The sequence below is a fragment of the Coregonus clupeaformis genome, chromosome 25 (assembly GCF_020615455.1).
Source record: "Coregonus clupeaformis isolate EN_2021a chromosome 25, ASM2061545v1, whole genome shotgun sequence".
Classification (NCBI taxonomy): domain Eukaryota; kingdom Metazoa; phylum Chordata; class Actinopteri; order Salmoniformes; family Salmonidae; genus Coregonus; species Coregonus clupeaformis.
Window position 1 is genome coordinate 11149332 of NC_059216.1, and position 54041 is coordinate 11203372.

At 45.7% G+C, this 54041-nt stretch overlaps 1 protein-coding gene across 5 annotated transcripts; it reads right to left on the bottom strand.

Moving 5' to 3' along the window:
* Positions 1-4442: 4442 nt before the first annotated feature.
* Positions 4443-53561, bottom strand: LOC121539221 (coiled-coil domain-containing protein 9B). 5 transcript variants are annotated; one of them, XM_041847553.2, is made up of 15 exons: positions 52593-53230; positions 52077-52303; positions 49068-49172; positions 43065-43169; positions 42703-42861; positions 39830-39985; positions 36593-36664; positions 12092-12276; positions 9741-9790; positions 9570-9620; positions 9328-9424; positions 8623-8656; positions 7800-8484; positions 6091-6173; positions 4443-5457 (listed from the first exon to the last, which is right to left on the bottom strand). In XM_041847553.2, the coding sequence occupies exons 2-15, from the start codon at positions 52104-52106 to the stop codon at positions 5404-5406; spliced, it is 1866 nt and encodes a 621-aa protein (XP_041703487.2). In that variant the 5' UTR covers positions 52107-52303; positions 52593-53230; the 3' UTR covers positions 4443-5403. The 5 variants fall into 5 exon arrangements, with proteins under 5 accessions (XP_041703487.2, XP_041703489.2, XP_041703491.2 ...); XM_041847555.2 differs by having other exon boundaries at positions 42703-42858; positions 52593-53229; XM_041847557.2 differs by having other exon boundaries at positions 4443-5659; positions 52593-53228.
* Between the last annotated feature and the right edge of the window lie 480 nt (positions 53562-54041).

Sequence of the window (54041 nt, forward strand, 5' to 3'; positions counted from 1 at the left end):
TAATGGCACCTGTTTGAACTTGTTATCAGTATAAAAGACACCTGTCCACAACCTCAAACAGTCACACTCCAAACTCCACTATGGCCAAGACCAAAGAGCTGTCAAAGGACACCAGAAACACAATTGTAGACCTGCACCAGGCTGGGAAGACTGAATCTGCAATAGGTAAGCAGCTTGGTTTGAAGAAATCAACTGTGGGAGCAATTATTAGGAAATGGAAGACATACAAGACCACTGATAATCTCCCTCGATCTGGGGCTCCACGCAAGATCTCACCCCGTGGGGTCAAAATGATCACAAGAACGGTGAGCAAAAAATCCCAGAACCACACGGGGGGACCTAGTGAATGACCTGCAGAGAGCTGGGACCAAAGTAACAAAGCCTACCATCAGTAACACACTACGCCGCCAGGGACTCAAATCCTGCAGTGCCAGACGTGTCCCCCTGCTTAAGCCAGTACATGTCCAGGCCCGTCTGAAGTTTGCTAGAGTGCATTTGGATGATCCAGAAGAGGATTGGGAGAATGTCATATGTTCAGATGAAATCAAAATAGAACTTTTTGGTAAAAACTCAACTCGTCGTGTTTGGAGGACAAAGAATGCTGAGTTGCATCCAAAGAACACCATACCTACTGTGAAGCATGGGGGAGGAAACATCATGCTTTGGGGCTGTTTTTCTGCAAAGGGACCAGGACGACTGATCCGTGTAAAGGAAAGAATGAATGGGGCCATGTATCGTGAGATTTTGAGTGAAAACCTCCTTCCATCAGCAAGGGCATTGAAGATGAAATGTGGCTGGGTCTTTCAGCATGACAATGATCCCAAACACACCGCCCGGGCAATGAAGGAGTGGCTTCGTAAGAAGCATTTCAAGGTCCTGGAGTGGCCTAGCCAGTCTCCAGATCTCAACCCCATAGAAAATCTTTGGAGGGAGTTGAAAGTCCGTGTTGCCCAGCTACAGCCCCAAAACATCACTGCTCTAGAGGAGATCTGCATGGAGGAATGGGCCAAAATACCAGCAACAGTGTGTGAAAACCTTGTGAAGACTTACAGAAAACGTTTGACCTGTGTCATTGCCAACAAAGGGTATATAACAAAGTATTGAGAAACTTTTGTCATTGACCAAATACTTATTTTTCCACCATAATTTGCAAATAAATTCATAAAAAATCCTACAATGTGATTTTCTGGATTTTTTTTCCTCATTTTGTCTGTCATACTTGACGTGTACCTATGATGAAAATTACAGGCCTCTCTCATCTTTTTAAGTGGGAGAACTTGCACAATTGGTGGCTGACTAAATACTTTTTTCCCCCACTGTAGAAGGCTACTAGGGGCTGCCTACACCTTTAGATTGAGGATTGACCTCTAACCAGTGGAGTGTTTCCTGCTGAAATATCAGAGGGTGACAAAATACGACTTCAGTGAAAAGCAATAAATCTATTTCATACAAAACATCACAGTTACAATCAATATGGTAGTCTGACAGGCTGTCTGCTGGAGCTGTTTGATGACACACTAACAGCAGAGACACCATGACGCCATGGCTCAGATCAATAAGGCAAGCTGTACATTGACGGCCTTGTTAGCCCCCCAGAGGAAAGGAAGAGCAGAGCACGCTCAGATCACTCCAGTGTGCCTGTGTTGGACCAGGCCAGCTGCTGAGGCGTGGATGGTTGGTACAGCCTGGGCCATATAAGGGCAGAGGAATGACGCACACGCTCAGTAGGGGAAGAGGCCTGCCAAAGACCACCTGTCTGTACAGAAACTGTCAGGGCCACAGGGCTGGATCAGGTGGTTCCTCTGTTTAACCCACGCCAATCAATGCAATGACTATTAACCAGACCATGATCTGAAAGAGGTTATTACAACTACAGATATATAGATGTAAAATGTCATGGTGTCTCAGATTCACTCTCACCCTAACATATGCGAGAGAAAGTTGGTTGCATATCCAGAGCGTAGCTTTAGGAGCTTACTTTCCTCACCAAGGCACTGAGGGCTACAAGCATTTCTGAACCTGGTTGAGATAAGGCTTTTTGACCGAGCATGTGTGTCTGAAGGAGACAGCTTACTCCTGGTGAGGCCTCTCTTCTAGCCCCGGGTGAGAATGCAGCAGTCAGGACTCAAACGTGTTAATGCCCTTGAAAAGGCCCTGTCGCCTGCAGTGACAGCATCACCCATGGTAACAGGCTTGGCTTACCGCTCAGAGCCTCTCTGCTACCAAACATTACAGTGCTTTGGACTGACAGCCAAGCTGCTGTCACATCCTTTACGACAGAAATCGCTCTGTGTTTCAAATCTTATCTCACTGTGTGTGAAGACAGGTGGCATAATCCCACACTCCTCTTTAATCCCCCATCAGTTTGTACCACTTATTTCCAAAGCTACTCATACTCCCACTGTTAAAGCATAGTTGCATCACACCCCTCAAAAACTATTAGTCGCCACTGGGAGCAGAGGAGGGAGAGCACACTAAATGTGTTCAAACTGTAGATTATAAATTATATCTGGTGGCTCAGTGAGTTAATACATTTTCATTAATGGAATGAAAGCCTAGAGACGGTGCCCCCATGTCCATGAAATGAGAATCAGGTCTTTTAAAGGGACAGAGGATCGATAGCCTTTTACCTGGAAGAAAACAACAGGCAATGAAACATGAAAGTAAGGGCTGATGCAGACGCAACTGAAAAACAAGGAGCAACAAAGCACTATGCAGAGGTCACAGGACCAAGGGCCTTAATGACAGGTGGCCCTAGAGAACGCCCGTGGAAAAGGTAATTAAAAGAGTAACACCTTGGAGGACGCTCACCAGAGAAGATGGAGGGAACTGTCTCCAACACAACAGGCCCATGGAGAGCTCATTTGAAATTAATCAGAAATTACTCCCAAATGGAGGCAGCTTAACACCACACTGTCACAGTCCCCCATTCTGAAACACAATTCGTTTTTTGCCTTCATGTTCAGTCAAATCAAGGGTTATCATGTGCTGCTATCATGTCATATTACATTATTCAATCCAACTCTTATGGAACACATATCACACAGTATCATCATTTTCTAAAGTTGGCAGCTATCAGTGGTGGTTAAGTACTTTGCATAAGCTATTCGATATGGGGAAGTTGACTGCTGATATGCATGTGAATCATCAGAAACCTCTCTTGAGAAATGCACTGGTGATGCTTATTAGTCCCAAAATTGAGTATGGGAAGTAAATTGTATTTCAAATGTGACATACTGTAGTGTATATAATAGGAAAAATACATTTCACATTCACTCTGTTTTCATGCTGGTATAGGGCAGGGCCAGGGGACAAGAGATAATACTCTGTCTAAAGATAGGGTTGCAAAATTCCTGGAACTTTCAATAAATTCCCTGCTATTCCCGGAATCAGGAGGGAATAAGCAGGAAATCCAGAACCCTCCAACCAGGATTTCTGGAAAAACAGAGAATGCATTGAAAGTTCTCAGAATTTTGCAACCCTAGTAAAGCATGCCAAAAAGAGCAAGACAGAATCTGTAGCAGGGGGTACTTTATGAATGTGCTGTATGCTAACTTCCAAGTTAAACAAACAAGGAACTTGACAGTAAAAAAGCTGTGAATAAAGCTCTCTGCACACACACACACACATCCTGTGTGAGTCCATGGAGCACAGGGTTGGGTGATACACATTGATGTCTAAAGGAGCAGTAATGTCAGACAATCACTTCTCAATTTTCAAGTGTCATTAGGCAAGCCTTGGTGATAACATAAATATCAAGCAACCCTTGAATAAAATACATTTACCAAACAAACTGTAACCATTATCTATAAACAAACAGTCACTGAACAGGGAAGTATGTTCTGCACTGCAGTCACATGGTTGAAGTCAATTCCACTCCTTCTCATAAAAACATCCCTACGCCCAACTCTTTCCCTTTCTCCCTCTCCCAGGATACATTTGTTCCGTTCAACTACAATACATTATGGAGGAAATTCATATCAGTTTTCTCCCAACAAATAACATTAGTTATGTTAGCTCTCAATTCCAGCCATTCTTTTATTTTTCACCTCCACAGCTCCAAAAAGTCATTTTAATTACAATTGAAATGACCTCAACCTGTTACTGTAACTTGTCATCTGGTTATGGCAATGTACTTATAATGCCAGTGTTATGATGCTTGAGGAAAGCCAATCCTACTGAAGGTAAAATTGCTTTGGCAGGTCAGAAGATAACAACTGCCACAGTTCCTTCTCCAACATGTGCTGTACACTGAGTTGCCTAAATAAGTGCTCTAAAAAGAAGAATGTAAGTGCTTCATTAATACACTTACTATTTATTATATACTAAGGCTGTCTGTCATATTTTGTTGTCAGACTATCAAAGTATGATAAAACAACAAAGGGATATACATAAATTACCTTTTCCTACTTAAAATAAAACAATCCAGCCTCTGATGCATGTCAACAAGTAAGGGTTTATTCTCCAGAAAATTATATTTGACAATCAGTAGTTCAAATGAGAGAATAAATAAATAAAATCAATACTGACAGTTAGTTAATCCCACAACATTTCAAAACTAAAAGTGAAAGGGTTCCCCTAAAACATTTGAATAAATATGAAACAATGAACAATGATCCTTGATGAGGGAACCTTCTAGTATTTTAACTATATTTTAACTTTTTTTGCATTTGAAAATCATAACTATTGTACTTTATATTACAAAGTAATCCCACACTAAAATAATGCACTTGAATTGACTTTTACTTAATGTAACTGGTTTCACCAAACCAAGCTATAAACTACTGTTTGAATGAATGAGCTATCACATCAGTAGTTAAGTGCAATGGTCAGAGCTTTCTACTTAGAAAAGTTACATAAATACAGCAGTGTACAACTATTAGCATATAATGCTAATTATAGTTCATTATTCAAATTGGGCCTACTGCTAAGGCGGGCAAAGTTTAAATGCAGGGCCTGTTCAGGTTATGTAGGTTAGTCATCCATAGGAACTGAACTAATACAAGCATTAGGACTGGTACCTTGAAATAATACTTCAAATGTAAACAAAGACAGCCATTCAAATAACACACTTAAAGATGGAATACGCAGTAGGGGGAAACAGCACCACTGGCCGCCCCACCACCGTTGTTATTGTTGCCGAGCTGAGGGGCGCCGTGCAGCATGGTAAAAAAAATTGCAATACATATTGTGCTCTTCTATCACGCATGTAATGATGTCCGAGAGGGAAAAACTGTGTTCGTTGTTTGCAGTAACTTCTTTGTTGTTGTAATATCGCAAACGGACGTGGATGTTTCACCATTAAGGATTCCAGCTTTAAGTCATGTATGACATGTCAATACTCATACCTCATAAAGAATAAAGTGCTTGTAAGCAAAGTATTTTCAAGCAGACAAAAGGCTCTTACTTCAGTTGAACATGTATCGTTTCCTTTTCCCACCTTAAGCGTCTAGCATCCTTTCAAAAGAAACAACATTGCGCATGTTAGTCTTAACCTGATCAACAGGACATCTTCAAAGAGCTATTGGAAGCAAGTGCGGTATTAAACTAAAAGGCTCATGGTAAATGCTCTACTTAATTAAGCATGTTGTTGTTCAGTTGTAGACCATTTTATAGCAACGTCAAAAGTCCTTCAAACAATCTTCCCATTTTCTCTTGCCTATGAAACAAATCAATGAAAAAGGGGTTAAACAATGTGGTTTAAAATAATAGGTGTAAAAGTACATTATTGTTTTTACTCAAAAGGTAGGCATACAGTACTTATATTTGTGGTTGGTAAGGCATTATCATCCTGCTACAGCGGTTGGTAATGAATTTTCACACTGCTACAATGGTTCTGAACATGCATGGTCTCTCTTGGCTATTCCAAATCCACTTGAACACTATAAGCGCATAGGGAATGCACTCATGCAGCAATCAAAAATCCCAATTTTGAAGTGATGATGAATCATACACTCATCTCCGTTTCTATCCATCCACAGTTTCTTTCTCTCATTCTCTCCCTCTCGCAGTCCAGACTACAATGCAGATGAGTCATGCACTCATTTCCATCCATCCAGTTTCATTCTTATTCTCTCAGTCCATACTGACCTTATCGGTACTGGTGGTGTGGGTTGGGTGAGTCTCTCCTGACTCCAGGCTGAGAACAGACAGACTGGAGTCAATCAGCTCCTCTGTGAAGGGAACCAAGCATTATTTACATTACATCATAGTGATAGCTATACAGTCGTGGTCAAACGTTTTGAGAATGACACAAGTATTGGTCTTCACAAAGTTCGCTGCTTCAGTGTTATGAGATATTTTTGTCAGATGTTACTATGGTATACTGAAGTATAATTACAAGCATTCCATAAGTGTCAAAGGCTTTTATTGACAATTACATTAAGTTTATGCAAAGAGTCAATATTTGCAGTGTTGACCCTTCTTTTTCAAGACCTCTGCAATCCGCCCTGGCATGCTGTCAATTAACTTCTGGGCCACTTCCTGACTGATGGCAGCCCATTCTTGCATAATCAATGCTTGGAGTTTGTCAGAATTTGTGGGTTTTTGTTTGTCCACCCACCTCTTGAGGATTGACCACAAGTTCTCAATGGGATTAAGGTCTGGGGAGTTTCCTGGCCATGGACCCAAAATTTCGATGTTTTGCCTTATGGCAAGGTGCTCCATCATGCTGGAAAAGGCATTGGTCGTCACCAAACTGTTCTTGGATGGTTGGGAGAAGTTGCTCTCGGAGGATGTGTTGGTTCCATTCTTTATTCATGGATGTGTTCTTAGGCAAAATTGTGAGTGAGCCCACTCCCTTGGCTGAGAAGCAACCCCACACATGAATGGTCTCAGGATACTTTACTGTTGGCATGACACAGGACTGATGGTAGCGCTCACCTTGTCTTCTCCGGACAAGGTGTTTTCCGGATGCCCCAAACAATCGGAAAGGGGATTCATCAGAGAAAATGACTTTACCCCAGTCCTCAGCAGTCCAATCCCTGTACCTTTTGCAGAATATCAGTCTGTCCCTGATGTTTTTCCTGGAGAGAAGTGGCTTCTTTGCTGCCCTTCTTGACACCAGGCCATCCTCCAAAAGTCTTCGCCTCACTGTGCGTGTACATGCACTCACACCTGCCTGCTGCCATTCCTGAGCAAGCTCTGCACTGGTGGTGCCCCGATCCCACAGCTTTAGGAGACGGTCCTGGCACTTGCTGGACTTTCTTGGGCACCCTGACGCCTTCTTCACAACAATTGAACCTCTCTCCTTGAAGTTCTTGATGATCCGATAAATGGTTGATTTAGGTGCAATCTTACTAGCAGCAATATCCTTGCCTGTGAAGCCCTTTTTGTGCAAAGCAATGATGACGGCACGTGTTTCCTTGCAGGTAACCATGGTTAACAGAGGAAGAACAATTATTTCAAGCACCACCCTCCTTTTAAAGCTTCCAGTCTATTCTAACACAATCAGCATGACAGAGTGATCTCCAACCTTGTCCTCGTCAACACTCTCACCTGTGTTAACGAGAGAATCACTGACATGATGGCAGCTGGTCCTTTTGTGGCAGGGCTGAAATGCAGTGGAAATGTTTTTGGGGATTAAGTTCATTTTCATGGCAAAGAGGGACTTTGCAAATAATTGCAATTCATCTGATCACTCTTCATGACATTCTGGAGTATATGCAAATTGCCATCATCAAAACTGAGGCAGCAGACTTTGTTAAAATGTGTATTTGTGTCATTCTCAAAACTTTTGATCACGACTGTACACTGTACCTATTTGATAGGGACTAACCACGAACAAAACCATTGCCTACCTGTATTGCTCTTGGCGTGCTCTAAAGGCTGGACAGCATTCTCCTGTGGAGGGGCAGGGTCTTTGACATCGCTATGTGAAATGGGAAGAATAAGGCTGAGCACACCGTCATGGCCGATTTCAGCACATTCTGTTTTGGAGGCATCAAGAAACGGAGGGCCCTCCTGACCCTGTCGCTGCCCATCAGATGAGCTCTGTGCCTGGTCAGCTGCAGCGGGCTGATCCCCCCAGTCCAGGACATTACCAGCATCCTCCTGGTGGTCCTCGGGGGACTGCCTCTGCTCCTCCAATTGATGGCCGTTTTTGCTGGGGGAGGCAACTTTTAACATGCTGATGCCCTTGGTTTCTGAGCAGGCAGAGTTCTGGGCTCCAGTACTGGGCTTCTCGTAGGCCCCGGGCCCCTTGATGAGCTCCTCTGAGAAGCGGACCTTCTTCTCTGTAGCTTGAGGGGATGAGGCCTCAGCCTTCCCCTGTCTGGGTGTCCCGACCTCTGGGGTGTCGGCTGGGGCCTGAGGACTGACGCTTCCACTCACTTCCTTGGTATTCACCACTTCCAGGGTCGGCGAAGACTCCATTTTGAGGTCACCATCTTTGACCTCTGGAGTTTCTGCAGTGGAGTCATCTATGTCAGGGTCAGCCAAAGCATCAAGCTCTTCTAAAAATTCCTCCAAACTAGTCTTAGAGGCCTGAAGGAGAAAAAAGAAAATTCCATTGGTAATATGATGAAGAAGACAGAGATGTCTTTGTTGAGCCCAAGCACAGCCATTTTTTCACCAAAGCACAGCTATATCGTCAGTGCAAAGCATTCAGTTTAGACCTCTCACCTGCAAATCCTCCCCATCCTCGTTGGCGTCCCATCTGAAATATAAAAATAATTATTAGAAACATTCAGAATGAGTGGTCTATATTCTTCAAAGTATCCTTTTCTATTCCAGCTAAAACCATTTTGGGTTCCATGTAGAACCCTCTGTGGAAAGGGTTTTACCTGGAAACCAAAATGGTTCTACTTGGAACCAAAAGGGTTCTACCTGGAACCAACAAGGGTTCTTCAAAGTGTTATCCTATGGGGACAGCCGAAGAACCCTTTTAAGTTCTAGATAGAAAGGTGTAGGCTGGTCTGAGCAGTTCTCTTCACGCTCTGCTCTTTTCCCATTAGCACCAGCAGCGAAACCTAATAACAGGCAACTGAGGCCAGGGACCACTCTGCCTGGACAGACCTGATTGCGCTTTCCCCTGGCCGGCTCAATCTCACAGAGGACCGCACAGCCACCAATACCTGCCTCTCAAGCACCGCTAACAGAACCTAAAAGCAGTCTAGCCTCACCAATGGCTTCAGCACAAAAAGTTGGAACAGTGGGCTTTTTGAAATAGAACAGAAGAGTGCAAAAGTGAATGAGCTGTTTTTGGTCATTTGACACGTTGTGCTCTTTAGAGTAAGCCCCAGTGTGTTTTCCATACAGTCAGGCTAGGTGTGTGGTTTCCTTCAATCAACACGGGCTGCTGTTATGATTAAATATGCTGCTACTCACCTCGTGGCCCTCCCAGTCAGCCGGTCCTTGCCCTTGGCTTTACTGCTGACCACTGGAACGTTTCTACCCCCATTGTCTTTGCCCCACAGCTGCTGACCTGGAGATGAAAACAAGCAAAGCCAAGGAAAACATCAGAATAGTTCCTTCATCATTGGCTGATTGGTAGCTTGTACTTAGGATTTCAACACTGAGGATTTAAATGATTCAGCTGCTGGTACACAGTATAAAGCATTCAAACTCACCCCGTGAATCAGCATTTGATTTGGGGTGACCTCTCCTTGCATTTCTTCCTCCTGGAAATCAAACAAGATCAACAATTATTGGGTATCACTGGAAATAAGACAGACTTGATTATAGTCTGACTATTCCTGTGTTTGAGTTGAAAATAATTTATTACAGAGTGAATTTCTCACCTCTGGCTGTAGGCCCCCGTTCTCTCTCCCTAGGAGATTTATCTGAAAACCTAAATAGAGACATTTAGTTTACAGCGAAATAACTAAAACCTAATATACAGCCAGGATGTTCCAGCAACAGATTAACTATCAGATAACAAGGCCATGGTTTTGGTGTTAAAGTAAACAGACAAACTCTTACCTACCAGGGTTAATGAAGAGTCCAATGCATTTGGTTGGACATTTCTCAAATATCTGTATTGTTCCACTATCCTAAAATGTACATTTACCTTCACTCAACAGCCATTTTCATTTCCATGTAATCATTACTTGCTGAGCTCAGAGCTAGAATGAGACATTGTACAGAGATGACTGTGGTATCTTGAGGTCATGTAGCTACAGATTTGTAACGCTCTCAATCAATGAGAGAAGATTTGAAATAGACAAGATGGCGGCTTACACATTGTTGGATTACTTAATGGAGCAAAAAATATATTTATTTTAATAACGGTGCATTTTCTAAATTCAAAACAAACCACCTGCAACTGGACACAAACATTTGACCGAATCGAGAATGAAGATAGCATCGGCAAGTTAAGGTTGGTCTAAAATTCTCTGTGCTATGCCAAACAGTACCTTTCCTGTAACGGCTAATGGAGAATCACATTAGCCCATTACAAATCTGTAGCTAGAGGTCATGGTCCTACACTCCTCATTCATTGAGAACATCTAAACTGCTGAATCAAAAATATTTGTCCTTCTCTAGTTAGTCTCTGGGGCCTTTTTAAAACCATGCCCCAAAAGGACCCCAGCTAAAAAGTATTCTGTTCTCTCGTCTCTTTAAAGTTCGATGCTTCTTTCTTCTGAACAGAACATTTATTTATCCAGCCACTGTGCTGCTCACAGCACATCTGTTGTGTTTGAATACTAACCAGGGACAGAAAGAGGAGGGGTGTTCATATATTTTCCCGGTAAGCAGTAAGGACGCCACTGCGTGAAAGGACAGTGGCTCCATACATAGTAAAATAGTCGGTTCCATAATCAAATCATGTAGGCTATAAATAAGCAGATGTTTTCATTCTGTGGCGCTCAAGGCCTAAAACTGGCCTACTTCTATAATTTCTCCATGGTTCCAAAACTTTGCATGTCAGCTTACCACAAACTTATTCTAGTGAAAGTGGCCAATGTCTAGCATAGCTAACAAAGGGAGAGGGTGGTAAGAATACTAGGGAGAGGGTAGTTAGATTACTATAGGATAAATACCCTTTCAAGATTGATCAAAGCCATTTTCTAAGAATGGCTCATAAACAGAGGTGATCCAATAAAGACGATACCTCAGAGAAGAGAACAAACACATTTTTGCCAGGTCATTCCACCTCCTCCCTCTAATAGCATTATTTGCCAGTCTCCATCCAACATCATTACATTTGCAGTGACTTGTTATTAATGTCTTGTGACTTAATTGGATTAAGTCTTGTGACAGTGTGAAATCAGTATCATGGGATAGGCGTGGTCCAAAATATGGATCGCGTGAATACCTCCAACAATGGAAATCTTCCACCAGAGTAAATTAACATTCTGAAAGTACCTTAGAGCAGGGTTTACCAAACTCGGTCCTGGGGCCCCCCCTGGGTGCACGTTTAGTTTTTTGCCATAGCACTACACAGCTGATTCAAATAATCAAAGCTTGATAATGAGTTGGTTATTTGAATCAGCCTTGTAGTGCTAGGGCAAAAATCAAAACGTGCAACCAGGGGGTGCCCCCAGGACCGAGTTTGGGAAACCCTGCCTTAGAGAGTCACAACAATCGGGACAAGCCTATTAGTTCATTACCAGTCATTTGGTAAAGGCCACAACACATTCAGCAGATAATACTGGCCATAGCCTTGAAAGAAAAAAAACACAGCTCTTTCCCTGTTTGTACCACTATCTTCTCTCCACAGACATAATTCTGCGCTTCCTTAGAAAACAGTCAATGCAACCATTTCTACATATAGAACTACAGAAGATAGAAAGACCGGGATACTTCCTCTATTGAACAATGAGGTAACAGAGAAGGTAATCTGCTTGATGAGTGAATTAGTTAATGTTTTAGTTTAGTTACAATGAGAAGCGAATGGTCTATATTGCATGGTAAGAGATGAGATGTGTGGTAGTTAGCTGCAAGCTGTAGTTGTTGTGAGAACACGAAGACGATCACATACAGAAGAGTACTCATTTTTTAATTGTAACATGAATTTATAATCAAAATGGAAAATGAGCACTCAAACATGCATCAAGCAAACAGAACAGCCAAACATGCAAACTGAAATGATTGACAGAGCAAACTAAAGCGAAGAAGTGCAAAGCAGCCAGGGGAGGAGTGGGCTTACATATTCTCTGTTTTGTCCATGTCCCATGCCCGTCTCCACTGGCCCTTGGCATTTTTGTGTCGCGCCACGCGTTCACGGTCGATCTGCTCGCGCTCCATCTTCCAGCACAAGTACTCCTGCTGCTCCTCTTTAGACATGGGGATGGTGAGGTCTATGTCGCCCGCTGGGCCTAGCCCCTCAGACTCCTGCAAGGAGAACAAAAGTACCAGTCATAGTTTAGTGCCAGTGGTGAAAACTGCAAAAGGCCTACCATGGTCAGATATCCAATCTGTATTTCGGCTGTGAGAGGAAGCTTTCTTCAAACACTGTGTGAGACAGTAGCAATACAGGTCAAAATAACAGCCTTATATAATAACTGGTCTTGGGTTGGTGAAGCCTCTGTGAAGTCCAGAAGATCAGAGGAACAGCAGGGGTCTGAGGGAGAACTGAACAAGTGCTCTTGGTTCATACATAAAAGAGGACATGTCTGTAGACTGGATGGGCTTTCATCACATCATTGTGACTAGTCATCTGGGGTCCCAGAGAGCTGATTGTTGCAACCGAGGTCAGACGATTTTTACGCGCTGTACACTTCACCAATCGGCGGTCCCGTTCTGTGATCTTGTGTGGCCTACCACTTCGCAGCTGAGCTGTTGTTGCTCCTAGACGTTTCCACTTCACAATAACAGCACTTACAGTTGACCGAGGTAGCTCTAGCAGGGCAGAAATTTGACTACTGACTTGTTGGAAAGGTGGCATCCTATGACGGTGCCACGTTGAAAGCAGCTGAGCTCTTCAGTACGGGCCATTCTACTGCCAATGTTTGTCTATGGAGATTGCATGGCGGTGTGCTCAATTTTATACACCTGTCAGCAACGGGTGTGGCTGAAAAAGCGAAATCCACTAATTTGAAGGGGTGTCCACATACTTCTGGCCATGTAGTGTAGCTACCACTTTACGAACCGGGTGAAATCGATGTGTGGTTCCATTCATGCTCTGTCTGTGGAGTGTTTTTACGACATGACGGGAGCAGTCAGGAGACAATAATAATGGAGTTGAAGTGCGACAGAAACCAGAGAGAGAGAGAGAGAGAGAGAGACAGAGACAGAGACAGAGACAGAGACAGAGACAGAGACAGAGACAGAGAGAGAGAGAGACAGAGAGACAGAGAGACAGAGAGAGAGAGACAGCCAGCGACAGGGCACAGAGGGATAAACTAGGGGCAGGCAGAAATATGTTTTCCTCCAAGGTGTGGACCAATCAGAGACAGGTAAACATGTGGCTCTCCTGCAGGCGGTATCGGGAACGTGGCGTCCGTGATCATCTCTCGGGTTTTTTCTCCTCGCTCCTCTTTGTCTTTTCTCCCCCGGTCCTGGGGGACACAGGGGCCACAGGGGACGGCACGTCTCACATGTTCTAACAGGCCGGCCCCCGCTGGCTCCGCCAGGCACACCACTAATTAGCATTTTCAATTTCCTGATTCTGCAGTGGCTCCCTCCAGGGTTACAGGGGTTCAGGGAGGAGCCGCACACAAAAACCTGAGTCATATTCATTAGGGCATTGTAGCAAAACATTTTGCAAAAGAAAATGAAAACAATACTTTTTTATTGGACTATACGTTTTATCTGTATTCTTCCATTTGGTGTCCATTGAATAACCTGGGCTCTGTCTTGTCCTGAACTGTATGACCATGCTTATTCCGAAGTGGTGTTGGATACCCCCAATCAGAACACCTTCATATCTAGGCTATATCAGAACATAGCTGCTAACATAGCTCTGATCATGTTCTTCTTATGCAACACTGGCATCCAAAAACCAGCCACGATGGAAGAGGTTGCGTAACTCATTGCATTCTCCACAGCCGGGCTGAGAACACACCAACGTAGTATAGCAGAGTGGGACATGAACAGAATCACTTGTCATGTGCCTCCTTCCCTCCTGGCGGGTAGGAGCGTTGGGCCAGTAACCGAAAGGTTGCTGGGTCGAATCCCCCCGAGCCGACAAGGTAAACATCTGTCGTTCTGCCCCTGAGCAAGGCAGTTAACCCCCAAGAAAAACTGCTCCCCGGGAGCCGATGACGTGGATGTTGATTAAGGCAGGTCCCCACACCTCTCTGATTAAGTGGGGTTGGGTTAAATGCAGAAGACAAATTTCAGTTGAATGCATTCAGTTGTACAACTGACTACCGTATTTTCCGCACTATAAGGCGCACCGGAGTATAAACCGCAGCAGCTAAATTGAATGATGTGTACATATATAAGCCGCACTGGACTATAAGCCGCAGGTGTTTTAATGTTTAATTACCATATGTAAGGGTTCGTGCACAGAGGGGATTGTCGGGAAAGAGACAAACTGTCTCGCTCTCGTAATGTCTGTCTGTCTTGCTCTCGTTCTGTCTCTCGTTCTGTCTCTCGTACCACTCTCGGTTCCACTTTTACTTTTGCGCACTACCTGTCTCACTCTTTTCCGGCCTCCAGCTTTTCCTGCTGGAGCCCGCCGCTTAAAGGTGGGGGGCGCGGACCGGTCATAGAGCCCATAGAGTTAAAGTTGGTGGACTGTAACCTGTAAAATCCATAGATTTAGGAGGTCTTCTAGTGGCCGTTAGCTGTAAAAATCCATAGATTAGCCGCACCGTTATATAAGCCGCAGGGTCGAAAAATTTGAAAAAAGGCGCGGCTTATAGTCTGAAAATTACGGTAGATATCCCCCTTTCCCTTTCCTTTCCTCTGAAGGCTCTGTTCCCTGCCTGCTTCTGGGTGTTTATCACACTCCTGATCTGTTACACTGCCTGTCCTGCTCCTAACCTATATTTCACTGGCAACACTAACAGACAGAGAGCACAGGTGGCACATCGGGACAACTTACCAGAGGAAGGGGGGGTGGGGGTACTCGTGTTTTGGGAAAGACGCAGTCCATCATCAACTCCGAAGACCGGGAGTGTTGGAGCCAGTTTCTATATTTCCTTGGTTATGCAAATATTTGTTTTTTAGATGATATTTCTTATTAAGAATATGATATTTCATATCTACAGTTGAAGTTGGAAGTTTACATACACTTAGGTTGGAGTCATTAAAACTTGTTTTTCAACCACTCCACAAATGTCTTGTTAACAAACTATAGTTTTGGCAAGTTGTTTAGGACATCTACTTTGTGCATGACACAAGTAATTTTTCCAACAATTGTTTACAGACAGATTATTTCACTTATAATTCACTGTATCACAATTCCAGTGGGTCAGAAGTTTACATACACTAAGTTGACTGTGCCTTTAAACAGTTTGGAAAATTCCAGAAAATGATGTCATGGCTTTAGAAGCTTCTGATTTACATCATTTGAGTCAATTGGAGGTGTACCTGTGGATGTATCTCAAGGCCTACCTTCAAACTCAGTGCCGCTTTGCTTGACATCATGGGAAAATCAAAAGAAAACAGTCAAGACCTCAGAAAATAAACTGTAGACCTCCACAAGTCTGGTTCATCCTTGGGAGCAATTTCCAAACGCCTGAAGGTACCACGTTCATCTGTACAAGTATAAACACCATGGGACCAGGCAGCCGTCATACCGCTCAGGAAGGATACGCGTTCTGTCTCCTAGAGATGAACGTACTTTGGGATGAAAAGTGCAAATCAATCCCAGAACAACAGCAATGGACCTTGTGAAGATGCTGGAGGAAAAAGGTACAATAGTATCTATATCCATAGTAAAACGAGTCCTATATCGACATAACCTGAAAGGCCGCTCAGCAAGGAAGAAGCCACTGCTCCAAAACCGCATTAAAAAAGCCAGACTACGGTTTGCAACTGCACATGGGGACAAAGATCATACTTTTTGGAGAAATGTCCTCTGGTCTGATGAAACAAAAATAGAACTGTTTATGTTTGGAGGAAAAAGGGGAACGCTTGCAAGCCGAAGAACACCATCCCAACCGTGAAGCACGGGGGTGGCAGCATCATGCTGTGGGGGTGCTTTGCTGCAGGAGGGACTAGTGCACTTCACAAAATAGATGGCATCATGAGGAAGGAAAATTATGTGGATATATTGAAGCAACATCTCAAGACATCAGTCAGGAAGTTAAAGCTTGGTCGCAAATGGACAATGACCCCAAGCATACTTCCAAAGTTGTGGCAAAATGGCTTAAGGACAACAAAGTCAAGGTATTGGAGTGGCCATCACAAAGCCCTGACCTCAATCCTATAGAACATTTGTGGGCAGAAGTGAAAAAGCGTGTGCGAGCAAGGAGGCCTAAAAACCTGACTCAGTTACACCAGCTCTGTCAGGAGGAATGGGCCAAAATTCACCCAACTTATTGTGGGAAGCTTGTGGAAGGCTACCCGAAACATTTGACCCAAGTTAAACAATTTAAAAGGCAATGCTACCAAATACTAATTGAGTGTATGTAAACTTCTGACCCACTGGGAATGTGATGAAAGAACTAAAAGCTGAAATAAATCATTCTCTCTACTATTATTCTGACATTTCACATTCTTAAAATAAAGTGGTGATCCTAACTTACCTAAGACAGGGAATTTTACTAGGATTAAATGTCAGGAATTAAATATGCAGGTATGGTGTATGCATTTATTTGGTTATGTGGCCTCTTACTATGGTCCTATAATTTGAATTATAATATGGCAATTCCGCCCTCTAGGCTCAATCAGTTGGAAGTATGGGTGGGCCCGCCCCAATCAGTGGAAGTATGGGATGGGCCCGGGTGGGCCCGCCCAGACAGGTGCAATATGGTGATAGCCCGCCCAGACAGGTGCATATTGGGTATAAGAGAGGAAGTAAGTGCCTACTAGTTATGGCAAATGTTTGTGATAACGGGTTGGCATACAATTTTTTAACCACATACTTTTTACCCTGATCTTTTTTGTTTACCTGGAATATTGGAACCTTTGTTTGCCTTGCATTTATCATTTTGTATTCTACAAATAAAACGTGAAGTTTTATTCATCAAGCCATCGGTATCATTTGAATTCTTGGGTTTTCTAATTGGATTATGCGTCTCAAATTTGCAACTAGTTTTCCCACAGCTATTCGAAAGCCGCTACATTTAAGTTAAAATGCCATGGATTTAATGGAGTTCCACACTTTATGGATTTATCAAGCCACTTGGGGCAAAGCAACGCTGCCGACGAAAGAGACCGTGAGTACAATACAGGTATAATTTGCAAGTTAAGCCGCTTCTTTGTGAATGTTGGTTTGGAAATGTTTGACGCGTCTATTTTGGAAACATTGTCGCAAGCTATTCAACTGTGAATGAGCCATATGTGCGATGGGAAGCTGTTAAACGCTATTGGAAATACACTGTTGATATTGAAGTGTGAAACTGAAAATTGTGAATGGAAATGGCGGGTACCCATTCTGAAGCTCTGGATGAGAAAAAGTTGTAAAGGTTGATTGGCACCCGCCGATGGAAGCTCTGCGCATTAACAAAGAAAAATAATGCAATTCAAGCATTGATGGATGGTGGCAAAAATTAAGAAGTTGTCAATAGTAACGTTAATGTGTTCAATGGTTTATTGGCTGAGTTTATGGAACTGCATGTGGCTGTGCATAATATATTGCCAGAAGAGGAAAGAGTCTGATCATGCTGATTGGTATGAACCAAAATTGCTTTTCAAAAGAGTTTCTTGATCAAGTGGGAGTTGTGGTTGCATGGTGAAGTGAAAAGTGATTCACACCTGCAAAGTGTCATTGGTTCAGATAAGTGTCTCTGTTGTATCAGAAAGTGCATCCAAGTCGAAAAATGATTCAGAATTGCAAAGTGCCATTGGTCCACATGACAGTACATCTGCTGTATCAAAAAAGTTACATGCATCCAGCACAAGGTTAAGTGCATCCGTTGCTAGAAGGAAAGCACAGGCTGAGAATGCTGCTTTGAAAGCTAAAGCTGTCGTTTTGGAAAAGAATGTCCTTGATATGGAAGAAACCCAACTAAAGGCAAATAGGGAATTGGTGGAAATGGAAGCTGAGCTGGCTGCATAAGCTGCCAAAATGCTAGTCTTAGAGGAATGTGAAAAATCCTCTAGCACAGGCAAGGAAAAGTTCAATTGATGACAAAAGAAACTGGACCAAAGCTGACCACAAAGCCTGATGCATTCCGGCGTCTATATGCACAAAACTCTCCTTCAACATCACAAGCAATGGGTGACAAAATAAACTGGACCGAACTTGGCCACAACACATCTGAGGCATTAATGCAAATGATGGCACAAAACCATTGCACCAACATCACAATCACAGGGTTGGCGGCACTGAGGAGGGCGCATGTCTTGCCGATTCCTGCTCAACTTTATGGCTAATTTTGCGTTAATTATTACTTTGTTAGCTCAGATTGTTCATGCAATAATTTCCTACGACTGACAAACACTTCTGGATCATAATTCGGAAGCTACACACTTATCGCTCAGTCTCCCAGATCTGGAATACTACATTTCCTCATAAACAATTCCTGGTGTACCGAAGTTGAAAACATTGCGAGCTCCTGTTCACCCAACCTGGAGTTTCTGATGATAAAATGCCGACCCCACTATATGCCGAGGGAATTATTGTGTTATTATCACAGCTGTATACATACTGCCACAAGCAAACACCAAGGCGGCACTCAGTGAACTGTACAAGATTATTAGCCAGCAAGAATCCTCTCACCCAGAAGCAGTCTTTATTGTCGCGGGTGACTTTAACCAAGCCCGTCTAAAAACATGTATCCTGCCCCACAAGAGAATCCAGTGTGCTTGACCATGTACAGTGCCTTGCAAAAGTATTCATCCCCCTTGGCGTTTTTCCTATTTTGTTGCATTACAACCTGTAATTTTAAATTGATTTTTATTTGGATTTCAAGTAATGGACATACACAAAATAGTCCAAATTGGTGAAGTGAAATGAAAAAAATAGCTTGTAAAAAAAAATTATACAAAAAAAATATGGAAAAGTGGTGCGTGCATATGTATTCAACCCCTTTGCTATGAAGCCCCTAAATAAGATCTGGTGCAACCAATTACCTTCAGAAGTCACATAATTAGTTAAAGTCCACCTGTGTGCAATGTAAGTTTCACATGATCTTAGTATATATATATATATATATATATATATATATATATATATATATATAAAACCCACCACACACACACACACACACACACACACACACACACACATGTTCTGAAAGGCCCCAGAGTCTGCAACACCACTAAGCAAGGGGCACCACCAAGCAAGCTGCACCATGAAGACCAAGGAGCTCTCCAAACAGGTCAGGGACAAAGTTGTGGAGAAGTACAGATCAGGGTTGGGTTATAAAAAAATATCTGAAACTTTGAACATCCCACAGAGCACCATTAAATCCATTATTTAAAAAATTGAAAGAATATGGCACCACAACAAACCTGCCAAGAGAGGGCCGCCCACCAAAACTCACAGACGAGGCAAGGAGGGCATTAATCAGAGAGGCAACAAAGAGACCAAAGATAACCCTGAAGGAGCTGCAAAGCTCCACAGCGGAGATTAGAGTATCTGTCCATAGGACCGCTTTAAGCCGTACACTCCACAGAGCTGGGCTTTATGGAAGAGTTTCGAGAAAAAAGCCATTGCTTAAAGAAAACAATAAGCAAACACGTTTGGTGTTCGCCAAAAGGCATGTGGGAGACTCCCCAAACATATGGTAGAAGGTACTCTGGTCAGATGAGAATAAAATTGAGCTTTTTGGCCATCAAGGAAAACGCTAGGTCTGGCGCAAACCCAACACCTCTCATCACCTCAAGAACACCATCCCCACAGTGAAGCATGGTGGTGGCAGCATCATACTGTGGGGATGTTTTTCCATCGGCAGGGACTGGGAAACTGGTCAGAATTTAAGGAATGATGGATGGCGCTAAATACAGGGTATTTCTTGAGGGAAACCAGTTTCAGTCTTCCAGAGATTTGAGACTGGGACGGAGGTTCACCTTCCAGCAGGACAATGACCCTAAGCATACTGCTAAAGCAACACTCAAGTGGTTTAAGGGGAAACATTTAAATGTCTTGGAATGGCCTAGTCAAAGCCCAGACTTCAATCCAATTGAGAATCTGTGGTATGACTTAAAGATTGCTGTACACCAGTGGAACCTATCCAACTTGAAGGAGCTGGAGCAGTTTTGCCTTGAAGAATGGGCAAAAATCCCAGTGGCTAGATGTGCCAAGCTTAAAGAGACATACCCCAAGAGACTTGCAGCTGTAATTGCTGCAAAAGGTGGCTCTACAAAGTGTTGACTTTGCAGTTATGCACGCTCAACTTCTGTTTTTTTGTCTTGTTTGTTTCTCAAGAAAAAATATTTTGCATCTTCAAAGTGGTAGGCATGTTGTGTAAATCAAATGATACAAACCCCCCTAAAATCCATTTTAATTCCAGGTTGTAAGGCAACAAAATAGGAAAAATGCCAAGGGGGATGAATACTTTCGCAAGCCACTGTATACACAAAAATCTGTGACACTTACAAACCCATCCCCGGGCCCCACTTCAGCCAATCAGATCACGTCTCTCTGTTCCTACTCTCCACCAACAAGCAGCAACTCAAGAAGTAGCCACCAACTCAGAATAGTGAGGCGCTGAACAGAGGCAGTCTCAATGCTGCAGGATTGTTTTGAGAATACTGATTGGAATATGTGACCCACCACCTGGATTCGGTCCTATGTAGCAACATTTGAAATTGTGTTTTTTACATTGGATAAAAGTAGAGACTCAGGGCTAGAAAATGGTATATCATACACTACAGTTGAGGAACAATGGGAAAGTCATTCTGCTTTTAAAGTTGATAAACGTGTAACCCCACTTTTGAGAAAATGGCCCGTGAATGTTTTGGTACACCTGCTGGAGAGCTCTTCTTTGTCTACACCCATTTAGCATCGTTCACACCCTCTTACGCCTTAGCCCCACCCATCTCTTTAAGGATTCACAGTGTAGTAAACAACCAAAGATTTCAAGACAAAGTGGTGAAAGTAGTAGCAAAAATACACTTTATCTAGTCCTTGGCCTATATCCAGTGCTTAATTTGTAAATCAGGAGGTGCCGGAACAAAAAGTGAGCGCGAGAGGGAGGTGACCTGGAGAGCTCTGAGGTACATCAAGTTTGCTGATGACACCACGGCTGTAGGCCTGATAACCACCAATGATGAGTCAGCCTATAGGGAGGAGGTAAGTGAACTGGCATTGTGGTGTCATGACAACAACCTCCCCCTCAACATCAGCAAAACAAAGGAGTTGATATTTGACTTCAAGAAGCAGAGAGGAAACATGCCACGATACACATCAATGGGACTGCAGTAGAGAGAGTCACAAGTTTTAAGTTTCTCTGCGTCCACATCACTGAGGACTTGTCATGGACCAACAACACCACCACTCTTGAGAGTGCATCAGTGTCTCTACTTCCTAAGGCGGCTGAAGAAATTTGGCATGCCGCCCCGGGTCCTTTCCAAATACTACTGCTGCACCATCGAGAGCGTCCTGACCGGCTGCATCACGGCCTGGTACAGGAATTGCTCCGTCCACGACCTCAAGGCCCTCCAGCGGGTGGTGAAGACGGCCCAGTACATCACTGGGACTGTGCTCCTAACCATCCAGGACATCTACTTGAAACGGTTCCTGAGGAAGTCTCACAGCAGCATCAAGGACCCCACACCCCCCAGCCACGAGCTGTTCTCTCCCTTACCATCGGGCAGACGGTATCAGAGCTCGAGGTCTGATACTAACAGGCTGAGAGACAGTTTCTATCTACAAGCCATCAGACTGCTGAACACTTGAACTGGACTGACCACCTGCTCTGATTCTCTGCACTTTAGCACTCATGCTGTCACAAACGAGACTCCCGCTGTTCCTCCTGCTCACCACCAGAGGGAACCCTCTCCTGAGTATTAAACCCCTGAACTACATTTCCCACATACCTGGCTCTGATTACCGTTGCACCTGACTCCCATCAGTAGACTATTTAGGTGCTCTCAAACTCTCTCTCTTTGCGAAGTCTTGTTTACCCCTGGTGATCATTTCTGAGCTGCTTTCGCCTGTGTCTGTCTGCCCGTGGATTTACTCTGGACTGTTTTTCCTCCTTGATTCTTTGCTGCCTGCCCTGGACTATATTCTTTACTGGACTGATTTTTGTGCTTGCTGCCTGCCCTGACCTTATGCCTGTACCTGGATTACGAGTTGCCTTATCCCTACTGTTGTGTCTGCTGGCGATTGACCCTGTTTGTGCGACCCAGATTGTAATAAAACTGCAAATGGATCCTCACTCTCCTGGAGCGTCATTACAGAAGACTTCGCCAACACACGATCCAGCAGCTCTGGTTCAGATGTCCACGGAGATCTCCACTCAAGCTCACCAACTCGCCATTCATCAACAGCAGCTAACCCATTTAACTACAGTAACAGAGGAACTCGTCAGGACGCTACAGAGGTTGCCGGTGTAGCTAACGAACCCAGCCCCTCCTCCACCGAACGCGAGTGTGGGCGCTTCTCCACCACCGTCACTCACAGTTAACCCACGTCTGGCTCTCCCTGATAAGTTCGACGGCAACCCAACTAAAAGTAAGGGATTTCTACTGCAATGTTCATTATTCATTGATCAACAACCAGCTATGTATGTCACCGATGCCAGCAAGATTTCCTTGGTATGCTCACTCCTCGCTGACAAGGCGTTAGAGTGGGTGACGGCGGTTTGGAGAGAGGATGGCACTGCTTTTCCATCGTTTGGTACCTTTCTTCAACGCTTCGGGAAATATTTGAACACCCGGAGGGAGGTATGAGAGCTGATGACCGACTACTTGCGTTGAGCCAGGGCAGGAATACCGCAGCAGAATATGCTTTGACATTTCGCACTCTAGCAGCTCAAACCGACTGGGTGGAGAGCACACTTAAACTGCTCTTTCGCAAGGGACTCAGCTTGGAGTTGCAATCCGAACTGGCCTGCCGAGATGAAGGGAAATCGCTGAATCAATTCATCGAACTAACCATTCAGATTGACAATCTGATTCGTTCACGTCGTCCACTCAGAACGGTACCCACCAGCACACCATACCCGGTCACTCTGTCTCAAACTGAACCCATGCAGCTTCGGATATACTCACCTGACTCCGAAGAACGAGAACGCCGCATACGCCAACATCTCTGCCTCTCATTGTGGTCAACCGGGCCATCTGAGGGCGTTTTGCCCCACAAGACCACCTCCTCGTAATCCCTCTTCGGTGAGTCCTTGTGTTCAAGCACATCATTCCAGTTCTTGCATCAAAGTACCTATAGTATTATCTCTAGAGGGCAATCATATATCCACATCAGCTCTATTAGACTCAGGAGCAGCCGGGAACTTTATGTCTCACGAGTTTGCCCAACAACAACAACTCCCATTAATCTCCTGTAACTCTCAATTGGCAGTGGAGGCGCTAGATGGACGGCCTCTCGGCGATGGGAGGGTCCTGCACACCACCGTGGACCTTCAACTACAGACCGGGTACCTTTCACACTGAGGTAATTCGTTTCTACGTCATCTCATCACCTCATAACCCGGTTATTCTTGGACTCCCCTGGCTACGTCAACATAATCCCCTCATCTCATGGAGGGAGGGTCGTATCATCAAATGGGACCCGTCATGTCACTCCAACTGCTTAACTGGCAGCCCTTCACTCTCCATTCAGACCGTCACGCTAAAGGACGAGCCGGTCCTTTTCCCCACTCTTCCCATTGAATACTCTGACCTCATCGAAGCTTTTAGCAAGACCAAGGCGATGGAACTCCTCCCACCGATCAAGCGACTGTTCCATCGAACTATTACCAGGCACAACACCACCTAAGGGCCGAATCTTCCCCTATCACAACCCGAATCAGAAGCCATGAACAACTACATCGAGGAGGAACTTTCGAAGGGGTTCATTAGAACGTCGACATCACCTGCAGCCTCTGGCTTCTTCTTTGTTAAAAAAAGACGGTGGCCTACGCCCTTGTATCGACTACCGGGGTCTCAAACGACATCACCGTCAAGTTTCGATATCCTTTACCGCTGGTACCAGCTGCCCTAGAACAACTCCGCAAAGCCAAGTACTTCTCCAAACTGGACCTCCGCAGCGCCTACAATCTCATTCGCATCCGGGACGGTGATGAATGGAAGACAGCCTTCTCTACCAGCACTGGGCACTATGAGTATTTGGTGATGCCTTTCGGGCTGTCCAATAGTCCGTCCGTATTTCAGTCGTTTATCAATGACGTCTTTCGGGACATGCTTAATCGTTGGGTAATTGTTTACATCGATGACATTCTCGTCTATTCCAACACCTATGAGGAACACGTGCAACACGTGAGAACAGTATTACAACGACTCATTGATCACCAATTATACGCCAAAGCAGAGAAGTGCGAATTTCACCAGACTTCCACGTCTTTCTTGGGCTACATCATCAACCAGGAGGGAGTCGCCATGGACGAGAAGAAGGTCAAGGCCGTTCTAGACTGGCCACTGCCAGTAACCTTAAAGGAGTTACAACGCTTCTTGGGATTTGCGAACTTCTACCGACGCTTCATCAGGAATTTCAGCTCGGTAGCCTCTCCCTTAACCTCTATGACTAAGAGAAATGCACCACACCTCACCTGGTCAACTACAGCACAGGAGGCTTTCGCAGAACTCAAGTCACGTTTCACATCTGCCCCCATCCTCCACCACCCTAATCCTGAAATCCCGTTTACAGTTGAGGTGGACGCTTCCTAATACGGGCATTGGAGCCATCCTCTCTCACAGCGGCACGGATCCCCACTCAAGCTCTATCCGTGCGCCTATTACTCCCGCAAACTTAGTCCAGCCGAACAGAACTACGACGTCGTAACCGAGAACTGTTGGCCATGAAAGCAGCTATGGAGGAGTGGCGTCATTGGCTGGAGGGAGCTAAACACCCGTTTGTGATTCTAACTGACCACAAGAATCTGGAATACTTGCGATCTGCCAAGAGACTGAATCCCAGACAAGCGAGGTGGGCTCTCTTCTTTACACGATTTGACTTCACCGTTACCTATCGTCCCGGTTCAAAGAACACCAAAGCAGACGCGTTATCACGCCAACACGACGGTGTAGTTCCCACTGAATCCAAGGAAACCCTGCTTCCTGAGTCATTAATCGTGGCCCCTATTCAGTGGGACATCATGACAGAGCTCACCCAGGCCAATTCACAAAAGACCCCTCCTCCCGAATGCCCCTCTAACAAAACTTTTGTACCTCAGGATCTCTGTCAGAAAGTGCTACAGCAAGTTCACTCCGTACTCAGCTCCGGTCATCCTGGAATCGCTGCCACTGTTCACCTGCTTCAGAACAGCTTTTGGTGGCCAACCTTGCGGGCAGACACAATAAAATTCATTAACGAATGCACCACCTGTAACACAAGCAAACATCTCAGACAACTACCATCGGGCCTACTGCAACCACTGCCAGTTCCCCACCGACCATGGTCCCATCTTGCCATAGACTTTATTACCCGATCTTCCCAAGTCCAATGGGAACACCACAATACTCACTGTCATAGATCGCTTCTCCAAGGCCTGCCGGTTGATTCCACTTCCCAAACTGCCCACAGCATTGGAAACAGCCGAACTCATGTGCAACCTTGTGTTTCGCTTCTATGGCCTGCCTGAGGACATCGTGTCGGACCGGGGGCCCCAATTCACATCCAGAGTATGGTCAGCATTCTTCCAACAACTCAACATCAACATTAGCCTCACTTCAGGATATCACCCACAATCTAATGGTCAGACAGAACGCCTCAATCAGGAGATCACCCGGTTTCTCAGAGCCTACTGTCATCAGAACCAAGCAGACTGGGAGTCGATTCCTCATGTGGGCGGAGTATGCACAGAACTCACTCCAGAAACCCTCCACCGGTCTAACTCCATTCCAATGTGTAATGGGCTTCCAACCTCCCCTATTTCCATGGTCAGGGGAACCCACCGAGGTACCCTCTGTCAACGACTGGCTCCAGAGAAGCGAGGACATCTGGAGTCAGGCTCACACCCACTTGCTACGTGCTGTCAGGAGACAGAAGTTGCAGGCCAATCGTCACCGTCGCCCCAATCCCGAATATACTCCAGGTCAATGGGTCTGGCTATCCACTCGAGACCTACGCCTCAGACTTCCTTGCAAGAAACTCAGTCCCAGGTATGTAGGTCCCTTCCAAATTGTTAAACAGATTACACCAGTTTCCTTCCGTTTGGCATTACCCTCTAATTATCGTATCTCTCCCACTTTTCATGTATCACTTCTCAAACCCGCTGGTGGTCCGAGAGCGGAGGAGGAGGAGCAGACCAGTGATCAGGGCCCCCACCCATCTTGGTGGACGGCGAGGAGGCATATCAGGTTCGAGATCTACTCGATTCCAGACGCCGGGGCAGGCTCCTCCAATATCTGGTGGATTGGGAGGGGTACGGACCGGAGGAGCGATCCTGGGTTAATACAGAGGACATACTCGACCCCGCACTCATGACTGAGTTCCATAGGACGCACCCGGAGAAACCGGCCCCCGACCTCGAGGAAGACCCCGGCGTCGTTCGCCTCTTCGCGTCAGGAGCCGCTCGCAGGGGGGCTCTGTCACAAACGAGACTCCCGCTGTTCCTCCTGCTCACCACCAGAGGGAACCCTCTCCCTGAGTATTAAACCCCTGAACTACATTTCCCACATACCTGGCTCTGATTACCGTTGCACCTGACTCCCATCAGTAGACTATTTAGGTGCTCTCAAACTCTCTCTCTTTGCGAAGTCTTGTTTACCCTGGTGATCATTTCTGAGCGTGTTCGCCTGTGTCTGTCTGCCCGTGGATTTACTCTGGACTGTTTTTCCTCCTTGATTCTTTGCTGCCTGCCCTGGACTATATTCTTTACTGGACTGATTTTTGTAAGCTTGCTGCCTGCCCTGACCTTATGCCTGTACCTGGATTACGAGTTGCCTTATCCCTACTGTTGTGTCTGCTGGCGATTGACCCTGTTTGTACGACCCAGATTGTAATAAAACTGCAAATGGATCCTCACTCTCCTGGAGCGTCATTACACATGCACTCACTCATGCTCACACCCACACACATATAAATTCATGACACACACACACACACACACATCACAACTGTTGCTACCAGACTCTTATTATACTGCTCAGTTTATACACTTGCTCCCCCATCCCCCCCTTCACATGCAAATATTTGACTATATTGTGCCTTCCTGTATTATACTTATGCTCAAATGTTTATTCTATTCTACTGAGCCATTTCCTTTATGTTCGTATTCTTATATTTTATTTCTTATTGTTGTTGCATTGTCGAGAAGGAACCTGCAAGTAAGCTTTTTGTTGGACGATGTAAACCATGTGTATCCTGTACATACGACTAATAAAACTTGAAACCTACTCCTACTGAGTACAGGATCCCAACAGGGAAATCAAGCAATGGCGCACCAAGGCTGCATTCTGCAAGCAACATCATACAAGCACAGCAGCCCAGCAGCAGCCACCAACAACACCTACAGATGGCACTAATGTGCAAGCAACTCAAAGTGCAGGTTCCAACCAGGCTAATGCTACTAGCAACCAAGCTAATGCTACTAACCACCAAGCTAATGCTACCAGCTACCATGCTAATGCTACTAGCAACCAAGATGCTCTCACCAATGCTATCCAAAGACGGAATGACATCACTGAATGTCTGATAAAACAGCAACAACTCTCTTTTGCCAACAAGAGACATACCAGTGTTCGTTGGTGACCCACTTCATTACAGGTCATTCAAGCTTTCCAACATGGTATTGAACGCAAAACTGACACCATGCAAGACAGCCGTTATTATTTAGAGAAGTATACAAGTGGCCAACCAAGTTAACTTGTTCGCAGCTGTTTGCACATGAATCCAGCAAGGGAATACAATGAAGCAAGGAAACAGCTTGAGTTCACCTTTGTCAATGAAATGAAAAAACAACAACTGCCTATATGGAAAAAGCTCTGAGCTGGTCATTAAGCCAGTAGATGAAGGCATTGCGTTCTTATGCACTGTTCTTGAGAGGCTGTTCTCACACAATGTAGGACATTAAGCACATGGAGGAGCTGGAGAATGTCAGTTCAAAGCAAAGCTGACTACTCAAAGTCTCTCAGTGGATGACATTGCCCAGGCAGAGGAAGCTGTCGTACGCTTTGTCCAAGAACAGAGTTTTCCTGAGGAAATTGCTGCATTGAGCAATGGCACAGTTAAGAGATCAGCCACATATACAGACCGGATCCAGTCTTGTTGAACAGTGTCCTGAGGTTAGGTGGAAGGCTAGCAGCTCTGCCATGCCTGAAGATACAAAACACCCAGCCATTTTTCCCAAAGACAGCCACGTCTCAAAACTGATCCTTCGTCATGAGTTGGTTGGCCACAGCGGGAGAAATCACATGCTCTCCAGGCCGCAGCACATATAATGGGTTCTGCGTGCCAACTCTGCAGCAAGAACCATCATCTGGGAATGTCTGGCCTGTCAATGCAAACATGGGCAGAAAATGGCTGATCTTCCTATAGACAGAATCTCTCCAGATCTACCACATTTCACTAATGTAGGCATCGACTACTGCGGACCTACTGAAGTTAAGAGAGGACCAAGTAATGTAAAGAGGTATGGAGTAATATGTCTGACCTGCCGAGCCATCCTTCTTGAAATGGCTCATTCCTTTGACACGGACTCATGCATCAGTGCCCTTCGGCGGTTCATTTGTAGGAGAGGACAAGTGAAAGAGAACAGGTCAATATATGCAATATATTTTGTCAGCTTTAACCGTGAGCTAAGAGAAGCTCTGAAGGATCTAAACCAAGACACAATTCTAAAGGCCCTGTTGCAGGACGGCATAAAGTGGAGATTCAACACTCCTCATAGTGCTCAAAGAGCGTTCCTCAATCCGTCATGAGGCAAGTTCGATGAAGAAGCCCTGCAAACAGCTCTGTGTGAGATGGAGGTAATTCTTAATGACTGCCCAATCACTTCAGTCTCGAATTACCCAAGTGACTTGGAATCCATAACACCAAATCACTTAATTCAACTCAAAGGATAACCATTCTTGCCACCAGGTCTGTTCAAGAAGGACAAATTGTATGCTCGAAGAAGATGGAAACAAGCCCAGTACCTTTTCTGGAAAAGATGGACATGTGAGTATCTACCAATGATGCAGGAGCGTCCAAACAGCACAAAGCTGAGTTTCACCACCAGAGACTTTGTGCTCATTGTGGATGCTATAACGCCACATAACTCATGGCTGATGGGGCGAATCCTTGACAATATGACAGACTCCAGAGGTCTGGTACGCAGCATGTTTAAAGACCAAGACCAGTGAGCTGGAGCGGATCATCAGAAAGCTCTGTTTGCAGTAATGGAGTAGTAATAAGGCGGTAATAACCTGATGACAATGTAAGAGTCAGACTGCATGTAACACCGTTTGAAGCGGACGTGCCTCTGTGCTGCCGCCTCTGGCTTTCAACACGCAACTCCTGAGTTACTCAACACCTACACTGACATCCGCACACGTACAGTGGGGGAAAAAAGTATTTAGTCAGCCACCAATTGTGCAAGTTCTCCCACTTAAAAAGATGAGAGAGGCCTGTAATTTTCATCATAGGTACACGTCAACTATGACAGACAAAATGAGAAAAAAAATCCAGAAAATCACATTGTAGGATTTTTTATGAATTTATTCAATCAATCAATCAATCAATTTTATTTTATATAGCCCTTCTTACATCAGCTAATATCTCGAAGTGCTGTACAGAAACCCAGCCTAAAACCCCAAACAGCTAGTAATGCAGGTGTAGAAGCACGGTGGCTAGGAAAAACTCCCTAGAAAGGCCAAAACCTAGGAAGAAACCTAGAGAGGAACCAGGCTATGAGGGGTGGCCAGTCCTCTTCTGGCTGTGCCGGGTGAAGATTATAACAGAACCATGCCAAGATGTTCAAAAATGTTCATAAGTGACAAGCATGGTCAAATAATAATCAGGAATAAATCTCAGTTGGCTTTTCATAGCCGATCATTAAGAGTTGAAAACAGCAGGTCTGGGACAGGTAGGGGTTCCATAACCGCAGGCAGAACAGTTGAAACTGGAATAGCAGCAAGGCCAGGCGGACTGGGGACAGCAAGGAGTCACCACGGCCGGTAGTCCCGACGATGGTCCTAGGGGCTCAGGTCTCCAGTTGGCTTTTCATAGCCGATCATTAAGAGTTGAAAACAGCAGGTCTGGGACAGGTAGGGGTTTCGTGAGCCGCAGGCAGAACAGTTGAAACTGGAATAGCAGCAAGGCCAGGCGGACTGGGGACAGCAAGGTGTCATCATGCCCGGTAGTCCTGACGTATGGTCCTAGGGCTCAGGTTCTCAGAGAGAAAGAGAGAACGAGAGAATTAGAGAGAGCATACTTAAATTCACACAGGACACTGGATAAGACAGGAGAAGTACTCCAGGTATAACCAACTAACCCCAGCCCCCCGACACATAAACTACTGCAGCATAAATACTGGAGGCTGAGACAGGAGCGGTCCGGAGACACTGTGGCCCCATCCGAAGAAACCCCCGGACAGGACCAAACAGGAAGGATATAACCCCACCCACTCCGCCAAAGCACAGCCCCCGCACCACTAGAGGGATATCCCCAACCACCAACTTACAATCCTGAATTTGCAAATTATGGTGGAAAATAAGTATTTGGTCAATAACAAAAGTTTCTCAATACTTTGTTATATACCCTTTGTTGGCAATGACACAGGTCAAACATTTTCTGTAAGTCTTCACAAGGTTTTCACACACTGTTGCTGGTATTTTGGCCCATTCCTCCATGCAGATCTCCTCTAGAGCAGTGATGTTTTGGGGCTGTCGCTGGGCAACACGGACTTTCAACTCCCTCCAAAGATTTTCTATGGGGTTGAGATCTGGAGACTGGCTAGGCCACTCCAGGACCTTGAAATGCTTCTTACGAAGCCACTCCTTCGTTGCCCGGGCGGTGTGTTTGGGATCATTGTCATGCTGAAAGACCCAGCCATGTTTCATCTTCAATGCCCTTGCTGATGGAAGGAGGTTTTCACTCAAAATCTCACGATACATGGCCCCATTCATTCTTTCCTTTACACGGATCAGTCGTCCTGGTCCCTTTGCAGAAAAACAGCCCCAAAGCATGATGTTTCCACCCCCATGCTTCACAGTAGGTATGGTGTTCTTTGGATGCAACTCAGCATTCTTTGTCCTCCAAACACGACGAGTTTAGTTTATCTGACCATATGACATTCTCCCAATCCTCTTCTGGATCATCCAAATGCACTCTAGCAAACTTCAGACGGGCCTGGACATGTACTGGCTTAAGCAGGGGGACACGTCTGGCACTGCAGGATTTGAGTCCCTGGCGGCGTAGTGTGTTACTGATGGTAGGCTTTGTTACTTTGGTCCCAGCTCTCTGCAAGTCATTCACTAGGTCCCCCCGTGTGGTTCTGGGATTTTTGCTCACCGTTCTTGTGATCATTTTGACCCCACGGTGTCACGATTCTCTAAGACAGAACCCAGAAGCAGACCAGGACAAGGTGAGTTGAACGAAGGTGAGTGTTTATTTACAGATTCAAAAGATGCAGAATAATCCAGGAGACGGAGCGGGTGGCGGAGATGAGTAGGTGGAGGTGAATTGGCAGATTAAATGATGGCACGGCAGGGGTTGGGTGAAGGTTCCGGGAGAATGACTGTAGACAGAAAAAAACGGAGGTAAGTACAAGGCAGGTCAACAAGGTGCAAAATAACACAAACTAACGCTAGTACTCAGAGGCTGATATGCTGACAAAACATACTGTTAATGGCTAACGATCCGGCAGGGAATGGATGTCAGGTCAGAGCTTAAGAAGGGGTGATGATCAGGACCAGGTGTGCCGAGGCTGATGAGAAGCAGGTGCGGGTAATCGAGAGATCACCCGCCTAGCAACGTCGCCCGGCAACCGGACAGGGTGCGTTCAGGAACCTTCAGGAAACAGGAGATATCGAGCAGAAAAACGGCAACACAGGCAGAAACAGACTCAGGACGCAGGGTTCATGACAGTACCCCCCCTCCGATGAACGCCACCGGGCGGACTACCCGGAGCGCCAGGATGGAGGCGGTAGAAGTCACGAAGGAGGTCAGCATCAAGGATCTGACGCCGAGGAATCCAACTCCTCTCCTCAGGATTGCACATAAGCAAGATTATTGTGGTCAGTCCAGACAACAAACGGTTGCTCCGCCCCCTCCAACCAGTGGCGCCACTCCTCCAAGGCAAGTTTCACTGCGAGAAGCTCCCGGTTACCCACATCGTAGTTCCTCTCCGCAGACGAAAGACGACGAGAGTAGTAGGCGCAGGGATGGAGTTTACCGTCAGTGGAGCATCGCTGGGACAGGATGGCGCCAACCCCCACATCAGACGCATCCACCTCAACAACAAACTGACGGGCAGTGTCAGGTTGAGAGAGAATCGGAGCGTTGGTGAATCGCCTCTTCAAATCCAGAAATGCCCGGTCCGCCTCAGGATTCCAACTGAAGGTTCTGGTACTAGAAGTCAGGGCAGTTAAAGGAGCGGCCACACGGCTGTAGTCACGGATAAATCTACGATAGAAATTCGCAAACCCCAGAAACCTCTGGAGCTGCAATCTCGTACCAGGCTGGGCCCAATCCAGAACCGCCCTAACCTTCTCTTGGTCCATCCTAATCTCTCCCCTGGAGATGATGTACCCGAGGAAGGATGTAGTGTGGGCGTGAAATTCACACTTCTCGGCCTTCACAAACAGGCGATTCTCCAACAATCGCTGCAGAACCTGCTTGACATGCTGGACGTGGCTGGAAGGCTCCTTAGAGAAGATAAGAATGTCATCCAGGTAAACGAACACAAAAAGACCGATCATGTCTCTCAGGACATCATTCACCATACTCTGGAACACTGCTGGAGCACTCGAAATACTCGAAATGACCCATCGGTGTATTGAAACCAGTCAACCACTCGTCACCCTCTCTGATCCGGACCAGATGATACGCATTGCGTAGGTCCAGCTTGGTGAACACCGTAGCACCCTGTAAGGAGTCGAAAGCAGAGCTCATCAAGGGCAGGGGATACTTGTTCTTGATCGTGATATCATTCAACCCCCGATAATCAATACAAGGTCGAAGAGAGCCATCCTTCTTACTCACAAAGAAGAATCCTGCCCCCAGGGGTGATGACAAGGGACGAATGAGACCAGCAGCTAGGGACTCCTTTATGTAGGTCTCCAGAGCTTCACGTTCAGGTTGGGAGATGCTGTATAACCGTCCCTTGGGATAGACAGCTCCAGGGAACAGGTTTATGGCACAATCATATGGTCGGTGGGGAGGAAGTGACAGAGCCCTCTGCTTACTGAACACCTCCCCCAAATCGTGATATGTTTCGGGGACCAGGGACAAATCTGGGGGGTTAGCCTCAATGACCTGACTGGGAACAGAATGGGAACAGGCAGTCTTGAGGCAGTTAGCATGACAATCAATGCTCCAACTAGTTACCTTGCCAGTCACCCAATCGAACGTGGGATTGTGTTCCTTCAGCCAGGGGTATCCAAGGACCAGAGGAACATGGGGAGAAGGCAGAATGAAGAATGAGATAACCTCAGAATGATTCCCTGACAACAGCATCTTAACCGGTTCAGTCCTCATCGTGATACGTGCCAGACTACTGCCGTTCAGAGTGGTAGCTTCAATGGCTTCCGGTAGTCGCTCCTTGGGAAGCCCCAGCTGTTCCACCACGTCGGCATCAATAAAGCTGCCATTGGCACCTGAATCGATGAAAGCGTTAATCGCTAAACTCTGATTCCTGTTCATGAGGGTAGCCGGGAAACGGGGTCTGACAGGGGTATTGAGAGGTTGAAACCGGCTCGCTAAAAGTCCTCCCAAACTTAGCAAGCCGGGCAGTTTGACGGCCGCTGGGAACAAGTGGAGATGTAATGTCCCGAACTACCACAGTAGAGGCAGCGGTTGGTCTCACGTCTATGTTGGCGCTCCTCCTTGGTTAGCCCGTGCCGCCCCACTTGCATGGGTTCAGAATCTGGAGGCAGGACCTCTCCACTAATCCCGTGTGGTGGACAATGATCGACGCGTTCTGGTCCACCTCCTGACTCGACTGGGAACCGAGAAGCTGATTGATTGGACGGGCCCCATTGCTTCTCCCTCCTTCTCTCTCGAACTCTGTTATCCACCCGAATAGACAAAGCGACCAAACTGTCCAGGTCACTAGGCTCCGGATAGGAGATCAGCTCATCCTTGAGTTGCTCCGACAACCCCTGATAAAAGGCTGCTTGCAGTGACTCCTCATTCCACCCACTCTCCACAGCCAATGTCCTGAATTCGATTACGAAGTCGGTCACTCTGCGAGCTCCTTGGCGAAGAGAAAACAGGCGTTTAGCTGTGTCCTTACCTCGGACAGGATGGTCAAACAGCTTCCTCATCTCTGCCGTGAACTCCTGGTATGAAGCCATGCAGGTGTCCTGTCGTTCCCATACGGCTGACGCCCACTCCAGGGCTCTACCACGCAGCAATTCAATGACAAAGGCTATCCTAGCCTTGTCTGTGGCATAAGAGTGGGGCTGTAGATCGAACACTAATCCACACTGCATAAGAAAGGAACGGCATCTTCCCAAATCCCCCTCATATTTATCAGGCGTCGGAACCTTGGGCTCACGGAAGGGCACAGCTCCAGAAGCGGCAGGCGAGATGGGTGAAACCGGTGGTGGATTCTCCACCGGCAAACTGAGCTGAGCCTGGATCTTCGTCAGACTGGTAGAAAAGTACCGAACTGACAACGCTATCTCCTGTAGCGCCGTGCTATGTTGTCCCAACATCTTCTCCTGATGGGTAATGGCATGGCGAACAGAGTCCAGGTCCGCTGGGTTCATTTCTGGCCGGATCGTTCTGTCACGATTCTCTAAGACAGAACCCAGAAGCAGACCAGGACAAGGTGAGTTGAACGAAGGTGAGTGTTTATTTACAGATTCAAAAGATGCAGAATAATCCAGGAGACGGAGCGGGTGGCGGAGATGAGTAGGTGGAGGTGAAGTGGCAGATTAAATGATGGCACGGCAAGGGTTGGGTGAAGGTTCCGGGAGAATGACTGTAGACAGAAAAAAACGGAGGTAAGTACAAGGCAGGTCAACAAGGTGCAAAATAACAAAAACTAACGCTAGTACTCAGAGGCTGATACGCTGACAAAACATACTGTTAATGGCTAACGATCCGGCAGGGAATGGATGTCAGGTCAGAGCTTAAGAAGGGGTGATGATCAGGACCAGGTGTGCCGAGGCTGATGAGAAGCAGGTGCGGGTAATCGAGAGATCACCCGCCTAGCAACGTCGCCCAGCAACCGGACAGGGTGCGTTCAGGAACCTTCAGGAAACGGCAACACAGGCAGAAACAGACTCAGGACGCAGGGTTCATGACACACGGGGTAAGATCTTGCGTGGAGCCCCAGATCGAGGGAGATTATCAGTGGTCTTGTATGTCTTCCATTTCCTAATAATTGCTCCCACAGTTGATTTATTCAAACCAAGCTGCTTACCTATTGCAGATTCAGTCTTCCCAGCCTGGTGTAGGTCTACAATTGTGTTTCTGGTGTCCTTTGACAGCTCTTTGGTCTTGGCCATAGTGGAGTTTGGAGTGTGACTGTTTGAGGTTGTGGACAGGTGTCTTTTATACTGATAACAAGTTCAAACAGGTGCCATTAATACAGGTAACGAGTGGAGGACAGAGGATCCTCTTAAAGAAGAAGTTACAGGTCTGTGAGAGCCAGAAAACCTTGCTTGTTTGTAGGTGACCAAATACTTATTTTCCACCATAATTTGCAAATAAATTCATTAAAAATCCTACAATGTGATTTTCTGGAAAAAAAATCTCAATTTGTCTGTCATAGTTGACGTGTACCTATGATGAAAATTACAGGCCTCTCTCATCTTTTTAAGTGGGAGAACTTGCACAATTGGTGGCTGTTAATTATTTATGCATAGTCACTTTAACTCTGCCCACATGTACATATTACTTCAACTACCTCAACTAGCCGGTGCCCCCGCACATTGACTCTGCACCGGTACCCCCCTGTATATATAGCCTCCCTACTGTTATTTTATTTTACTTCTGCTCTTTTTGTTGTTGTTTTATTTTTACTTTTTAGTTAAAAATAAATGCACTGTTGGTTAAGGGCTGTAAGTAAACATTTCACTGTAATGTCTGCACCTGTTGTATTCGGCGCATATGGCCAATAACATTTGATTTGATTTGATTTGACTAAATACTTTTTTTCCCCACTGATTGACATGGATTATCCTATGATGGAAAATACACACACTCTTCAAAAGAAGATGAAGTATGCACAATTGGACATTCAAACAAAATGTGAAAGAATGTATAATGAAATGTTGGTATTATGGTACTTAGGTTCCATTTATGTTTATGGTAATTGATTTACTTAGGGCAGTAAGCAATTAGGTGCCAATAAGAAGGGGTCTGGTCTCTTACCTGGTGGTAAGGCTCACACTCTGACAGCCAGTGACGCTCCTCTGTCAAACACTTCCCCTGCCCCACTTCATCCTGAAAAAGAGAGAAGAGAGAAGAATGGAAGAGAGAGACAGAAACGGAGAGAGAAAGATAAGTTATCAGCACCACAAAGACCTGAAATTACGATGGTCATGATGATGTCTATCAACTATGAAGTCATTATGCAGAAGGATCATACTACAGCAAGTCCCACTGCTGCCACTGATATGGCTGCCATAAAAACGGACAACAAATGAATGATGTGTTCCTGTCCTCAGCAGGACAATTCAAAGACTGTCAGAGCTACACTGCCCCCAGGTGGACACATGGTATCAAAGTCTTTTTCAAAGACATACTATGAATATACCTATTTTACACAATTCAGGGTATGTCAACTGTAAAAATAAATAAAATAAAAAGACAAATTATAATCTGGCAATGTTTAAATGATTCCCTTTCAAACAGTCCCAATTGTACCACTTTTTGCCATTATACCACTTATATACTTCCGTAGCACTGGGGAGGGGTGGGAGCAAGATAAAAAACAAATATTTTGACTTTGACCCCTACCCAATCTTTTTTCTATGGCCTTTTTAATTTATGTTTTTGGGGTATTTATATTCTAAAGGCAATATTCTTCCCAGTATCCATTCAGTTCAATGTCTCTACTGCAAACCTTCTAGACGTTCCACTACTGAATAAGCCCTAGACTGCTAGTATTACTAACAGCCATCTCCAGGACAGTGTGAGACAGTGTGAGAGAGGTACTAGGAGTTTTGGAAACAGTCAGGAAGCTTGTCAGAGGAGTGATAGAACACCTTCGGAGTCACACCACTGAGCCTGGGGTTTTGTTCCCCTGTGCGCACCCACACAAAAAGGATCCCTCTCTTACAACTCTTGTAACTCTCTTTTTCCTCCCCCTCTCCATCCCTATTTTCCCCTTCGTTGGCATGTTGCCCACTCTGTCCTGTTGGCGGCAGCATAATGAGCCCATTCTGAACAAAAAGCAGCCAAATGTTAATTAGATTAAATCATTATTTTCATGATGGTGGGAATGGGAAAACAATGTGGCGGAAGAGAGCAGACTGTGGCTTAGGAGAGTAACAGAGACAGGAAACAGCCTGTCTGCAGGCCAGGTTCTCTCTCTCTCTCCATCTCTTCCTCGCTCTCTATCCCCAGGGCCTGTAGTGATGGTACCACCCCGAGGCGCTCCCTGTCACTCTCATCGTTTCCTACTGATACTCATCCTGTCTCAGGGACACTCCCATCCCTCCTCCTGTTCTGCCTCTGGGGCACAGTCACTACCCCACCCTCAACGCTGGAGAGACCATCTGGTCTTGTCTGGTCACACACACACTGAGCTTATAGGTTCCTATTGACTTCACTGGGTCACTAGGAGTGGTACAGAAGACCAGAGGAAGACTGGGCAGGGCAGTGGACCATAGAGTCAGTTGTGGATCATTAGGGGCTATGCTGCTGCAGTAACAGTGCTGGCTGTCTGAAGAGAGTATAGAGAGAGATTGCTCTGCAGAACAGAGGCTGAACAACATTATGTAAGTGGGGTCCAAATAGAAGTGGACCTGGGAGACAGGTCTAGTTTTTCACGGCTGACTCAAACGCTGGCCATGGCTCAAACGCTGATTCAGTGTACATGGCATGACTACGAGCGTCTGACCAGATAGATACAGGCCAGAAACACAGCCAGCGAACATCCTGTTCACCCTGTACATTTGTCACGTTAACTTCACTGGACCTGGCAGCAGCAGCCTGTAAACACAGGGTTGTGTTCTAGATCATTCTGGAGCCTCGGTCTGTCTGTCCTGTCCCACACTACAGCTTTGTGCAGCTCTCCTCTCCTCCTGCAGCACAAATCCACTCTCTGGTCACAGAGCCTGACTGACTGGCTGTGTTTCACTTTTTAGTGCTGGAGGATCAGCTGCCGGTAGCATGCGTCAGTGTGTTGATTGGGCCATGTGCATGTAAGAGTGTGTTTGTGTGTTCCAGACGACAGTCAGAGCACTAGCAGCTGTTCAAGAGACTCTGTGTGCCCAAGGGCTCTAAATCAGAAACCGTGTGGCATTTCACAGAGCAGCTGGGAGTACTGTGTGTGTGTGCGTGCGTACGTACGTGTGCCTGCACAGCTTCTATGAAACAACCTGCATCAGGCAGTTCTTTTAAAACGTTTCCATTCTGTACGTATTTATAAACGACCATATCACATCACTGAATCATAAATCATGAAGCAATAGCGAGCTAAGGGCAGCCCTAAAAGGCAAGATGTTAGGGACTTGAAATACAGTAACTCAATAAGGAGCATCTTAATTGTCCTTAAATGGTAAGCTTAAACAATTGCTCTTAAAACCAAAATTAAAGAAAGAAAAATCCTTGGGGGAAAACACACACAAACCATTTATGATCTATTTTCCAAGTTATTCGCTGCAGTCATTCTCAATGGCCGGCCCAGTGTGAGTGAGTATAATGAAAACCCTGGATCAGCTGGATAAATACTTCTCCCTACAGTCTCATTATGAGGATAACGGCCAGGCCACTGTAGAGACAGAGGGACTATCAAGCTGTATGTCTGCTGTCTGTTGAGGGCTCTCAGCTCTGTCTGAATACAGCAGATACATGCCACCAGGACTGCTTAAGGGGCCCTGCTACAGTATAATGGCCCTCCAGATCAGAACACTATGGAAAAAACACCATATACCATCAAATGTGATATTTTCATTTTTCAACAAACTGTATGTCAACTGAGCGCTCTCAGCTCTGACTACAGAAGCTACTAGCTATACCCCAGCAGGCCTAAATAGCTCAAGGCCAGACCAGTGTGACAGAAGAGTTCACAGTCCCCCCTCCCAGTCAATCACCACCCCTGCAGTAACCCCCCCTGTCCAACAGCCTTTGTGCTTCTTTAAAGGAGGGGAGGGGCCTGCCGACATGTCTGACAACTATGTAAAACAAGACAGCAACGTATGAGAGGACAGACACAAGGGAGGGGAGGGAAGGGGAAGGTGGCTAGACAACAAGGAATAGCAATTTAAACAACAAACTAGCCAAAGTCTTGATAGTGTAAAAAGTGCAAAGCCAACTGCTATATTCTCAAAAATCTATAAAAAGCAGGCTATTATGACATAGGCCTATCAATTTCCTCCAGGACTCTCAGTTTAGAGTGTCATGTCTCAAGTTAGGATTCGGCCCAAAGTATGCACTGCTGACCTGTGGTCCTGTGTCCCTCTTTGCTGTGTGAGTGTGCTGGTGTTTTCCTCTTGCTGCTGATCCCACACGGTGCTGGTGCTGGTTGTTCTCTGTTGGGCTCTTCACATCCAGTGGACCTGGCCTTCTCTCCAGCCTCTCACTCACCACCCTCTTACCCTGGGATCAAACAAACAGGGATCATCAATATGAATAATTTACATGGGGTTAGGACTTTCTCCTGACCAAGTGATCTTATCAGAAAAAAGTCCTGGTCCTAAACATCATCGCATCATTCAATGGCAACATTTGATTACAGTTGGCCACTGTCACGCCCTGGCTCTGGGACTCTTATATGTTGAGCCAGGGTGTGTAGATTCTTTGTGTTTGTGTTTATGTTAGGATCTAGTTCATGTGTATCTATGTTGGCCGGGGTGGTTCTCAATCAGAGGCAACGAGAATCAGCTGTTGCTTGTTGTCTCTGATTGGGAACCATACTTAGGCAGCCTGTTTGGCACAGTGTATTGTGGGATCTTGTTCCGTAAGGTTTGTGTTTTGTTACCAAGGACTTCACGTATCGTTTTGTTGTTTTGTTCGTGTGGTGAATAATTAATAAAGTATGTTCGCATTCCACGCTGCGCATTGGTCCAATCCTTTCGACGAGCGTGACAGAAGATCCCACCAATACTGGACCAAGCAGCGTGTTTCGGAGCTAACGCCGGGTAAGGAGATGGAGAAGTTGGCGATGGCCCAGGTGGGCCAATGGTGGTCCTGGGAGGACATGTTCGAGGGCAGAGGACCATGGGCAAAGGTTAAAGCCTTGGCGAGAGAGGAGGTACGGCGCCAACAGTGTCGTCCTCGGACAGGCGAGAGGCAGCCCCAAGAAATTTTTAGGAGGGGGCACATGGCATGGACGACGGGGCTGCTGGAGGCAGATAAGGTGGCGAGTTTGTGGACGAGGAGAGAAGGCCACCGGGTTACGGGAGCCATTGGTGATTAGAGGGAGGGAAAGTTTAGAGGCACGGCGAGAGGTACTGAAGTGTGTTGCCAGTCCGGTCCGGCCCGTTCCTGATCCCCGTATAAGGCCAGTGGTGTGTGTTCCCAGTGCGGTCCGGCCTGTTCCTGTCCCTCGCACCAAGCCTGTGATGCGCGTCGCCAGCCCGGTCAGGCCTGTTCCTGCCCCTCGCACCAAGCCTATGGTGCGCGTCGCCAGCCCGACCCGGCCTGTTCCTGTCCCTCACACCAAGCCAATGGTGCGCGTCGCCAGCCCGGCCCGGCCTGTTCCTGCTCCCCGCACCAAGCCTATGGTGCGCGTCGCCAGCCCGGCCCGGCCTGTTCCTGCTCCCCGCACCAAGCCTATGGTGCGCGTCGCCAGCCCGGCCCGGCCTGTTCCTGCTCCCCGCACCAAGCCTATGGTGCGCGTCGCCAGCCCGGCCCGGCCTGTTCCTGCTCCCCGCACCAAGCCAATGGTGCGCGTCGCCAGCCCGGCCCGGCCTGTTCCTGCCCCTCGCACCAAGCCAATGGTGCGCGTCGCCAGCCCGACCCGGCCTGTTCCTGCCCCTCGCACCAAGCCAATGGTGCGCGTCGCCAGCCCGGCCCGGCCTGTTCCTGCTCCCCGCACCAAGCCTATGGTGCGCGCCAGCCCGGCCCGGCCTGTTCCTGCTCCCCGCACCAAGCCTATGGTGCGCGCCGCCAGCCCGGCCCGGCCTGTTCCTGCTCCCCGCACCAAGCCAATGGTGCGCGTCGCCAGCCCGGCCCGGCCTGTTCCTGCCCCTCGCACCAAGCCAATGGTGCGCGTCGCCAGCCGGCCCGGCCTGTCCCTGCTCCCCGCACCAAGCCAATGGTGCGCGTCGCCAGCCCGGCCCGGCCTGTTCCTGCTCCCCGCACCAAGCCAATGGTGCGCGTCGCCAGCCCGGCCCGGCCTGTTCCTGCTCCCCGCACCAAGCCTATGGGTGCGCGTCGCCAGCCCGGCCCGGCCCGTTCCTGCTCCCCGCACCAAGCCAGGGGTGCGCGTCGTCAGCCCGGTCCGGCCCATTCCTGCTCCCCGCACCAAGCCTGTGGTGCGCATCGTCAGCCCGGTCCGGCCCGTTCCTGCTCCCCGCACCAAGCCAGGGGTGCGCGTTGTCAGCCCGGTCCGGCCCGTTCCTGCTCCCCGCACCAAGCCAGGGGTGCGCGTCGTCAGCCCGGTCCGGCCCATTCCTGCTTCCCGCACCAAGCCTGGGGTGCGTGTCGTCAGTCCGGCACAGCCCGTGCCCGGTTCACCGGTGCCTGGTCAGGTACCGGTCAGCTGCTCCACACCGGAGCCTAAGCAATCCGCTCCACCGATGTCCAGCTCCAGCCAGCAGGGCCAGACCAGACCAGTGGCACTACGGGGGGGTTATTAGAGGGTGGTGGTCACGCCCGGATCCGCCTCCGAGGAGGAATGCCCACCCGGCCCTCCCCTGTTCGGTTTATGTTTGGCGCGGTCGCAGTCCGCGCCTTTGGGGGGGGTTACTGTCACGCCCTATCTCTGGGACTCTTATATGTTGAGCCAGGGTGTGTAGATTCTATGCGTTTGTGTTTCTATGTTAGGATCTAGTTCATGTGTATCTATGTTGGCCGGGGTGGTTCTCAATCAGAGGCAACGAGAATCAGCTGTTGCTTGTTGTCTCTGATTGGGAACCATACTTAGGCAGCCTGTTTGGCACAGTGTATTGTGGGATCTTGTTCCGTAAGGTTTGTGTTTTGTTACCAAGGACTTCACGTATCGTTTTGTTGTTTTGTTCGTGTGGTGAATAATTAACAAAGTATGTTCGCATTCCACGCTGCGCATTGGTCCAATCCTTTCGACGATCGTGACAGGCCACATAACTTTATTATTCCCCTGCTGTCCCTCATAGGCGCGTCATGTTGTTTACCTTTGTGTTGCCAGCCATGGTGACCAGTAGCTGCTTCCTCCTGCCCCGCCCAGAGCACAGCAGGTTCCCCTCCGCCTCTCTCACCCCAGGCTCCTGGACCCACTTTGGGGTGGGAGAACCACCCATGCCTGGTTTGGTCATCACAACACGGGGCTCCTGCTTAATAGCAAAGTGAACATGACAGTGTGAATCACTGTATCTCAATAATACATCTCTATTGGTGATAATATATGTGTATGCATATAGTGTCTTCATTCAAAATGGACATGTAATTGTATTGGTAAGAATATTCATATTTCAGAACTATTCTGTATGTAAAAGCATCTCTGTGTACATCTCTGTAGGCAGACGGGGCCACTCACGCTGGTAGACTTGTTAATGGTGATGGTTAAGTCCCCTGCTTTACCCTTGGGGCTTTGCAGTGCCATTCCTTCCTCCTCTGCTCTCTTTTTGTCTTCCTCTACCTCCTGAATGGAATTAAACAGAACATGAAACACATGACAACATCAGGAACCTGATATTATTATTAGTCCTCAACAAACCCTGTAAAGAATATTAGTTAAAATATAGTATTTGTCTTAAATCTTCACTCCATACAAGGCTAGTTGTTAGACACTTACATCATTCATTTGTTAGGGGGTAGATCAGCTTTAATATTGCAGATCGATTGTAGCTTGCATCAACGTAATTGTCTGCCACATTTCCAATCCCCCATATATTTTGGGGTAAATATATACAGTATGTATATGCATGTACAGTACCAGTCAAAAGTTTGGACACCTACTCATTCAAGGGTTCTTCTTAATTTTTACTATTTTCTACATTGTAGAATAATAGTGAAGACATCAAAACTATAAAATAACACATATGGAATCATGTAGTAACCAAAAAAGTGTTAAACAAATCAAAATATATTTGTGATTCTTCAAATAGCCACCCTTTGCCTTGATGACAGCTTTGCACACTCTTGACATTCTCTCAACCAGCTTCACCTGGAATGCTTTTCCAACAGTCTTGAAGGAGTTCCCACATATGCTGAGCACTTGTTGGCTGCTTTTTCTTCACTCTGACGTCCGACTCATCCCAAACCATCTCAATTGGGTTGAGGTCGGGGGATTGTGGAGGCCAGGTCATCTGATGCAGCACTCCATCACTCTCCTTCTTGGTAAAATAGCCCTTACACAGCCTGGAGGTGTGTTGGGTCAGTGTCCTGTTGAAAAACAAATGATAGTCCCACTAAGCCCAAACCAGATGGGATGGCGTATCGCTGCAGAATGCTGTGGTAGCCATGCTGGTTAAGTGTGTCTTGAATTCTAAATAAATCACAGACAGTGTCACCAGCAAAGCCCCCCCCCCACACCATAACACCTCCTCCATGCTTTACGGTGGGAACTACACATGTGGAGATCATCTGTTCACCTACATCGCGTCACACAAAGACACGGCGGTTGGAACCAAAAATCTCAAATTTGGACTCATCAGACCAAAGGACACATTTCCACCTGTCTAATGTCCATTGCTCGTGTTTCTTGGCCCAAGCAGGTCTATTCTTATTATTGGTGTCCTTTTAGTAGTGGTTTCTTTGCAGCAATTCGACCATGAAGGCCTGATTCACACAGTCCCCTCTGAACAGTTTATGTTGAGATGTGTCTATGACTTGAACTGTGAATTATTTATTTGGGCTGCAATTTCTGAGGCTGGTAACTCTAATGAACTTATCCTCTGCAGCAGAGGTAACTCTGGGTCGTCCTTTCCTGTGGCGGTCCTCATGAGATCCAGTTTCATCATAGCGCTTGATGGTTTTTGCTACTGCACTTGAAGAAACGTTCAAAGTTCTTGACATTTTCCGGATTGACTGACCTTCATGTCTTAAAGTAATGATGGACTGTCGTTTCTCTTTGCTTATTTGAGCTGTTCTTGCCATAATATGGACTTGGTCTTTTACCAAATAGGGCTATCTTCTGTACACCACCCCTACCTTCTCACAACACAACTGACTGGCTCAAACGCATTAAGAAGGAAATCAATTCCACAAATTAACTTTTAACAAGGCACACCTGTTAATTGAAATGCATTCCAGGTGACTACCTCATGAAGCTAGTTGAGAGAATGCCAAGAGTGTGCAAAGCTGTCATCAAGGCAAAGGGTGGCTACTTTGAAGAATCTCAAATATAAAATATATTTTGATTTGTTTTACACTTTTTTGGTTACTACATGATTCCATATGTGTTATTTCATCATGTTGATGTCTTCACTATTATTCTACAATGTGGAAAATAGTAAAAATAAATAAAAACCCTTGAATGAGTAGGTGTGTCCAAACTTTTGACTGGTACTGTGTGTACGTATATAAACTCAGCAAAAAAAGAAACGTCCCTTTTTCAGGACCCTGTCTTTCAAAGATAATTTGTAAAAATCCAAATAACTTCACAGATCTTCAATGTAAAGGGTTTAAACACTGTTTCCCGTGCTTGTTCAATGAACCATCAACAATTAATGAACATGCACCTGTGGAACAGTCGTTAAGACACTAACAACTTACAGATGGTAGGCAATTAAGGTCACAGTTATGAAAACTTAGGACACTAAAGAGGCCTTTCTACTGACTCTGAAAAACACCAAAAGAAAGATGCCCAGGGTCCCTGCTCATCTGCGTGAACGTGCCTTAGGCATGCTGCAAGGAGGCATGAAGACTGCAGATGTGGCCAGGGCAATAAATTGCAATATCCGTACTGTGAGACACCTAAGACAGCGCTACAGGGAGGCAGGACGGACAGCTGATCGTCCTCGCAGTGGCAGACCATGTGTAACAACACCTGCACAGGATCTGTACATCCGAACATCACACCTGCGGGACAGGTACAGGATGGCAACAACAACTGCCCGAGTTACACCAGGAACGCACAATCCCTCCATCAGTGCTCAGGCTGTCCGCAATAGGCTGAGAGAGGCTGGACTGAGGGCTTGTAGGCCTGTTGTAAGGCAGGTCCTCACCAGACATCACCGGCAACAACGTCGTCTATGGGCACAAACCCACCGTCGCTGGACCAGACAGGACTGGCAAAAAATGCTCTTCACTGACGAGTCGCGGTTTTGTATCACCAGGGGTGATGGTTGGATTCGCGTTTTTATGTCGAAGAAATGAGCGTTACACAGAGGCCTGTACTCTGGAGCGGGATCGATTTGGAGGTGGAGGGTCCGTCATGGTCTGGGGAGGTGTGTCACAGCATCATCGGACTGAGCTTGTTGTCATTGGAGGCAATCTCAACGCTGTGCGTTACAGGGAAGACATCCTACTCCCTCATGTGGTACCCTTCCTGCAGGGTCATCCTGACATGACCCTCCAGCATGACAATGCCACCAGCCATACAGCTCGTTCTGTGCGTGATTTCCTGCAAGACAGGAATGTGAGTGTTCTGCCAAGAGCCCGGATCTCAATCCCATTGAGCACATCTGGGACCTGTTGGATCGGAGGGTGAGGGCTAGGGCCATTCCCCCCAGAAATGTCCGGGAACTTGCAGGTGCCTTGGGGAAGAGTGGGGTAACATCTGGTCCATGAGGAGGAGATGCACTGCAGTACTTAATGCAGCTGGTGGCCACACCAGATACTGACTTACTTTTGATTTTGACCCCCCCTTTGTTCAGTGACACATTATTCAATTTCTGTTAGTCACATGTCTGTGGAACTTGTTCAGTTTATGTCTCAGTTGTTGAATCTTGTTATGTTCATACAAATATTTACACATGTTAAGTTTGCTGAAAATAAACGCAGTTGACAGTGAGGCCGTTTCTTTTTTTTCTGAGTTTATATATATATTAACAGTTGAAGTCGGAAGTTTACATACACTTAGGTTGGAGTCATTAAAACTAGTTTTTCAACCACTCCACACATTTCTTGTTAACAAACTATAGTTTTGGCAAGTCGGTTAGGACATCTACTTTGTACATGACACAAGTAATTTTTCCAACAATTGTTTACAGACAGATTATTTCACTTATAATTCACTGTATCACAATTCCAGTGGGTCAGAAGTTTACATACACTAAGTTGACTGTGCATTTAAACAGCTTGGAAAATTCCAGAAAATGATGTCATGGCTTTAGAAGCTTCTGATAGGCTTATTGACATCATTTGAGTCATGGGAAAATCAAAAGAAATTAGCCAAGACCTCAGAAAAGAAATTGTAGACCTCCACAAGTCTGGTTCATCCTTCAACAATTTCCAAACGCCTGAAGGTACCACGTTCATCTGTACAAACAATAGTACGCAAGTATAAACACCATGGGACAATGCAGCCGTCATTCCGCTCAGGAAGGAGGCGTGTTCTGTCTCCTAGAGATAAACGTACTTTGGTGCGAAAAGTGCAAATCAATCCCAGAACAACAGCAAAGGACCTTGTGAAGATGCTGGAGGAAACAGGTACAAAAGTATCTATATCCACAGTAAAACGAGTCCTATATCGACATAACCTGAAAGGCCGCTCAGCAAGGAAGAAGCCACTGCTCCAAAACCGCCATAAAAAAGCCAGACTATGGTTTGCAACTGCACATGGGGACAAAGATCGTACTTTTTGGAGAAATGTCCTCTGGTCTTATGAAACAAAAATAGAACTGTTTGGCCATAATGACCATTGTTATGTTTGGAGGAAAAAGGGGGGTTTGCAAGCCGAAGAACACCATCCCAACCGTGAAGCACGGGGGTGGCAGCTTCATGCTGTGGGGGGTGCTTTGCTGCAGGAGGGACTGGTGCACTTCACAAAATAGATGGCATCATGAGGAAGGAAAATTATGTGGATATATTGAAGCAACATCTCAAGACATCAGTCAGGAAGTTAAAGCTTGGTCGCAAATGGGTCTTCCAAATGGACAATGACCCAAAGCATACTTCCAAAGTTGTGGCAAAATGGCTTAAGGACAACAAAGTCAAGGTATTGGAGTGGCCATCACAAAGCCTTGACATCAATCCTACAGAAAATGTGTGGGCAGAACTGAAAAAGCATGTGCGAGCAAGGAGGCCTACAAACCTGACTCAGTTACACCAGCTCTGTCAGCAGGAATGGGCCAATATTCACCCAACTTATTGTGGGAAGCTTGTGGAAAGCTCCCCGAAACGTTTGACCCAAGAAACAATTTAAAGGCAATGCTACCAAATACTAATTGAGTGTATGTAAACTTCTGACCCACTGGGAATGTGATGAAAGAACTAAAAGCTGAAATAAATAATTCTCTCTACTATTATTCTGACATTTCACATTCTTAAAATAAAGTGGTGATCCTAACTGACCTAAAGACAGGGAATTTTTACTAGGATTAAATGTCAAGAATTGAGTTTAAATGTATTTGGCTACGGTGTATGTAAACTTCCGACTTCAACTGTATATATTTTTTATTTTTATTTTCCCCTAATCCTACCACCCCTGCCCTAATTGGAGTAAACTAATGGACAACAACACTTAGGCTTCTACTTCCAGCTTATACATACTATATACATTTTATGGACACAGTATATTTTACATTAGTTATCTTTTGTTTGTTTTTAAACCCATCCTTCAGCCACCCTCAACCCCTCCCATCCATCTCTGAAGACCATCCAGTTTTGATTTCTATTTGCCATATATTTTTAACTGTGCTGTTTCACAAAAGTTCTGAACCTATATACACAGTATATTTTACATTAGTTATCTTGTTGTTTTTAGTCCCACCCTTCAGCTCCACTCAACATTTTAGTCATTTAGCAGACGCTCTTATCCAGAGCGACTTACAGTTAGTGAGTGCATACATTTTCATACTGGTCCCCCATGGGAATCGAACCCACAACCCTGACGTTGCAAGCGCCATGCTCTACCAACTGAGCTACACGGGACAACCCCTCCCATCTATCTCTTAACACCATCCAGTTTTGATTTTTCAACTGTGATGCTGTGATGATTCACAAAAGTTATATTCTATTCATTTCTACAGATTGTAAATTAAAGAAATGTTTTTGGTAAAAGTATTATTATATTATTGATTGATTGACTATTACTTTTCAGACCACCCAGCAGTGCTATTTGCAGAGTTAGCTCCAGGTAAATGTTGCAATTCTTCAGCCATTCCTGAACCTGCGACCAAAAACAAGCTACATAATTTGGACAGTACCAAAACAAATGATCTAATGATTCTGTCTCTTCGCAGCAAAATCTGCAGAGCTGGGATGGTTGTATCCCCCATATATATAACATTCTATTGGTTGCAAGTTTTGTATAATCATTTAAATTGAAAATTCAGATCTTTGTCAACCCCAATCCTCTAAGTTCTCCATGTTCTCAGTGCAGATTTAAATGGTGTCTTTGTTTCAGAGTAAGAACAGTAGAAAACTAACTCACCTGGTACCTCTTCATGAGGGCTTCATTCTTCTTGCGGAGCGCCTCAATCTTCTTATCCAGCTCCACATCCTTCTTCTCCTTCTTCAACATGACGTCACTGGGGGTCTGGAGAGCAGAGAGGGAATACTCAGCTCATCAGAGCCTTACTGTAGAATCTTATTGGTACCTGTGAGTGGCTACAGTACCTACAGTAAACAGTGCAGTGCTTGATGGGCATTCAGAATGATTAACTCTCAGAAAAAGCAGGCCAACAATATGTAGCAAGCACTGATGAAATTATCTTCTTACAATTCTCGGCTTGACATGATTTACAGAAGGATCCATCCATGAGTATGAAATCATTTCTCCGTCTTTCTACACCACTGTGTCTGTTGCGGTCACATACAGTAACAGTAGTACACACACACACACACGTGTCCAGATGTACAGTTCATTATTGGGCTCAGTTACCCAGTAGGAATACCAGAGCAGAGTATAGCATCTTAAACATCCTGATGCCGTCAGCACTACAGCACAGAGCAGCATGTCTCCTCACACAACAAGAGGCCTCTGGCTAAAGCCTCAATGACTTCTTATGGGGCTGTAACAGGGTGTGTGTTACACTGCTTTTAAAACAGAAGGCTTTTCATATGTCACACCAATGTGGCACTCTGTGGTTTTGACTGAACAATAGGCATTACAGTAACCATGAAGGCAGCTAGGCCTAATAACCCAATTCCAATTAACTATAGAAAACTACAGCTGGTGTGTTGACCATTTTGAAATGTATTCAGGGCACAAAACACAGGGATGGAGAATCTAATCCAAAATACAATCTGGGTAAACTTTGAGTTTCTGACTCTGACCATTCTCGTAGCAGTCTCTGATGGCATTAGGGTAAGTGTACCTATTAAGCCCACAAAAATCGAAGTTTAGACATTTCTAACGTATACAGCCCTAATTTTCATAAGAAAAGTGGAGATGAAAGATTAATCTCTCATGTGAAGTTTTATGACTTTACTTGCACAATTTTTTTAATGCGACATAAAAATATTTGATCAAATATGTGAAAAGTCCGGACTGGGCTTAATGGTTACTGAGTGTACCCTTTAAGCCCATGGATGTTCCAAATAAGCCCACCTCTTAAATAATCAATTTTCATTCATTTCCAAATGTTAAACACTTACAAACTTATGTAAGTTTAAAATTACAATAATCTCCCCTAAAGTTATAAAAATCAAATGATCATTACTATTCATCATGGAAGTAGCATTCATAACAGGGGGTGTCCAATAGTATATGCAGAGATCAATTTGGGCCCAGGCTTTTGTTCTTGACAACCAGTACAGACCTGATTCAACTAATCATAGACTTCAGTCAAGACCTGATTAGTTGAATCAGGTGTCTTACTGCTTGTTTAGAACAAAAACCTGTACCCGCACCGGCCCTCTGTGGATAAGACACCATGCACAAAGACCATAACACAAACACATTTTAATGAATTATCTGAAAGCTGTTTAACATTTTCTGTACTCCTATACTTGTTAATTAGTTTAACTTGTCTTCCTAAAGCCCATCTGAAGACAGTTTCAAATCTTCTGCTCTACTGTTGTATTACAAATGGTGATCTAAAAAATAGAAACACCTGGATGAATGAGGGACAACAATATGACAATGCCCCGGCCCTAACTGCATGAGTAGTCATCCAATAGTCATCTTCTTGTCCCTCATTTGTTTCAATTTTTATTTTTTGCTTTCAATTTTTGTACTGATCTTATTCTTCTCTCTCTGCATCAATGACTACCTGTCCACTCCAAACGTCTTGGAGAGAGTACAGGGGCTTTTCATTGTTTTTAGATCTTGGTAAAGGCACCATGGATTTTTATCAACTTAAAGAAGAAGAAAAAACATTTATGCTCAGGTTTATTCAATATTATGGATATCACACAATCCCCATGTGTTGCAATACAAACTGGGCTTAATTGGAGCATACTGGAACAGCAATGATTTATGGTAATAAATACAGAATAGCAAAGTTTACTCATAAAATATTTGGAAACCAATGGTTTGGGGTATAAATATACACTATATATGCCAACATTATGCAAAGTCAGTATTGATCATATTGAACAATATTTATTTATTTCCATTTATATTCTGTATAGAGGGTTCTTTTTGTGCTACTGTACCCTTTAAGCCCACCCGAGATAAATGTCAAATTTACAAAAAAGGCAACAATGTATAACAATGCAAGGTTCATTTAACAGTAAAATATGACAAAATGCATAGAAAAATGTTAGCTGTGAGTGCTTAAGATATATTATATTGTTGCTGTTCACCAAGTTATGTTGTCGTACGACTGCTAACATGAAATAACCATATTTTAAACTGGCAAGAAATAGTAATTAATACCCATGTAATATGCTATCATGTGCATATATTAACACATTAATCTCTTAATTTTACATTAAGTATGATCACTTATCTGAGAATTATCAGAATAATTTGTTTAGCCGAGAGTTGCCTCGGCACCAAAGTTTTTTTGCATCTTTGAAATTGGCCACTAGTAGGAACTAACACATAACTGTCAATAACTTAATAATAAAACATATGATTGGCTTAGAATAAAAACTGGTATGATACAACAACCACATAAACTGGTTGAAACATTAAATTGCAAATATATATATATATATATATATATATATATATATATATATATATATATATATATATATATTTGAATCCAAAGATAGAAGTGGACTAAATGGGTATGTGGGCACAATACAACCAACAAGTGGCCATAACAAAGCTAGACCCAGGCCTTCTCAAATCTAGTCATACAATGACTTGACATCAGAGAGGCAGTGTGACAACAATCCTAACCAGGGAGGAAACCATAACAAACATATCCCTTTCAACCCCATGCTGTACAATTCCCCCATATAAAGGGGCTACGGTGAGGTCTGCAGCACAGACCTAGCAGAGAGCCCGACTGCCACAGACAGACAGCCAGGAGGTGGCACTCACTGCAAAGGTGCCTGCCTGCCTGCCAGTCATCCGCCGTCGCCACAGTGACGACAAAAGAGAATCCTGGCTGCTCCATGTGACATTCCGCTCAGTGCAGAACAATGACTCCCAGCGTAGCCTACAACACACAGCACTGACTCTGCACGGGATCCTTCCAAGACGTTCCACTGCCACTGCACTGGCCACAAAGAACTCCTGGCGCAGATTGTAGGAGATTTTAAAATTGACTGAAGAAAGGAATATCATATTATTTGAAGCTCCATGTTAAGACCAACATTCACATTAATCAAAAACCTTAACATGCAGTGGGAATATGGTACATTCATCAGCCATGCTATGTTTTTAAATGGACAGACTGACAATCTTTAAATAAGTATGTTTCCAGTGCAGCATAGCCAATGGCAATGATTCACAGACAGCCCAAACTGAACATTAGCAAATAGCTTTAACAGGATGAGATAGCATCAAATCCAATCTAAACCCTGTGAAAACAGTGAAATAGAAGTTGAGACTCACAGAGAGACAGGGCGGGAAGTGCTGAGCTGCTTTAGAGTTTCTGGTTGTCAGGGTATCCAAACACAACAGGCCATGATGACACCAGGAATAGGACAGAGAGGGAAAGGAACACCACCAGCTCTCATGCAGGCAAATGGCGGCTCATGAGAACAGCCAGCTACAGTATCACAGCGAGGGAGAGACACCACATGTGGAAAATGCTGTGAGGGGGATGTGGATGTACCCCTCTGGGTTTGGGGTACCTCCATTCTCTCTCCGAGCCCCTGTCACTGTAATCGCCTGTGAAGGAGGCAGGTCCTTAGCACACCGTAGCTGGCTCAGCCCCACACACGTAAACACCCACACAGGCTGTGGGACTGCCGGTTTATGGCACCCATGCCCAGGCAGGGAGGCCTGCGGAACTGAGGCTGGCAGAGCCTCTCTCTCTCTAGTCCCTTCCCACCCAGCAACCCCAGCACCTACTGGTAGACCAGGGGGGAGAATAGAGCCAGCATGTCTGACTGAAGCACTGCATTTAGTTACAGCTATAACCTCCAGCTGGAGAGAGGAGGAAGGGGGGAGCAGAGAGGCTAGCCTGTAGCAGGAGACAACGAGACAGGGAGAGAAAGAGCTAGAGAGAGTGCGAGAGAGAGATTGCAAGAGAGAGAGAGCGAGAAGGCACTCACAGGTCTCTCCATGTCAGCGTTGAAACCTGGGCTGGGTCCAAACGCGAGGCAACAGCCGAGGTGGCGGAGAGGGCTGATTGGAGTCCACAATCATGCCTTGATTACAATGAGCCAAGTTGGGCTGACAGCCAAGATGTCTAACAAATGCACAGAGCGTCCCTCAACGGATTTACAGCCCCCGTCCGCCCGCTTGCTCTCGCACTCTCTCACTCTCTGTCCCTCCCACACACATGCTCTTGCTCTCTCCCTCTCTCTGGAGCACTTGCTCTCAGTTAAAATTACCTCTCACACCCCTTTCCCTGCCTGTCCCCTCCTCCTTCTGTCCTCTGCTCAGAACACACTGGTTAAATACTGTCCCCCTACCAATACACGCACTCCCACCCTTTTCTCTGAATTTAAAGGGAAACGGGAGATTATTTTTAGTTAGCAAATCTTTGGTTTTCCTAAGAGTGATACAGTCCCTCAATACTAATAACAGCAGTCTAGTCAGTACCATTCAGTGTTCTATTTGCAGCCACTGTCATAATGTTATTCCAAACCAGCCCATAATGACATGGATGTACCAGCCCATAATGACATGGATGTATTTGGTCGTTAGAACAATCCCCCTACCATCTCTTTAACAGCTGGTTTGCCTGTGAGTGTGAGTGCCCAGGCAGGGTATGGGTTGGAGTGGGGGGTTGCCTGCAGGATTTCCCACCACTCCTCCTGAAGGGCATGCGCCAGGCAGACAAATGCCAGACTGCTCAAGGAGGCAGCAGGGAAATAAAAATGCTATGACTTG

Coding starts and splice junctions, on each gene's coding strand:
- LOC121539221 (XM_041847553.2), bottom strand. CDS start 52,106: ATGACTGGCAGGCAGGCAGGCACCTTTGCA. Junction 9,621..9,740: donor ACGGGGGCCTACAGCCAGAG/GTGAGAAATTCA, acceptor TTTGATTTCCAG/GAGGAAGAAATGCAAGGAGA. Junction 5,458..6,090: donor ACACCACCAGTACCGATAAG/GTCAGTATGGAC, acceptor TTCTTTTGAAAG/GATGCTAGACGCTTAAGGTG.